General features: G+C 37.1%; 2 protein-coding genes and 1 long non-coding RNA gene across 12 annotated transcripts; 2 read left to right on the top strand and 1 right to left on the bottom strand.

Moving 5' to 3' along the window:
* Positions 1-22,715: 22,715 nt before the first annotated feature.
* Positions 22,716-28,016, top strand: LOC141942682 (uncharacterized). The gene is made up of 2 exons (XR_012628705.1): positions 22,716-22,935; positions 27,620-28,016. It is a non-coding gene; the product is annotated as an uncharacterized LOC141942682 (long non-coding RNA).
* Positions 28,017-29,584: 1,568 nt separating this feature from the next.
* On the bottom strand, positions 29,585-48,037 carry FBXO8 (F-box protein 8). Of its 2 annotated transcripts, none has more exons than XM_074866453.1 (6): positions 47,851-48,037; positions 42,671-43,007; positions 40,336-40,462; positions 32,818-32,936; positions 31,006-31,202; positions 29,585-30,232 (listed from the first exon to the last, which is right to left on the bottom strand). In XM_074866453.1, exons 2-6 carry the CDS (start codon positions 42,997-42,999, stop codon positions 30,045-30,047), a joined length of 960 nt encoding a protein of 319 aa, XP_074722554.1. In that variant the 5' UTR covers positions 43,000-43,007; positions 47,851-48,037; the 3' UTR covers positions 29,585-30,044. The 2 variants fall into 2 exon arrangements, with proteins under 2 accessions (XP_074722554.1, XP_074722556.1); XM_074866455.1 differs by lacking the exon at positions 47,851-48,037 and adding an exon at positions 47,393-47,672.
* CEP44 (centrosomal protein 44) lies at positions 47,901-63,108 on the top strand. Of its 9 annotated transcripts, none has more exons than XM_074866445.1 (11): positions 47,901-48,031; positions 51,334-51,483; positions 52,076-52,223; positions 53,201-53,347; positions 54,386-54,493; positions 55,932-56,063; positions 56,414-56,623; positions 59,610-59,679; positions 61,717-61,844; positions 62,106-62,143; positions 62,906-63,108. In XM_074866445.1, the coding sequence occupies exons 2-11, from the start codon at positions 51,395-51,397 to the stop codon at positions 62,961-62,963; spliced, it is 1,128 nt and encodes a 375-aa protein (XP_074722546.1). In that variant the 5' UTR covers positions 47,901-48,031; positions 51,334-51,394; the 3' UTR covers positions 62,964-63,108. The 9 variants fall into 9 exon arrangements, with proteins under 9 accessions (XP_074722546.1, XP_074722553.1, XP_074722549.1 ...); XM_074866448.1 differs by lacking the exon at positions 47,901-48,031 and adding an exon at positions 48,137-48,259 and having other exon boundaries at positions 55,935-56,063; XM_074866443.1 differs by lacking the exon at positions 47,901-48,031 and adding an exon at positions 48,137-48,259.
* Positions 63,109-72,089: the final 8,981 nt, after the last annotated feature.

The raw sequence follows: 72,089 nt of genomic DNA, 5'->3' as shown, positions 1-72,089 counted from the left end.
ATGACTAGTATGGTATATTGAATGACTAGTACAGAATATAAAATGGTATATAGAATATAGTATGGTGTATAGAATATAGTATGATATATAGAATGACTAGTATGGCATATTCAGTGTGGGCAGGGGAGGCGCATTGTTCTTTATTTTTATTCCTGTAGTGTCTTTAAATTCTATCAGCCATGAGCTAACTGTGTCTCCTGGTCTATAGACACTGTGAAAAAGGATACTGTGTAAAACTACAGCACTTGAGCAATATATATACTATGATCTTGGAAACAATGTGAGTTCTTTGAGGTTGTACCTTTGAGGGTGTTGCCTAAGTTCTTCACTATAGAAATTTTGGCAATTTCTTTTGTCATTTTAGAAATACCATTTCTATTGATCGAATTACTCTGAAATGTGCATGAAGTGCTTTCCTAGCTGCAGTTTTGGCAGATGATATGGGAAGTAGGTACAACGCTATAGTTCTCTTGATCCTATGTCCTAGTCAAGTCAATATAAAGCTTTTATTGATTCCAGTGCTTTAGGATCTGGATCAGAGTTTTCAGAATTTAGCTTTAGAAAATTAAACATGTACTCTTACAAATAAAGCCTAGAGGGCTGTGGACAGTAGTATCTGTAAATCCAGACTGTGTTTCATCTCTTTCAGTTTCATTTCCATACACAGTGTATGCAGCATATTCCTTGGTAGTTACACACATAACAGTCTTTTACCTTTCTGGTATCATTTCACTTCCTCATAAACATGAGTTTCCTTATGAAAGCAATTAATGAAAGTGAGATTACACTGCAGAATCTTAGCTGGTGAACAGATAAGAAGAAATCTGCAAGATAGATACATCAATATCATTCCCGAAGCAGAATGAAAATCTCAACTTCAGCAATGTCAACAAAAATATGTTTCTTCTCAGATTTAATTTCCATGAGAAACTATGTTAAATTAAAACCTTCCAGTGCAGTGTCCTTCCATTTTTTGCATTTTTACTACCTAGAGATCAAACAGTTTGACACAGCAAAAATTCTAGTGAGTTAGGAAGAAATGCTGATTGGTTTGTTGGCTGGTGGCCGGGGGAATGTTATGACCGAGTAATTATGTGTTCTGGACAGATGTATTAACCAGGCTTCAAGCTGGAGCCACTGGATATTATTTTAGTCATAAGACTAGAGGAACTGAATCATTTTCAAAGAGCTGGCTGGCTGACACTGCTTTAGTGATGCCTGTTCCAATGATTCTTTGGCAACAACTTCCAACACTGCACTTATGACACAGTAAACAAAAACTACATTAAAGGTTTGGTTTTTTAATCATAAAGAAGTTGAACATTTCCACTGAGCTTTTTTACTATTTATCAAGAAGCACTGAAGGCTATTGTAAAGCTTCCATCCTTGTTTCTCTTACCAAAGAAGGGGAGCTGTTTAGCAAAACTCTTTTAGATCTGGTGATAGTAAGAATACTTCAGAATTCAAGGTTTTTATTAATTCATTGATGTCTTCTTGCTAAACCTGCTGTGTCATATTTGTTTATTCACTCACTTTGTGAGGTGAGTAAAAATGGTTTTTTTCTGGACTGACAAGTAGAATGAGGGAGGTTTTCATTGTCAGCTTCAAGTTAAACAAGGGTGAGATTTCTCCTGTTCTGGTAAGTAATAACATTATTTTGCAAGATCCTGGAATACTATATTGTTAGGTGCAGAAAGAAGTTGGAAGGGAAAAGAAATTTGTATTAAATGCAGCCTTCACTGAAAAAACGTACTTTTACATGTAAAAGGGCATAATTTTTGCATGTATTAATATTTAATTTGTTCTAAGTGTGATACTTGAGATACTTCAGCGGGCTTTGTCACCTGATAACCAGACATTAAAAAGGCCTTTGAGCTTTGAAGAAAAGTTGTTTTACTAATTTTTAAGCCACTTGATTCTTGCAACTAATTTGCAAATGCACATTGCCAAGGTTGGGGTTTTTTTGGGGTATGTTTTGTGGTTTTTGTAGTTCTAGTTCTGGCTTCATCACTGGTTCTTTCCTGAGGATACAACATAGAACAAGAGCAGCCCTTCAGAACGAAGCGGGAAAGAGTCTGTTGTTTTGATTTCCCTCTGCAGTGACGGATTATGAATGTAAACTGTTATGTAAGGTCATTTTGAACATTGCCCTGGAGGCAGTATGTCAAGTGAAGCATAGAAAACAAGTCAAAATTTTTCTTTCTTGGAATTGAAATGGTTTTAAATGAAGAAGGCTCTTTTCTACCCTCAGATTCTGAGGACACAGTATGTGACTGGAAAAATATAGATATGTACCTAGAGCCCTGGCAGCTGATTAAAGGAGTCTTGAGAAGTTCTATTTTTAGGTCTCCTACTTGCTTGTTTGACTGTGGTAAATGGCAGGCTCTCTGTGCTCCCAGGTTCACCTTTTGTAAAACACAGGTGATAAAGTGTTGGGCTGACAACAGCTACCATAGTGCTAGATGTCTGAGGCTTGTGCTTTGTTTGGTTTGGGAGTGGTATGAATGAATAAATAAAGAGCAAAAACTGATGACAGAAAGAGCGTGCTATGGCAAAATGCAAAAGAGTGCGATCAAAACTCTTCTTTCAGAATTGTACAGGGGTAAATTCTCCTGTTCCCCAGTGATCCGTGGTGTCTTTTGACGGTTCTGTGCATGTTGGAGTGCCTTATAATTTGTAGACCCTGACCAATTATGAAGCAGCAATTTGGCCTGCATGTTTGTCTTCCACCCAACTCCTTTTGGCAGAGGAGGGGTTCGTCTGCAAACTTCCTCCCCATATACCTCAGCTGCCAAAACTTCAGAGTCAGCTTGCTAAGACAGTGAACAAGGCAAAAGTGAGACGCTGATTATGTATTTGTTCTCTTTCTTTATCAGGTTAGCCCGATGTTTCAGAAAAGCATAATGTTTCTCTCTGGAAAAGAAAGAGAAAGATACAGTAATTGGGCTCCTGTACAAATACTTATTTTATAATTGCTTTGTTTTCTTAGTATTTTTAATAAACTGTAACTTGTTTCCTGTGCAACATCGAATATTTCAAAGTTCTATGTATTTCCTTGCTTGATGGAAACTTAGCAAACAGCAGACAAACAGATGTTCCTCTAACAGGGAACCACTGAAGGAAAAATCAAGGGATACTACACATTTCTGTTTCATTGTCAGTTCAGTAATGAACTTGGTCACTGCTCTGGTTTGGGTCTTTCAAGAATCTCTTGTGCTGAGAAGACTTGAAATATAGTAATTCTTTTTTTTGTTTCCTTTTCAGAATCATGGAAAGGGTTCAGGAAAGCATACACTTAATTTCCTAAATAAGACTTCATGCTCTACATCTTTGTGTGCATCCATGTATGTACATCTGTCTGGATGTGTGCATAAATGATTTAGATTATAATCTGAGAAACATTCAGTGGAAGACTAAAAGACAAAAATTAAAGCCCCAAGTGGCACTTCTAAATTTGTTCCAAACTCTTGATGTGTCTAGGAGTCTGGCCAAGACAAGGTCTGAAAATGTCTTCAAGAGCTGCTTTCTTCAGTGGGCCAAATCCAAAGCACCCCAAGTCAATAGGAGACTCTCCTTTTGCATTCGTCTGATTTGGAATGGGCCCAATGGATCCAACAGGTTGATGTGATGAGAAGCTAAGTGATTGCATATGCATAAATGAAATCCTGCTATTGTACATGTCTAAATTATGCTCATTTAAACCCCCAGAACACATGAGTGCTCAACAGCCATTAATTCCTTAGCTGCCATAACGAGCTTAAATTGTAAACTGAGGTCCCTGGAAGACTTATACAATTTTCTTCTTTTCCTTAATTGGAAAAATTTGGCTTTTTTTTTTTTTTAAAAAAAAGAGTAATAATAATAAAAATTAATCCTTCTAGTTTAGTCGTGATTTCTTTCCTTGTACTTACATCCGATATGTTAGCACTAAAGTATACAGCCCAGACACCAAAGTCTCATGAGGCAAATATGTTAATGGTTTATAGATTACAATAGCTATTATCCCATTTACTCTGGGAACAAGCTATGAGATATAAAAAATGAATGGTATCATGAATAAATCTACTGTGGCCCTGACCAAAAGTTGTTTCCTAAAGATGAAAAATGGAAGGTCATAGGACTTCAGGCTGGCACTCTTTTAATAAAGTGTGCTGACAATTATGTCAGGCAACTATAATCCTTAGACAACAACTATACATTATCCTACAAGTTGCTGTAAATGGAAATAAACAATGGTGCTTAGGGGGATTGTCTTAGCTTACACAGAGCAAAATAACCCACTGAGAGTACAAATGAAGACCATAACTTTTTTCCTTCAGATAATTTCTTAAAAGTCTGTATATACTATTAAATCTATGAAATCAAAATTAGAAATATATTCTGCATTGGATATATGGGTGCACTTACAGAAATGGGATGTATAAATGCCCTCAAGCACTGGGACCAGCAATCCATGATTTTTGTGATTTTGAATGATAAATGGTCCACAGGTATAATCCTAGGAGCTGGGAACCAACAGCATATTTAGAGATAGGTCACTGAGAAGTGACATTTTGTTGCTTCTTTGGTATTTGGAAATCAGTGGGAAGTAGGAACTGCTACATTGAAAGAAATGAAATCCTCCTCATCTGCAGATTGGTGCCATCTTTTCTCCTTCAGACACAGCAACTCTTAGATCCTGGCTGCCTTATAATTTTAGTTTTTTAAAAAATAATAAATACAACATTCAATACCGTCCTTAGAAGCCAGAGCATTTTTATCTCGTGCACAATACGCAGCTGAAGCAAAGTGCCACCTCTGCTTAGCATGCTGTGTGTGCTTACTGCAACACAGGGGTTGGTTTGGCACTTGACTGGTAGGTTACTTTTGAGTGATTAGACTAGGTGTGTGATTTAGAGCTGATTTGCTTTGCCCTGCAAAGCAGTTTTAGGATTGGGACCTTTTTAATTTTGCTCTGGATATATTTTTTTTAAAAGTTTTTTTTGAGCACAAGAACAACTAGGAAGATTGTGCTGCTTTTAAACACATACACAACAGAGTCAGAGTCTGATTTACGATTTTTGTGACTATATACTGAGAATAAGTCCATTACCAATATGGTGCTATGTGGGCACTATATATTTAGGTAATCATGCAAGCATTTCTGTTTTCTTACAAACTAGATCACTTTTATAGTGGCAAGACTCCTGATACAAATATGTTATGGATACAAATGAAAGCCAACTATGAATGAATATATTTTGTTTTGTTTTCAAAATGAATTAAAAAATACAAATCCTGGTGCTAGTGCGTTAGGGATGAGAATGTTTACAGGATAATTTGAGTGGGGACTAAAACAAACGGAACATTTTCATCCTTTCTGATTAATAGGTGTTTGTACAGCACCATGAAGATGAGAGGCATGTTAAGTGCTATTAATTAATATTCTTTCAAGATATTTATAAGATATTTATAATATTTATGTATTTATGACAACAAAAATGTTTCAATATAGAAGTGAATTATCCCAGAAAAAATGCCAAGCTTTTGATCTGCTTATACATCACATGACTGCAAACCTTTTCCTTTCAACCTAGAGTTACATTCAAAAGCAGAAAGATATACAGCTGACGTTTCAAACTGAACGACACTACGATAAACTAGGGTTTCTCTAGAAGATAAAATACATCATAAATCGGTGTAACACTTACCTCATTTTAAATATTACTGTCTCCTTTTATCAGGTAACACTATATAACCTCCCCTTACCTCCTTTCTTCCCATATTTTATTTGGTATATTAATTCTGAACAATGATCACAACCAGAATTTTTTTTTAATTAAAATCAAATATATGGCTTTAGAGGCTTAGGTTATCTGATAAAAATATTTTAATTAAAAAGATACCAACTCTTTTGATTCCCTGATGAATTGATAATAATTGAAATGTACAGTGTTAATTTTAATCTTCAGCCAGTTGTTTAAAGAAATAATTCTTAGCCTTCTTCAAAGTAAAAAATAAATAAGTAAAATGAAATCTGTTAAGGGGAAGAGGAATCTCTGGCCCAATGGGCTTTTTTATTGCAGACTGTCAAAAAATCACCCATTATTAGAAAGAGTTTATTACCTTTACTTATAAATTTATTTTATTTTATTTTGTTTTTCTAAGGATAAGGAAATACTTGTCTGACTACAGTAGCTGAGTTGTTTCTACTTTCACGGCACTCTACCTCTGCAGGAACATTATATCTCTTACAAATGTATTTGCTTTATAAAATGCTGGCTCCATCATGATCAAGTGGGAAACAGATTTCACTAAAGTGAGAATTCCCCCCAGGCCTTGCCCCAAGGAGTATGCATGTAACAAGGACAAATTTCAGACTATTTGTATGTCGAGAACACAGTTGTGTAGCAGCTCTGCAATGCTTCGTTACAGGAATGTGGTTTAAGGAGTGGATAGGAAATAACATCCTAACACTTCAAGAACAAATCCAGAACATACAAAACCAGGAGAGAGAAAGTAAATGTTGATTTTTTTTTATTTTTTAAATACTGTAAACCACTATTAGAACAACTTCTTTTTCAGGTGTTTTCAAGAACTTCTGGGTCAAACTTCTATGTGAAAATTGATTTTAGTGCAAGCTTTTTAAAATGGATCAGAAGTTTAGGATTAGTTAATTATTAGTTTAAATGGACACTCAGTGTAATATGAATTTGAAAACTAAGACTGAAACAAAAGTTTAGATTTTGGGTGGCAGCTACTATATAACCGTTTCTATACAATGAAATGTTGGATATGCAAGCTGCATGTGTATAAGTTACTAAAGAAGTTATTTTTTCCCTTTTGAGGTTGTTGTACTTAATTAGATATTAATTCCAGGTGGGATGTCACCTGGAATTGTTTCATTTAGAATGATTGATTTTTAAGATCTAATCCATTTTTATAAATCACTGTATGAGCATGACTCCATTCAGAACAGTGATATAATTCTATTGTGAGTATTCTGACCTTAATATTAAGCAAGCGTGGGATACTCAGTAAAAACTATTATGGAATACTTTTCTGAATAAAAATATTTAGATTTCCTTTGTACAGAAATTTGAGATGTCTTCATTTACCAAATCTGATGATGATTAATCAAAATCAACTAACTACAATCAAAATCAACTGAATTCAAATAACCTATCCTGGTTTTGTTTGTTTTTTTTACATAACAGTTTAGGTTAGTCTACACATGCACTGTCTCTAAGCCACTGATAAAATAAAAAGCTTGGAAACTGAGAGAAGCTGTGTGTGTCATTGAATACTATGCAAGAGTAAAAAGTGTTCCTGTGCTACCCACAATAAAAATAGCACCAACTATGTGTGGTAGTGGACCAAGTACACTGAAGGTGTGTGTGCAGATGTCAGGATATGGAGAGCTATTCCCTCCCTTTAATATGCCTTCTGACTAACCAGACACCTTATTTAGGCAGCTTAATAAGTATCACAATTTTCAGAAGTACAGGACACTTTCCACTAGCATTAGTGGGAATTGCTGGACAGACTTCATTAGGGGGCTAAATAAGATGCTTAGCGTCCAGCTGTAGGCATATACCTCTAATGCTTTTGTTCAGCAGCCTTAACCTGTAAAATTTCTTAATCTATGCATAGTTGATTACTGTCACTCTTTCCAGATCTTGCAAATATTCCCAGAGTCAAACTTATTCTTGCGAGTTCTGTAGATTGTGCCTAAATATTTTCTTGTGTATCAGTTTTCACTTTGCACCCATTGCTTTGTCTTGATCCTGTAGTAGGGCGAGGGGTAGGATTTATTTATGTATACTATTTATTATTTTATATGTTATTTCTGCAAAAGTTTCAGAAGTTCTGATAATATTTGCCATTTCTGAATATTTTCTGAACAGGTAAGTGTGTTTAGAGTATGAGAGAGGACAAAACTTGGTAAATCAATGAAATCAGAAAACAGAATTTTAGAAACAGGCAGGTAATTGATTTTATTTCTTCGACATTAAATTAAAAAATGTTCGTGTCTGAAGTGGTGTCACTATTTTCTCATCATTTAATGTTATAACTTGACACTTTTTCTTTCCTTATATCTACCTAATTACCATTAGGTAACCATAATAATGGAATTAAGAAGGCATTCTGGATAGGTATTTAAAATCAACACTAATCCTTGGTGGGCAGTATCCTCTCTCTAGGGTAAAATGCATTTGTTACTGGCTCCCTAAAAACATATTCAGTTCGTGCTTTTTAGTCTTTTTTAGCTCTGTAGTAGGAAAAAATATACGAAGATCAGCGTACAAAGTTCACCTCCACTAGGTCAATAGAGTGGTTTAGAAACAGGTTTGTGGCAACCAGACATCCAATGGCTTTTACTTGTCTTTCATCTCGTGTCTATACTGTTTGCTCCATAAGACGACAGGAACAGCCAATATGAAGAAATTTGGACTGCTTAAAACTTATGTCAGCCTGTGCTTGAGTATAGATTAAAACAACATATTTCTTCTCTGTTTTTTTTTTTCTTTTTAATGAATCAATCTTTTATTATCTCCCTTCACAGAAGGGCAACATTTGTTTCTTTATTTTGTATATGATGTTTCTACAATAGATAACAGGATATTGCAGTCTTTGTGATGATTTAGAACCAAGGGGGGGTTCTTTTTTTCCTTTTTTCTTACGTGCCGTTTCTTTACCTCCTTTGCTTTTGGTTTTGCTCATGTTGGATTGACCTGCACATGTGCTGTAGACAGTCTTCTGGCTTGCATGCATACACACACATGTGGTGCATATACCAACAGGATCCGCCATGAGAGTCTGCATGCACTCCTGCAAATAAAACTGCTCTCCCTTTTGAAAATGTGACTTATTGACATGTCTCACTACAAACAACAAAAAAACCCCAACCTCAAATTCAGCATATCCTGAGAGAGGAACGCTCAAAAGCGATGCTAGTATCTGGGAGAGAGGTCTGTGTTCATGACTGCTTTTAGCTTCCTGTTTCTCTACAGGAGAAATTCTAGTACTGTGTGAGGTAGACTTTCAGCTTTGAAAAACACGCACACCCATTGCAGCGTCTGCGCCCTGAATATGTCCTTAGTGCATATTTTGATGATGAATCATTATGTGTTGTTAAGAGCATTTTTGGTTTTCTGATGATATAGAAGCAGAAATAATTTTGTGGTTTACAGAAAAACAATATTTCTAAAAACTGACATATTCACCAGTTAAAATGCCAGTGAAACGGTATGTTAAATGAATACATTAAATTGTTTATTCTTGATTTTTATAAATCATTTTATTGTTTTGAAAAAAAGTCTTCACAAAACTTCAGAGGAAAATCACATGAATTCTTTCAAGATAACATTTATTACTTTGGTTATATGTAGAGGAAAACTGTAAACTCATGAAGTTGTGTATGCTTACATATTTTCTTCAGAAATTAGTTGTAATAATGAAATAGGGGTTTTTTTAAAAGCAGAAATAAGTGAAATAATAATTTTTAAACATCACAAATATTGCTGCCAAGCTTTGCATTTTGTAAGTTCTTTATCGTTCTTTAAATAACTTTATTCCCTCATCAGGGAAAAAAAGATCTAACTTCTAACTGCGTTTTACTGCTAAAGGTATGAAAATTTGTTAAAAAGGAAGTATAGGATCAATTTACTGTTAAATGTATTACAGAAGTGAAATGTTAAAATGCTGCAATGGTATGTTGGAAGCATTTAATTTTGATAGGCATGATGTATAGCTAGGGAAGTAAGTGTACTCAAATAATTATGCTGTCTTTGAAAGACCAGGCAATTTAAAAGTAGATTATCCAATGAGACCGAAGTAGTAGCTGTCAAATTTTCAGGAAGTAATTAAACAAGCAGAGGGTCTCCCTTTTTTACTGGCCGTTTCTGGGTTACATAGGGATTATGAAGAGAGACAAGAAAAATGACAGAGCAAGCTAAACAGCACATCAAACTCCCCTTGAAGAAAGCTTTTTTTTTTTTTTTTCTTAGTGGCTTTCTGACTTACGAATAAGCTAGGTAACATTTTGTGATATTTTTGGTGCAGGTATCTGAGGAAATGTGCCCTTTGGAAAAGCAACAGACAGCATGGACATCTTTTTTTTTTTTTTTTTTTTTTAAATACCTCTCAATGAAATCTGTGTTGCCCCAAAAGGCTAGTTCCCTGTTTAGGGTTTGCGAATTTTTTTTTTTCCTTCTTTTTTCTTTTTCTTTTTCTTTTTTTTTTTTTTTTTTCCCAGGGCTTTTGTTTAGACCTCGGCTCTTCTGGTCAGCTGCCATCTGGCACTCTGCCTTTTCTTTCCAAAAGTAGGGCTGCGATTGTTTCTCCAGCTGCTGTCAGGGCTGCCTGAGCTTTGCACAGCTCCACACTGCTCACGGGGTGCCTCAATCCTCCTCTGGTGTACACAGCCCGGCTTTGTAACGCTCTGTTTTTTTCAATTCGCACACTGCAACACATAATAACTGCCTCTGGGTTTCTCAGCAAGATGTCAGGTAATGAGCAGCTATTCGCTTGGGTCTTGGTTTGGCTAAGAAATTTCGGTGCCTGCCCCTTGGAGCAGAGAGCAAGGGTCCAGTGCAGGGATGCAGTTAGATGATCAAAAAACACCCGCTGGCCAGCAGAAACATAGAGGGTAGGGCTGTGTGCTTAACTCCACCTATTTCCACTTGCCTTGCTTCGGGATGGACAAAATTGCTTCATTTTTAGTGATTTGTAAGCCAAAATACCTCATAGAGAGACAAGGTAACTCCATGCATCCTTTGACTTCTCCTTAATTTCTTAAATTTCTTTTAAATACAGAAATTGTGGTTTCTCCTTAAAAAAAAAAAAAAAAAAAATTCTAGCCCTCTCAAGTTTTAAAAGGCACTGGGTCTCTATCTTCCATTTCCTCAGTGACTGATTAAGCTGAGCAACAGTAACACAACTGTGTGCAGCTCTTTTTAAATTAGAGTAAACATAATTGCAGTTGATAAGGAACTTGATCCAGAAGGTATTACCAGAAGGTATTGTGAGAAGATGTCTTTTGGATGAGGCACCTCAGGGAGTTTCTGCGGAGAAATATATACTTTCTGGGTCCTAGGTGGGCTCAGGGTTTAGTTGTGATTTTTCAGGTACACAGGAATCTTCACAATCAGAAAGTACACAGTTATGGAATTTAAGTAATATGGACACAAGTTGAAAGCAGAATTAAATGAGTCCAGAACTGTGATTCATAAATCTTAAAGCTTTTATTGTGCTTAATGCACAATGCCTATGTTCCCATAAGCATGTTTCAGCAGTCATAAACAAATCACGCAAAATTTAGTGGTTTTGTAAATCCTTATGTAATCATCCTAGGAATCAGCCCTTGAGTATTTAGGTAGTAAGTGTTGTATCAAATCAAGAGGTCTTCTGACTTCAGAAAGATGAGAAACGCTGATTTACCTACAGTCTGCATTCTGGAGCATCTCTGATAATGCAATGTATTCTGATACTTCGTTGCATGAAAAGAAAAGTTCAGCAGTTCGTTCTTGTCCTCACTTCCATGCCAGGGTCCACGTCATGTCAGCGTAAATGGCAAGGTCAATCTATGCCAGGAAAAAGAATAGCCACCTTCAGGGTAGCTAAAATATTTGAACACTTTGAACTATGGTTGAGCTTTGGATTCTCTCTGAAATGGGTGGTGAGCTGTACTCAGTAAGTCTAGTTCAAGGCAGAGCTTTGGCACATAGGCACTACTTTGAAAGGGTGTATGTATCTCATATTAGCCATTTTTAAGTGAAATAGAACTGAAACCTGAGGCTCTTTAGAATATAGATTAACTTTATTGGTGTTTATGAATTCGTAACAATGAACTATCTAGTTTTTGGCAGTAAGGCACTACTCATGCTGTTTTCTTAAAAAAAACCCACAACATACACACACAAAGAAACCCAGTTCTTTAAATGGTTTCAGCTGTGCCCTGTTTTGTCCAAATGTCATCTCACCACCAAAGGAATATTCCTAAATTTGTATACCCTGAGCTGAGCTTCAGGGAGGAAAATAAATAAAGCTCAGCATATAATTGTGCAATTTTGTATGTGTGTTACTCCTTTTCTTTCTATGGCACATAGTGACATTCTAAAAGCAGCCTAGCCACAATTTGCAAGGTAGCCAAACTGATAAGCACTGCCTCAATAATAAAATGTACTATTTCCACCCCAGGGCTCACGAGCTGTTTGGCAGGGTTGTTGGCTCAGGCAAAGAGGGACACGCTGCTTCTGGATATCTATGCTGGCTGTACAAACCAGCTCACATCATTCTGCACCATCCTCTCAGCTCTTCTTGGTCTAGTACCAGGACAGTTCTTCAGGAGCCCTGGCTCCTTGTATGCTCCTTTGGGTAACAGCTCCCCATCCATTTCATGCCAACACCCACAGAACACATTTCCAAAGTTTTCAAAAGCAGGAATGTAGGAATCTGATACATGAGCGTCCAGCCATGAAAATGGCTTTCATGCTTATTCTAAAATTTCCATCCCTCTTTCTCTATATTCCAGTAGAGCAGATGCAACAGGAGAAATCACAGTGGTCCCATCCCAGAAGGTGAGGAAGCAGATCAGATCACTGCAGCAGGTTTCTCTGAGAAATGCCTCAGTAGAGGGTCATAGGCAGTAAAAAACACTCCTGTCCTTGCATGAGCCTTTGGGAAACCTCCTGCAGTGTCCGGTGACCAGATTTGCCATTGCACTGCACAAAGCGGTAAACAACACCTGAGACCACTTGAGGGGACTCAAGGTCCATCTGACTGGACTCAGAAAAATAGGAAGGGAACCTAGGTATTTTGAATAGCCGGACTGACACTATACTTGCCTACAAGTAGTCATTTTCCCCTTGACTTGTTCCTGAGGCATGACATTTCTCCTGCAAGCAAACTGCTGACCCTGCCATTTTCAGCTGTCTGAAGAGCTAATTCTCCCCCACACCAGTCAGTGCTTCAACCACCCTCTCAGCTGGTACTAGGACTAGTGTGGAAACTTTCCATATTGACAACAGGGCCAGAAAAGGCTCTCTTCACCTTCTTTTTTACCCTCTCATATGATAGACTAATGCAGGATTTCTCTCTAAGACATAAGGATTTATAGTTGTTTACCTTACCCGTTCACTGATTTAAACTGTGGGACGTAGACTCTTGATTAATGCTGCTAACTACTGAACACCAGCCGCTGTGCTCCATTAGAAGGACTGAAGGTCACCAATGGGATCTCTTGGGGCAAAATTTCCTTTTAAAAAGTCTATATTTGCCTGTGCAGCACATAATCCAATAACATTTCCATAACTAAACCTTAGAAGTGAACTTGTAAATGAAGTGCACACTTTCATTTTAAAAGTGGGAATTTGAGAACTTGAGTAAGAAGATGTGCTTTTAAATGTTTGAAGCAATCACCTTAAATATTTTCACTTCCACACCTCACAAATAGTTACACGTTTTTTTTTAAAAAAATAAATTAGCTTTACTTTTTTTTTTTTTTTTTTTTTCTGATCAGCTTTGTATTTTACATGAAAACTGCATTTTTTAAACACTAATTCTGGTAGTTGAAAAATTGAGATTGTGGGTAATGATGACAGTAGATGAAGGTGATAGCTATTTTTCTTAAGACTTTCTGCAGTAACAGTTGCGATGGCCTGGAGTAAGATGAGAGTCCATTGCTCTTCTGAAGTTGCAATATCAGATTAGAAGTGTATGCATGACACGAGATAGTGATGACAACACTAAACAGGCCCTTTTCAACTGCTTCGTTCCTGGTAAATTCAGATATGCACCTGCATATCAAGAATATTATACACCAGTTGTGAAGACACTTCTGACTGCATCCACAATATACATGAGACATATCAGAAAAAGTACTGATATTTGTTAGATATTTGTTAGATATATATATGTGCATTATATATATAAAAAAATATATATTTTAGGACAGGTCTGTTAACAGACTGATTTTTTTCTTAACTGAAATAGCTGAATGGAACTGGTTGTACTGTCTTTGGAGTCACCAGCCTGCTGTTTTTAACGGAAATGATGCTGGAATCAGTATCGAGGAAGAGGCTGACTCGTGAAGAGACTGAATGGTTGCAAACTGTTTTGGGACTGGTGGGGAAAGGCTCCCCCTGATACCCCAGGGAGGGGTACCTGGAAGGTCGCATTTGAGAAAAGAAATGTTTGAGAGTTGATCTGCATATGGAAGTAACACTGAAATCTGCAAACTGCAGATCATCAGTACATTTTCATGTGTAGAAGAGTTTGAGACATTAAATCGAAGCTGTTAATTGCAATTGTTATTAATTACTGCGGGATTACAGGAGGGAATAAGATTGATCTACAGTCTGAAAGTGTGTGTCCAGAGCATCCTTCGGTATTATGCACCCTCTCAAACTGAAGAACAAGGCACTAATTCTTCAAACAAGCGTGATGTGAATAACTTCACAGTTCCAGTGAAAGGATTTGGTCTTATGTGTCATTCTCTATGTTTGGGGAGTTGTTGGGCACGATTATAAATGCAGGGAGAAAAACTTGTGGGTGTATGTGAGAGACACCAAAAAGCCTTCTCCTGAGATTCGTTTTCAGACCTTTATCATATTAGCTCCGAATTAGAAGGCTTCGGATTTTGCCCCAAATAATATTAAAATATAATGGATTTCCCGGGGGACCCCGTTTGATCCTTTGGCTTCTGTGCTGAAAAACATGAATACGAATACACTTGACAAAACAGTTTAAAAAGAAAACCAAAAAACCCTGTCAAAGCTTTTTTCACCCGTTAGTCCCGCTGCACTCCTCGAGCAGCAAAGGCTATTTGCAGATGAAAAAAAAAAAAAAAAAAAAACAGAAGAAAAAAAAAAAACAGAAGAAAAAAAAAAAAAGTGTTATTTCCTTTCACCGGCTTTTAGTTGCACCTTTCTAGCCTTTTTTGCCTATTCCCCGCTGGGGTGCCCGCTCTCACGTCCCTGCCTCCGCGTCCCTCTTCACCCTCTAACCCAACGAACCACCCTCTCCCCGTAGCTGGGGGAGCTTTCTGGGCCTCTCATCCTTTCTCCCTTGTTACTGGACTCCTCCTAACACTCCTTTTTTTTTTTTTTTTTTTTAATTTTTTGCCTTCTTCTTGCGGTGGAGACGCCTGGGCTGGAGCTACAGGCGGAGGTAAATCTCCCGCCGACGGCGCGGGCGCGGAGCGCCCCTGAGCGCCCTGCCGCTCCCCCCGTGCCCCCCGTGCTCTGGCTTTCCTCTCCCTGAAGCACTCTGTACACAAAGGGCTGGCTTCTGCCTTTCAATTAGGTAACCGAAATTTATTTACTTTTGCTCTTTCTCCCGTCCCAACACGTATTTAGTGTTTGCAGCTCCCTGCCAGCTTTGGGATTAGGTTGGTCGTTTTGGGGTGGTTTTTTTGTTTCCTCCTCCCGAAGAAGTTACTTATTTGTATTTCTCCGGACGCAGTTTTAAATGAGATGTCCGTGGCAGGGAGGACTCCGTCCGACCTGACTCCGAAGATCAGCAGGCGGCCCCCCGCCGCCCCGGCCGCAGGGTGCGGGTGGCGCAGCGGGTTTAATGAGCTGTGGGGGCAGCCGAGGGCTCCGGCCGAGCGCCTCACCCCGCCTCGGCAGGGCTGGGGCTCCCCGCGGCTCGGGGGGTGCCCGGGGAGCCGCAGCTGGCTGGACGGCTTCTTCCCAGCACGTCGGAGGGGGCACGCTGAGACCAGCCCCAGTGCCTCCCCTCAGAAAAACCCCCAAACCAAAACCAACAACTAAACCAACCCGAAACAACCTCCCCCCAAAACCAAACATCAAAACCACCAGGGTATTGTTGGGGAAGGAGGACTTCCCGCTGTTGAAGGGGCTGAGGTGGGGTGGGGTGTCCCGGAGCGGCGGGGACAATGCTTGGCACCGGGGGGTCCTCCGGGGCTTTCCCGGAGAGCCTTATATGGCAGCGGGGGGGGGGCGAGGGGGGCCAGCCCCGGGCACGGCTGCGAGGCGCCGAGCCCCAGCCGTGGGGGAGCGTGTGCGTGGGGGAGCTGCTGCGTGTTACACGCGATCGCGTGTCATTCTAGGTGACAGAGGGAGCGGCTACCGGAGGAGACGGGGGATCTCCGAGGGGAGCCCGTCCCGCCAGAAGGGAGAGTAACGGCATCCCCCCCGGCCGCCAAAGGTAACTCTGGTTTGGCCGCTATAGGTTGGGTTGTGGTTTTTTTTTGGTGGTGGTGGTTTGAGGGTTTTGGTTTGGTTTGAGTGTTTGGTTTGGTTTGTTTTGGGGTGTGTTTGTGGTTTGGGTTTTTTTGTTGTTTTTTTTTTTTTTAATTTGTTTTTTTTGGTTCTCTCTTTTTCCCTCCTCCCGGCGTTTTCCGAACGGCACGCAGCCGCCGGGGGCGAGGCGGGTTTGGCAGGGCTGGGAGTGCCGCTGTCCTGCCCCCCGGCAGCTCTCTCCCACGCGGGGACACCGGCCCCGCCAGCTCCGCGCCGGCGGGGGAAACCGCGCGGGGCCGTGAAGCGCCTGGCCCGGCAGCCGCCGCCTGCCCTCCGCGGCGGCCCCTCCGCCTCCCGCGCAGCTTCTGCCCCAGCCCCGCGGCCGCTGAGCGCCGGCGGAGCTGCTGCGGGAGGTGGGGCGAGGGGGGGAGCGCTGCCCGGCCCAGCGGTTCCTGTGCTGCCGGCCGCTGTGGGCGATACCAACGGGCCGCGGCCACGCCACGGGGGAAGGCACTCCTCCTCCTCCTCAGCTCCTCGCATTCCTTCCGTGAAGAAATGGAGGAGTCGAGGGAGGTGGGAGTAAAGCCGAGGGTTTGTCTATTTTGCATTAAAACGGGGAAAAAGAAAAACTGCGCGGAGCGGCCACCTGCTCCGCGGCTACCCCGCGTCCTGCCCGGCCCCGAGCGGGGCGTGCGGGAGCTTTTATTGTCCATAAACAGTAAAAGAGGAGCGGCCGGTAATCAGATCGGGGAAGGGGGTGTTAGACAAACCGGCGCTCAGGCACCCCCGGGTACCGGCGGACTCGCAAAAGGCGCTCTCGGTCGAGCCGCAGTAAAGGGTTTTATTGGGAGATGGGAAGCGGCTCGCACCCGCAGGTTTGGCATTAATGGCCACTTCAAGGGGGAGAAATTACGCTGCCTGGCTTGTGGACGAGACCCACCGGGCAAAGGGCACGGCGCGGTAAGAACGAGTATTTACTAAAAGAGTTACTGCCAAATGAATGCCGGGATTTAGGCTTCGATTTGCCGCATAAAGGTTTTAGCAACTATGAAAGCAGGCCAGTAATTTTTATAGAGGAAAGAAAAATATTTAAAGTCAGTAACTTCTCTAGTAGCTGAAAATTAACGTCTGACAACAAACGGGGTTTTCCCTCCTCGCTGAATCAAAGGAACTTCTATACTTAAACTTCACCCTGAAAGATCTATTTTAAAAATAACAACACCCCACAGGGCAATTTTTCAGCTTTAGAAGAACCTTTTAAAGCAAACCAAAGCGAAGTGTTGCCTGTGGGCAGGCGTGCGCACTCAGAGCCGTTGAGAGCAGAGCATCCACGTTATTTTTGTTAGGATTTTCGCGTATGCAGGGAGCACAGAAATGTTATTCTCCCCTGCAGATCCTGAAGTTCTTTCTACAAGATTTTCTTTTTGATCTGCTTGTTGTCAAACGAAGTAATTAGTAAAAGGAATAACCTGCTCTGGCGCTGTGCTTTCAGGTAGCAGAAGCATTACAGCTGTAAACTTCGTATTTTCGGAATGTCTGCGGCTCAATCCTCCTCCCTCCGCGCCGGACTTTTCAGGGTTTTAAAATTTCAATCCAGTTCGGTGCTATTCAGTTGCGAAGGGGTGGGTTATATCGCCGTCTCTACCCGTTTAAAATTAATAGACTGGTTCCAGTGACTTTGCGTCTCTGGGCAGAGGAGGAGAGGAGGTTTCGTCGCAAGGCAGCGCTGCCGACAGCCTCCTGCCTCCTGCCCTGCCTTCCCACCGCCTCCCGGCCCGCTCCAGTCGCTGCACTGGGGGTCACCGCTAGGGAAAGCAGAGGGGGGGTCAATTAGCACAGCTCCCACCGTCTCTGGGAAGGCTCCTTTTGTCGTTGAACATCCACTATGCGAATTTCCCTTATATATTAATACTCCCTTTCATGGTAATGTTACTTAAAAAAAAAAAAAAAAAAAAGCGAAGGCACTTGTGACTAATTAGTCTTTGAATTTTTACCTTTTCTGGGACATGGTTCTAAACTCTTAATTTTATGTGTGCAAACGAAAGCAGTAAAGACTGAGGTACAGATTCATAAAAGTACATAAATGAACACGTGGCTACAGTGTGAGTGTAGGTATATATATGTAAGCAGTTTTGCCACTTGTTCAGACCATTTTCCTTAAAAAAGAAAAGAGGTTAAAGAAAATGTTACCCCTTCATCAGATTAAAACCCGCCTGTTATTTTTACATGTTTAAATCCTTTCGTCAGGATTATGGCTTTATTCCAAACGATGAAATATAGGGATATTGTTTGTCGCAGGAAAAAACCCCAAACAAACAAACCCCAAAACACTTTCTCCACCTTCCCACTTCCAAAACAACAACAAAAAAACAGAGCATCCGAGCATTCTTGGTATTTATTTTGCTTTCATTATTCAACGCTGAGACTTAACAAACGATTACGGGTTGAAAAACACATTTGAAAACAGTAGGGTCACGTTACGACAAAGGCCTGGCCAGCATTAATCTAGTGTTTGGAAAACAGTTGACAGTTGAGAGGGTTCCCCCCCCCCCCCTTCCTTTTTTTTCCTTTCCTTTAAAAATAAACCCCTTCAAAAAGAAATCACAAACCCTATCTCGGTTACTCTAGGCAGAGTCCCTATCCACTTGCAACCAGCACAAAGGGGTAAATTGAAAGATCATTTAATTATTTTCATTCTAATCGCTTTAATCCCCCTTATACTAGGAGCAAATGATGGTAATGGGATCCACATGGAAAAGACCCCCGGGAGGGGGGGGGTTAGGGCAGGGGGATCCTCCCGGCCCTGCGCCCTGGCAGGTGGAGCCCGGCAGGGCGGAGCTCGGCTCGGCTTTAAAATAAATAAAGCACTGGAGTAAGGCTCCCCAATCTGTGGGCAGCTTGTTTTTTTTATTTTATTACTTTATTTTTGCTCCAAGTGACGCGGCTGTAAAGTGACCTGGTTGTCACCCTGTGGTGACAGGGGACCCTTCTGAAACAGGGGAGGAAAAACCCAAGACCCTGTTCTACCCCCCCACCATTCCTCGCCTCCTCGGAGCCTGAGCAAGGACAAGCCGATTAATTTTCTTGTGTCGCCCTCGCAATCCCCGAAGGCTGCTTTGCTTTGTCACGATCCGCGGGCAGCGACCGCGCAAATCCATCCGGCTGCAGGGGCTCTGCTGGGAGCCCGGGGAGTTGGAGGAGGAGGAGGAGGAGGAGGAGGAGGAGGAAGGGCGGTATTAGTTATAATCACCGCCGTAATAATACTCCCATCTGAGGCTGCAGGAATAGAGGCAAGAGCGAGATCATTGGGCACTTGGTTTTCTTTGGGTGTTTGCAAATCTGTACAAACACGGGATCTGCCAGCTTTTATAAACATCTTCTCAGGACACAGTCAATCAATTAGACTGGCAAGCAAGCAGATCAGGAGCCTAGGATATATACAAGGCATAAATAGATACATATAAACCCTGTCAACTTTGCAGTATCTACACTTTTAAAATTTTTTTTCCATAAGTCTTTCTAAGAGAAACTGTATCTAGAAGGATCCCAGCAAGTCAGGAAATCAGAGTGAAAAAGTAGGAGGTATTGTTAAGAAGTTATGTTACTATGTATGTTTTAATACCAGCAAGGGTAATGTTAGAAAAGAGAAAGAAAAAAAAACGCCTAAGCAAGTTGAAGACTTAAAAAAACCCCAATCAATTTATACTTACAGTCAGGGACACATTTTCAAGAATATGTGGCTGAAAAACAAGAAACCTGGTCATTTTAAAATACGATGAAGTAGATATATCTGGAAAAGACATGAGTTTACCAGATTTTCTAGTCAGCAATGTATTCTTTATGTTGCAGTCATTTCTAGTCTTACTTTAATTTGAAACATATTTGTATCCAGGGATAGGTCCTTGCAAATGCACTGTATTTTTTTTTTTCTTTTTTATGGTCTTGTTATCAAAAGAGCTCTGCACAGCATGGAGTCTGTGCCCTCGCTTTCTGAGACTGAGCCTTTTGCTTGCAGAAGGACACGTGTGAACTAGGGATCCATAGCACAAAGAGCACAACAGGTCTGAGGCATCCCAGTAATGCAGAGAGAATAGTTACATATCAAGGTAGGAGTAAAGCAAGTTTCAGGACTTAAAAGGGCAGATTCTGAGCTGGTGTAAATTAGGAGTTTCACTGAAACAGAGAAGTGGTGGGTGCTGCAGAAAAGGTGGGTTGTTGCTCCCTGTGTTGCCATGATGTGGCCTGTTCTTCTGGATCGTGGCAACATAAGAGGAAAGCCCTGGGCTGCTTTGACCTGGTGGGGGAATGATGCCAAGAGAGCATAAGCTATGTTTTGCAGAGTGTATCAAGGGGAGATTTTCCCAACTGGTGAAACCTGCCAAACAAGCTTGTAAAATTGGGGACAGGAGTGTTGGTTTTCCTCAGGAAAGACCTTGTGACTGCATTGCCTCTATGGAGCCATTGTCAAGAATATTTTTCTACTGCATTTGTTGTGCAAGTTTTCCTGTGAAGAAGAAACTTGATATTAAACTCACTTTCAACTCACATAGTTGTCATCTGTTAAAAGAAAACATATAAGGAGCCTGAGCCAAATACTGCTCATGTCAGGAGAGTGGTTTTTGGTGCTGCCCTTCCAAACTGGCTGGGTCTTACAGACATAAATAGCATGGAAATTCATTTTCATTGGCTTCTCAGAAACTTAAAAGCACATGTTTAAAGATGTGTATCGTCAGCAGAATAGGGATCAGGTTATTCACCTGCTTACATCTAAGAGCTCTCCATGTAAGGACTAGTGTTTAAAACGGATTAGATCACTCTCTTGCTTAAAGGCCATTTTCATTTTTATATGATAATTTATGCTTGTCACCATGTAAGTGGGAGCTTCATCAGTCAGAGCTTTATTCTTGTGAACCTGATGTTTTCCATAGCAATGTATTATGGAGCCCTTTCACGGAAACTTGTCTTGATCTGTAGAAGATAAAACTGACATGATGAGGGACATTTCCAGTTAAAATAGTACATGAAATAAATAACAATAATTAAAATACGAGCTGAAGATTTTATAAATATTTAATATCTTCAATGTAAGTGATATTTTTGTAAGCATGGTAACACCAATTCCACATTCTAACCTTCTGGGATGCTAACTGGAAGGTGACTCTCTTCTGCTCTCAGGTATCAGCGGTTTAGTTTGGGCTTACCTGAAGCTCACAGTCTTTATTCACAAAAATTCCTGGCAACCCCAGGAACGGTATTTTAATGTTACAGAAAAACTGTGAAAGCTCATACATTTCTTTTACCCTCAAAGATTCACAGTCTTTTTTTTTTTTCTTCCTTTTCCAAGATAAATGATTGTTAAGAATTATATAAACAAGCTTTTCTGAAAATGAAGAAAGTGAAAAAGGAGGAAAGGGGGAGAGAAGTATACAATACACATACCTGACAGTATAAAAACCCCAACCAACCAACCTGGCTTTTTTCAGCCTTTGAGCATACCTTCTAAACTTTATGATATGGCAAGTGACAGATCTCTTTCTGGAAGATCTTACTGCTAAAGTCAATGCTACTGACTCACCAAAGACTGTTTGTGACAAGTGCCAGCCAGAGCAGACAGATTTCTATTCACCAGCCTACGAACACACAATCCTTTGCTAGATTATGTGGTACACCTGTACCCTGAGAAATGGCTACAAAGGGGGTGAAACCAAAAGGGCACTTTAGTCACTGCTTGAGAAAATTAGATTTGAGTTTAATAAAACTGAGACACCTTTATTTTTAGACCAATATTCTGTTATGCCTGTACAGGTGGAACTCTGCTATTTATTTTACAGATCTCCTATGCATCATGGGCACTGAATTTTTCTATGTCTCTTTTCTCTGAGGTTAAATGTTTTTTGATTAAAGCATTACTTGTATAAGTAGCAGTAGTACTTGCACTACTTGTAAGCATAAAGTCTCCAGAGAGTCAACCTGTTTTTGTTTCTCTATTGAGAATAGATTATCCAAAAAAGGTTTGAGAATACTGCTATGTTGCAATTGGTAACACAGTGATATTTACCAGCTTTAACAGTATGCTAAGACCGTGGGTCTGTCAGATGGTAAGGCATTAAAGACACTTCTAAGCTTTTGCTTCTTTCAAGCTGTAATGACATCTTGATTCTACTCCTGTGAGTTACTGACTTGCTTTTGACAGTGGTGGGGCCAGAATTTTACTAGGGTGTATCTTGTTAGATGTGTTGTAAGGATAATGCAGATAAGCCTCTCCAAATGTTTTCTCATATTCTATGTGAAATTCTGCTTAGTTCAAGTATGGAGTGAACAACTTCCAAAATAGACTAAAGATCGTTAATCAGCATTCGTGGGATTAATTTGAGTACTATTTTGGAATAATTATGAAATTAAAGTTATTGACATAAAGCTGTATGATTGGCAATGTGGGCTTCCTTTTCTGTTTCTTTTGTATAATAGAACAACTGTCTGTACTTAAAAAATATTGACACTCACTGAGAGTACATCTTAACCGATCATTTCTTTCTGTTATTTAAGCAGTGTTAAAAAATTACAGAGAACACTTTATATTTTAAAAATAACAAGATTACACACAGTCCATTTACTAATTTGGGGGGAAGAGAAAAGCAGGCTGCAAAGGAAGACTCTCCTCAGTCTTGCTGCAGACAACTGTGAAGAGGAGACCTGTTGGACAGGGCAGGAAGGCTGTTATGTCACCGCAGCAAAGAGGGAGGATGAGGTATGAATATGGCTGGGACCAGGTATCCTCTTACAGAAACCACTAATCTCACCTCTTCAAAACTTCTGCCTCATTCTGCATTAAAACTAACAAAATTTTAGTTTTGATGAAACCTTTAGTGAAAGGTCTTATCAAAGAAAATTTTTCTTTTTGTCTTTCCTCCCCTTTTACTCATTTGTATCTTTAGACCCATATCATAAATCTTGATTTATGTTTAACAATTTAACTTAGTATTACTAAATATTACTAATTTAAAAGAATTCTCAATACATTTCAGAGTCTTTATGATTTTAAATAAAATCTACTTTATGTAGGAAGTCAGCACAATATCTATGTACCATTTAAATCTTCAAATTAGGCCTTTAAGTGCTGTGATTTTCAGTATATGCTGTGCAGCACAATGTCCATTGTGAACACTTAATACCAAGAAAAGGAAATAATGTATTAATACATTTATTTTTAAAAAGGTGAAAAAATTTATTTTAAAAAGCTGATTGTTAATTATGTGACTCCTGTATTTTATTACATATCTAAACATACGGAAATACATACATATATACATAGGGAAAAAAGATTAAAGCTTTATCATATTTTTACTGTGACAGATGAATGTTGTGTATCTACTGTAAATTCTGCTACTATGTCAGGGAAAAAAAAACACCCAACAAAACTAGTTTTTGCTACTACAAATCAGAAGCGGTACTGTCAGACTTTAGACAGCATGGAACAGTAACAAATACATTTATTGATATAAATTCCTAAGTGGAATATAGAAATAAGAAGTCACATTTAATGTGAAAAACCACAGGAATCTTGATTGTCACTAAGCAGCACACCAAGGGATGCACTTCTCTAGCACTTCTAAAACAGTTCTGTGATTTCCTTGCTTGTTTTGCCATGCAGATGATTAATGCTGCAGATGGCAGGTAAACTTAAAAAGTTCTCCAGTTATAAAAATATATTTCAATTCAGTTGCATTACATGTAATTATGACAATTAGTCTGAATTCTGGATATGAATACAGGGAAAGAGCAGTTGTGAAAATACTTTTTTAAACACATAAAAAAAGCTAAGAAAAAAAGCTAAGTCATGCAAATAATACCTGTGGCATCATAGCCCATAAGGCTGGTGTAGCAGAGCAGTACTAAGTCTCTTTCACCATCTACATCCCTGTGGAGCCTCACAGGATTTTTGGCCGACTGAGTCAGTGGGTGGAACTGATGTATAAAAGGGTCCACAGGAGTGAATGAAAGGTCAGTTTGTTGATACCGGGTTATGTGACTGCAGAAAGACTTGTGCAGCACAGGCAGACATATGTTTTCTTGGAAGGGGAAGGCTGCTTTTGAAATGAAATTCTTCTTTTCAGTTTTTGTGTATTTCACGTGTAAGGAGAACACAGTGTGCAAGCTGTAGTCCAACAGAATAAAGTTCCATAAGGAAAGTGAAAAGACAAATCGTTAATAAGTTTCATTATCTACCTTACATTTCAAAAGAACTGCTCATTTTCTTATGTCATGGTTACGTATGAAAAGTATTGCCAACTTGTTAGGTTTTGGCTGTTAGCATATGTGTGCATACAGATGCGTCTGCCTTGAGTCCAACAGAGCATTCCTTGCCACTCGACAGCCTATTTGCGTGTGTAGGGCTCAGAGGGTGAGATCCTCCTAATGGAACACAGCCAAAAATGAGACAGGTTGCATAGATGGTCTTTCTCCAGAAAAATTTACCTGAACAAGCCTTGATTTTTTCCTTTTAAAGAATTTCTCATCTGCATGGATTATAGGTTTTTCCATAGGTTAATAATAAAGGCTATGCCTGCTCTGAAAACTTAAGTTTATACTGGTATCCGCTGTCAAAACCAGACTGTTGAAATAACGAATGAGGTTCACTTCCTCAGAATGTGTAAATGTCCCAACTTAGAGTTAAACTTTCAACAGCTGAAAGACAATACCATTGACATGTACCTGGCACTAGTTACTCAGGTTTATTTTTTCCTGGAAAACTGTTTTGGGCGACAGAGTGGCGTCCCGGTTTCCCAGGTTGTTGTGCTGACAAACTGCAGTGGTGCTAAAGGCAGGGAGTCTGACAAAATCTCATTAATCATTTTAAATTAAATCCAACATTCCTCTCCAACACTGCCAAGAAGAAAGCTAACTTTTACAAATGAATACTCTTTCTGAAAAGAACTGGTATCCTGACCATGCTGCTTTCACATAAATATGCTTGATTTCTGTCATGTACACATACTCAAAAGTAGTACTTTTAAGCTTAAAAAATAATACGTTTGTTGGATTGCTAGAAATCTGAGAAGTGCTTTTTGCTCATTTCTGTATTAGGTGCTATGAGTGAGCCATGTAGTTGAAAATTAGAGCTTCTTCATTCTTTCAATGAATTTGCTTTTTAAAATTATAAAGCAAATACAGAGAGTTCCTTTATAATGCAAGAAAATTTCACATAGGGAATGGAAGTATTCTGTGTAAGTATTTCCTAAGCCATCTCTTCTCTAAGCTTGTTTATATGAATAAGAAAGGAAAGCTGCAAATTTACTAACTTCATTGTCAGCAAAAGCACTGAAGTGATGAAGGAGCAACGTGATCTCTTTTGAAGCTTTTTACATACACATTCATTTCTGTAACTAATCCTAGCTATCTGGTTATGATTTAATTACACGCATCTTCTGGTAAGTCTTAACTTTTAACATCTGATAAATAATATTAGAAGATCACATAAACTTTTATCTTGCTAAAATCACCATTATATGCAGATTATAAAAATTTGTATATTATTTCTCTTTAAGGCTAAATGAAACCATAACGTGCCTATGGGAGACACAGGAAATCCTTTAAATCTGTCCTTTGTCTGTTTTAATAGTGCTTTTGAGATTAGAATGGTGGATTTTATAATGGCAGAGAACAAGTCATCAGCCTTAATGCTTATTAGTTTTGATACTTACAGGAAATATGTGAAAAGAAAAAAAAATCCCAATCCCAATATAAAGCAAGTAAATCTGACTTTTCTGAATGCTTAATATTGTTATGCTGACATTTTAACATGATCAAATAGGAATACCTCAATTTTGCTTAAGTACTTAAAATAATGTAAAACTTGTTTTCTAAAAACAGAACTATAAAATTGTTGGATTGCACAATAACAACATTACACAGAGAACAAAACTATTACCACTTCAAAAAAGAGTAATTCCTGTTGATAAATTTGTGTATGTAAGGAACATTAACAAACTGCAGCATACCGAAGAGGAAACAGCAACATTTATTTGCCTAGCTAGACAGTTTATTTTCCTAAATCTGTATTTTGAAACTGTTTATAATTTTTCTTTTTCCAGTGTGGGGGGTGGAGGAAAAGGTTAAAGAGAACAAATTGAATTATTTTTTTTCCCGAATGCTAATTTTTTGCCCACTTCAAAATTGACAAACGTGTCTCTAACTTACAATTGTTTGGGCTTTTGTATGTTGAAGCAGCTTTGATTTATTTTGAAAAGCCAAAGCTGTATAAATCTGTTGTTTAGAGTATGAATGGAAAGTATTCAAGACAAAAATAGTTTTGAGAAAATATGTAGAGTATCAGACACCGTCTATAACTAAAGCACGTGACTATGTAATATATGCCATATTCCTTGAATAAATGCAATGAGAGCCTCAGAATTTAATACAGGCAAAAATGAGCTGTATTATGTGACACTTTATATGGACACAGGTACACTCATTTCCCCTACATGAACAAAGAACAGTTGTCCTTCTGTCACACCTGTGTATGCTAAAGTTAGCAAAATTTCAGAAATGGCCATTCAGAACACAACTTCAGTGTCTTTTAGGACCAGAATAACTAGCGTTTGCAGGGGGATGGGCTGTAGGCTCATTTCTTCCTGCAGTGCTGCATACAGTTAGCATGAAGGCTAAAATTCAGAGGACATGCAGTGGTGGAAACACAGTAACTCGGGAATCACTTTGCAGTTATGAGTATGATCATGCTCATGTAATTAGGCTTGGGATCCTCTATCTAAGTTGCTTGATCAAGTAGCTGTTTCCACATCATTTAGTGACACCTGGATCAATGAAGTATCACTATTTTCTTTTAAAATGCACATGGACACACCAGCAGTGCATTGAAGACACTGCCCAAAACTTAAGTTTTAGATGGATTTTGGAGGATGACTAAGAGAATTCATACTTTATCTTTCTCACTTTCCAAGAGTATTGTTACAACTGCTTAAGATTCTTTTTAAGACAGAAAATTGCCTAACTTCATGCAAAGTCTAGATTTTTAAAATGCAAATAATTACTTCTCTGCCACTCTGGAGGAAAGACTCAAACTTCAAAAGAAAAAGGCATAGAAGAAATGTCTATTGTCAGGTTTTGTTTCTTGGTTACCTCTAAGGGAATTCACACTTGGCATGCTGCGTTTGCTGTTTTCTGTTCCACTCTGAGTTAGTAACGTATAATGTACTGTGTGAGTTGGGTGCTAACCATCTAACACTGTTCAAAATCCTGTTCTGAAGATCAGATGCTGTTATCTGTATGTGATTAGGGTTTTTTTTCTTTTCCCCTGGACTTGTGTCTTATGGAAACTTTAACCACACCATCTTGTCTGTAATTTATATTCTTGGCTGTTACACTGGCCTTGAAACTTTCTAAACCTTGTTAATAGATGTACTCATCTATTCCAGAAAAATACATGTTCTGTCTGCTCGGAGGCTTTGTTCTGTAGCTGTTTGAAGATGGGAACTGCGGACAACTGGAAGTTAAGAGAAATGAAGATTAACAATTCATACTCTTGTATCAGTGCAAAATCAAAACCATTATCACTAATATCAACATGAATACTAGTCAGAAGAGAATTTGGCCTTGCTCTGCATTTGTGGTTTGAGAAGAAAACATTTCCCAATAAAATTAGTTGTAATTTCAAAATTCACGGAATTCTTCACTTTTAAGTGTGTAACTTCTGAGAAGTGTTTTCTAGAAAGCCATATTCTGCAGTCTTCATATAAGATCACTTTGAGGAGCGCAGAGATACTTACCCTTTATTGCTGGTTTTACAGATTATATTAAAAGTTTTCCAACTTGCTGTTGTTTTTTTTGTTTGTTTGTGTTTTGGGTTGTTTTTTTTTTGTTTGTTTGTTTTTTTTTTTTAACAGGACCAGATACCCAAGCCTTCAAAGCTCCCCAGTGTACCATATACTCTTTATTTGTGTTTGAGATCAATTGACCACTGCAGAATGCATCCTTCGGCTTTCTGAAATACATGAAATGATACAGCGTGAAGTAATGAGAAGTTATCCTAAGAGAGGGGAGTAATATTATAAAACTTGTCTGGAAGATAGCTGCAGTATTGCTGGCTCCTGGCTTTGGCTGTGTATGCTACACAAACACAAATTGCATTTACACGTGATTAAAGGTAACGTAATAAAAAATTACAACTTTTTCTGGCTGCATTTTTGCATGTGGACCAGAGTTATAAACAAAATGTACTAACACTTGAAATAGCAGCAGTAGCTACATTTTTTAATCCCTGTCATTTATGTAGCCCTTATGTGGACTGTCATTGTCATCACTCATATCTAAGACAAATGTAACACCCGCTAGGTGCCAAATGGAAAGCAGCAGTGTGGGCAAAGTGCGTGCCTGTGAGGAGTATGACCTGCATTAAACTCCTGGCTCTGCCATAGGCTTCCTACATAAAAAAATCATATTAATCTGTAAAATAGAACTAAGAATATCTTCCTACCTCACCTCATGGTGTGGTAGGGACAAAGGATAAATCTACTTGTTACCATGATGAATCCAGATGCTAGCAATAGCTGAGTATTATGTAAACAAACATAATCAGGAACAGCTCTGATTTCAACTACATGTTATGTCAATTTAAGAAAAGTACTGCTCTATGAGTTATCTGAACAAAAACCAGGCAAATCCTCATTCAATTCCTGCACATGCACGGCCATTTTACTGCTAATAGCCTACAGGCTTCAGAAGATGTAAGACACAATCTGACCAAAACCATTTTTGAAGTATTTTCATACATTTAGAACTATTTAAAATCTAGCTCTATGACAGATTTAGAGGGTAATTCAGTATCTGAGTCTGAAACAGCTCTTCAATCCTGCACAGTCACTGCTCTGATCTTGCACAGTTAGTTTTTAACAGCTTTAGCAATGAGTCATCTGGTACATACTTGCCTAGGCATTTCCATCATTGACACTTCTAGATCGAGGGAAGCAGCTGAAAGCAGCAACACATTAGCTACCCCTACCATGTACCCTGCTGAGATTGTTCCTTGTTCACTGTGCTGAACAGATGATTGTTGTTGTCCTATGGTCCAAATAACTAGCGTCTGTGATATAGGTTAGCGCTCTCTATGTAATCTGCACAATTTCCCTAGGCTATCCCTGTATGACATCAGGGTTCACCTAAAATAAGAGGCTGTAATCTTCTTCAAAAATTGAGTGAAAGGCAGATTGCCAATGTGCTAATTCAAGTTAGTCAAGAGAGTATTAAATATCAGCTTAGGTATTTTACAAGTGTTCTGTAATCTCCTAGAATAAACTTTATTGTAGTATTCAGAATAATGTTTCTGTCTGTATCTGAGGTAGTCAGCACTGTAAGAAAATGCAAAAGAAAGAAGTACAACGCTATTTTAAGAGATAAAAGGAGAAATTTTAGTTAAAATATTTTACAATAAAATAATCATGATTATAAATCTCTTTAGTTAAATATATAGACATTACATGGTATTCTAAAAAGAATGAACTTATTAAAGTTTCAAGCAGATCTAACGCACAAATTCACCACTTTGTCAGCTTAGACTGTAATGTCAGTTTAACATTCATAAATGGCTGTGTCAGACTAATGGCATTGTTTTGTGCAAAACTAAAAAAATTATGAAAAACAGATCTCCAAATCTTTCTGTTCCCACAGTAAATAGATAGAAAAGGTAGTTTACACATACACACACTTATACACACAAACTTTGATTGCATACAGAGGTTAGAATGACCAGCACTAAAATAACCCCCATCTCTACAAAATAATTAATTTTTTGAACTGATGTAGTTTTTGAAAATTACAAGTTTTAAGTGCTAGCAAATTGTGCTTTTAGGCAGCCACATGGCCAATAAGGTAGATGTTGTCATAAAGGTGCCCTACAAAATCTTCACTAATATTCTGTGCTGCACGTCGTGTATTTCGGATGAATTCCCTCTTTGACATTTTGTTCTTCACATGAGGGCTTGTTAGATCAATAGAAAGTAGAATCAAAGAGTAACACAGTACATAAACTGCATCTAGACAAGAGAGAATAAATAAAAAAATTTTAAAAAGGAAACTGTGATCATTAAAATTACTGTTCCCTGATCAAGAACCTTATGGTCTTCATTATCTGCGCTTATAATTTTATATATATATATACACACACACATATATATATATAACAACTCAAAAGGGTATCCCAGTGAAATAAAATTTAATATAGCAATTTTCAAAGTAATAATGTCAGCACATTGCCAAATGAGCATGTACTCTTAATATTTCTACCTTATCCAAAAGTCACTAAGGGCTTTATGCACATTCATTTAAACAGAGTCTTGGAAGTTTTCATAAACTAAGGCCAACATCCTGCTAAAGCTTATCTTTAAATATGTAAGCAGTCCCACTGCTGAAAACTGTCTCCCCCCCAACCAATTAGAAATGCTTGTTAACTTGAGTAAGGCCCAAAATTCCCTCTCATTACTGTGGGACTATCCACAAGGTAAAATGTTAAGTGTGTAAGTCTTTGCAAGAGGGAACAGAGTTTACAGTACAGAGCTTAAACACAGACAAAAGTGGAGGAAAGATAACATGAAAATAAACCCCACTTATCAGGTAGGTCTAAGAAAAGAATCTGTATGTTATTTTTAGTTTTTTTTTTCAACCTGAGTGGGATGATGCCTGTATATTGAACCCTCCCAAGTTGTGTTTGTATTTTCAGATAGGTGCTGATTTTAAAACTATCATAAACAGTAGCATCATCCAGAAATAAAAAGACTGATCCACTGAATCAAAGCTCTTTTTTGCTTACCGGGGCTAAGGCCAAGCTCTCTCATCAAATCAGGATTACAAGCACAGAATCTGTGAGAGAACTTTGTTATGAGAGTCTCAAGGTACTCCCCACGCTCCTCAGGAGCATGAATGTGTCTGAAGAACTCTCTCAGTGCATTTGGCAAGAACTGATTTCTGAAGTTGTGCAGTGTCACAAGGTCATCCAAAACATCTCGCCTGGTAGAATAAAATTCCACATAATTAGAGAAGTTTCTTTTAACTGTTTAAACATGGAAATGTAGGTTTTAAAAATAAAAATGAAAGCTTTAGAATAGTTCATGAGCTTTGTGTTTTGCTGAAAGACAAAGAAAATTATCACTAACAGCACAAAGATAATATAAACACATGTTCTTCAGACACTTATGATAGTAGCTGAATACTAGAAAAATATACATTAATCAGAATTCTAAGTTTCTTTATACACATATTCAATCATAGTCTACATAGAGGTTTCTCTTCCTTTAAACTGTCTGACAAAGCCATTATAAAAGACAGTGAAGGGAATGTGTCTCACACATTTTGGTGCCTAAGAAGAAGCTGTTACAGGAATGTCCTGTTAAAACCAACCTTAAAGTTAGACCTTTAAAGTCTAAGTCCATCCGGGTGTGATGCTATCAAGTGTTTTCCACTGAACACAGAAACATCTAAAGGATTCAGACTAGCCTGCACAAACAGATGTGCAAAAGACATCTGAAGGAAATTTGTAAGCAAATTTGTAGTGAGTCAAAGAATATTCTCATATGTTTATTCTATTAAACATTTCAGTACTAAGAGGGGAATTTCAACATTTAGAAACCTAGTTTTTCTTTTTAGTGCCTGATTACACTCTGTTTATGAAGGGAAGATGAATGGCAGTAGGCAGTGCTAATATTAACTTGCAATCTCATCCATTAAATGGTTTTGTATTTTTTCTATTGCCAAAAAAATTGATACTCTGAAGTTTTACAGCACAGGACTGTCAGTGGTGATAACACTACAGAATGACTCCTTTTATTCCTTTAGTGATACAGGCTGAGGAGCATGAGAAGGAGAGGATTCCTGACAGAAGCACTGCTGTCCCTCTGCTATTGCTATTTAGGTCCCGTTATTACTCTCCTGCTCTTTTGACTTCTCCTGAATGTGCTGGTGCTTCTCTCCTGATACTGCACTACCTCAACCTGAAGGTGTCCTGGAGGGCAAGAAAAAGCACTGTGGAGGTAGAAAAGCATGCTACAGCAGGGAAAGTGTTCCCTACTGCAGCTCATGCTGTCTCCAGGAGGATGCTTCCACTGCATCTTCAGAGGTGGGTGTAACTTCCATAGGAGAAATATCAGTCAACCAAATAATGGTTAGATGATTGCACATTACTTAAAAAGCTATCATCACTTGGGAAAGTGGTAACTGCTTTTTCTGATTAACACCCATACTAGATAGGAAAAAAAGAAACCTCAAGTCAAGAAAAGCAGCAAAATAGCTAGAAAATCAGAATGTCATACAGCACAAAGATTATCCCGTGCAGTTTAAATGCTCACTATAACTTCAAAACAATTTATGCCCAGAACTGCAAAAATGTAGAAAAAGAACAGGATGTGAGATTTAATAGTTACAGATGATATTTTAAGGTGTTCTTATAAAGTGAAAGTCACATAAATACTTGAACTGAATAACTACTCAGATTTAGCAGCAGCATTACTTAGTTGCATTTTCTTGCATTTTTACATCTTTAAAATTATATCAGTACAAGCAAAACATTGTTGAACGGTGCTGTACACTGAAAATGAATAGGAAATATCTCAAGAGAAATTCGTATTACCTTTCATCAAGGTAGATTCTCAGCTTCTTCCAATTTAGTGTTCTTGTGCAAAAGATAAACTTAGCTATTTCTTTTGGTGAATCGTCTAGTATGCCCTTGGACATAAAGTAGTTGACTCCCTGAGAAAAAATACATGTATGTATGAATATGTTTGATCTTCACAATGAGTTTAGGAACAATATCGTATTTGGTAATGTAGGAACATATCCTACTAATTAGTTGGGTTTGTTTTTCAGAATGATTCCTCTTCCTCTAAATCACATTTCAACATGCACAATACACTCTGAAATTATAAATCAAACACAAAGAAACAATTTATTGTTATGGTTGAGATTTTACATATACTCACAGTAGGAAATTTAAAATTATGAACCCCATAACAAGCATGATGGTTCTTTAATAATTTCCTTACAGTGTAGACTAGTATTTTGATTTTCATACTTTTGTAATTGTATTTAAAACGCTGTGGGGACCATAACTTTTAATTTCATAACTTTTGTAAATAAGAAAATCTTAGCCATAATGTGTTAAATCTTTAATATCTTTCACTAAAACATTAATGTTCTCACATGTATATGATGTGTCACATTCAAATAGATGCATTAAATGCATTTGTTTAAATGTGTAATAATGCAAATAAACACAAGCACGCTGATTTCAAAGCATAAGTAAATATCAACATATACAAATATGCATACACATAAATAAGAACACTGTGCCTAACATAAAAAAAAGTTTAAAAAGGTAGAACAATTATACATATTTTATAGTCATGATTTCCAGAATTTTTCACACTTTGCCAAGCACACATTTCTTATAGAATACACATGCCAAATGTAATTTAAAAATATTTTAGTGATATTCTGGATTCTTTCTGTTCATTGAAATATCCCAAAGCATACAACTATTTTCCTTATGATCTCAGAAATCAAAACCAAGGTAATAGATTTTAAAAATGTTCACATTTTTCAAGAACAAAAATCTCAACCTCAGAATAACTAACCAACTGGTTTCAATTCAATTTGGCAGAGGCTGGGAGTGGTTCTGAGCATTTGTTACAAGTACATTTAAGTACAGTATCACTTGACTATACCATAATGTTGAAGTAATGTAAGATGTGCAGCACAGTGCATTTCTTTATAGAATAATGCACCAAGGCCACAACCTAAATTACCTTTAAAATCCTTCTGAAATATTTTTTTATAAATCTTCTGATACTGAGCTTTACAATATTTTGCAAGTCTTCCCTTTTAGTTTACATTACATGTATAAAGATGTATGGGCAACCTGTCATTCAGTATATAAACTAACTTCCCAGTGCTCTTCAATTTTGGTTAAAAAAGAAATAAGGGACTGAGTGCAGGTTTGGAAAGCTGTTTCATGAAGTGGATTAGTAAAGCAAAGTCTCAGTTATAGCAAGCAAAAAAGGAATTAGAATATACACCCAAGATATTGATAACGAGTGAAAAGCTAACAAGCACCTGTAATATTATCTAGCTTTTTACCAGTTCATAGTTTTTGCTTATATATTCAGTTAATCAGCATGCTTTTTTTTGTTAAAAAATGTTTTATAAAATAAATAAAAAATATAAGAGTTTTACATAGGTAAGACAAAAAAAAAATCCCAGCAATTTTTGGCCCCAATTTAAAAAAAAATCTTTATTTAGGGCCATAATGAAACATGTATTGCACTATAAGCTTGCATTTAAGTCCAAATTAGATAATATTTAAGTTTGTCCATAATATGGATGGACAACATAAGGTTAAGTACTTTCTTGAATTAGAGCTAAATAGGAATCTAAAAATGAGATCAAAAGGAACACCAACTGTATTAATTCGTCAAGTATTTTTGCTATTTATACAAGACTAGCAGCAGGACATCTCCTTTACATATATCCTGACTTAATAAGACTTAGAAATTTGCTTCAGAAATAAGTATTTGCTTAAGATAATGCATACTGAAGGCTGGCAAGGAAGTCTCAGTAGTATTCCTGCTGCAATTATTTAACACACACTTCTGCAACATATCCAGAAAATACCTGGCATATCATTGATGAGGCAGCATGAAAATAACACCTAGTTTCAGACAGAGAAGGGGTTGGTTTCTCTGTGACAGTAAATGCCATAAGTAATTTCTTTCATGTACTAGATTTCAACTCAATGTAGGATCTTTACCTGATAGGCTACCAAGTCTTTGCAAAGCATTTTTGTTCCCTGTCTCTAAATCCCTCTCTTTCCTCCCACCACACATAATGCTTGACAATATCTTTCTCTGTGACTGCAGTCTCATTATTCATTTTCCTCAACTCCTTCACAAATAAACATGGTATATATAAAATATATTTCAGCACATGCCATCCTTTTTAGTTGCTTTTTATTTCTTCCTAAGCCATCACAAATACTTTGCAATAACAGAAACCTGATTTCTCTTTAAAGTTCTTAAACTTTGGCTCACAGCAAATGAAATTTATTTACAAGATTTATGGCATGTCATTGAATCTGCTTTCTGTAACACTGTAAACACTGCTTTGAATCCCCCTCAGAACCCCCACTTCAAATAAATCACTTTTGGTAGCCAAAATGGTCGCTGGTGGCAGGTATACTAGCTGAAATAAGTAGTTCTACACACTATTAAAATCTACACTAAGATTATTTATCAGGGTGACTCTCTTAGAAAACATTTCACTGAAGTCAGGTAGGCAGATCTGTGCCATTATCTACTAGGCCTGAAGAGGTAATTTTAACACTTAGGAAATACTGCAGGATGAGCAGACACGGTATGTTCTTCTATTTCTGATTTAGTGGAAGAGTAGTTAGGTGAACAGTATGACAGCCAATATTTCCAGCAGCTCTGTGTCTCCCTAACCTATATGAGGAGCCTGCTTGTCACCATAATGTTCTTAGCATTAGAGAATTAGGAAAGATGCCTTAAGGATACTTTGCCTTGGTGACAAGAATGTTACCACTAAGTTTCAGACAGCTCTGGATAAAATCTTAATGTATGAAAGTGTTGATTTAAATTACATATGCAAATAACAATCATAACTACAGACTAGTAGTAACAACAAAAGCCATTTGTTGTATTTCAATGTTATTTTTTTACAGTTGCTCCTTTTTTACCAGTCACATGATGCTTGTTTTGTCAATCTATTCTATTACAGCACTGACACTCCTTGCTTGCTTTCAACCTGGTCCCAAGAGCCTTTCCAGTCACATTTATATCCATACAGGACATCTAAAATTGAAAAATTTTCTTTTTCACTATTGGTTTCAATTCTGCATTGATCTTCTTCTCTGATAAGAGTACTTTCAGAACATTTCAGTACAGCAGTCAACATTAAAACTTTCGTAGTTTCCTCTGACATCTCTGTTTAGATATGCATACAAACCAAACCAAATTCTAAGTTAATGGCATAGAAATTTTGGAATCGGTGTTTTTCTACATATATACATGATTTCTCAATATTTAAATGGAATTGTTTGCAAAGTCAGAGTTGGGAGACAATGAAGCTTTTTACCTAATGCCTAGTTAAAAGCAGTGCATGAAAATATATGACAAATACCTTTGTCAATAAAGACAAATTTCACTTAATATTTGAAATTTCAAATTTCACATAAATGGTTGCACACACACTCTATTTGTTTAGCTTAAATAGTTTTAAAAGGTGACAAAGGAAATCACTAGTAGCATATTAACATTAACATTTTCAGGTGATTTATAATTCTGTGAGATACGTAATCCTACCAAAATGAAAATGCGTATATAAAAACATAAAATGCTGATTTCTTTCTAGCCTGTACTGGATTAAATATAGATGATTTTGATCACCAACCAAATTAAAACATTCTTAAATGAAAACTGAGGAAATATAGGAATTCAAGTTTAAATACTAGCTTAATTATATAGATAACTCTAAATATTGGGGGCAGTGACTGTCATTTTATTCTGTATATACAGTATCTGTCATAGTACAGCCTCAATCTCTAATTTGGGCTTCTAGGTAACTCTAACATTAGTAAATAATAATAATACCTGTATGGTATTATTATTCCTATTTTTTAGGGAAATGCAGTATCTTAATATATTTCATGGTACATCTTCTGGAACAAAATACACAGTAGTGATGTCATATTTTGTTATAGAAATTTTCAAGATTCTTCTCCTAAATTATGAATCAAGTCATTTGGTGACAAATGTGGACACAATATAGAACATACATTTCAAACAGCGTCTCTTTCACTGTATGTCTTTAAAATACAGTCTCAGTGATACAGAATTATGATGGCAGAAGTCACAAGTTAATGTTACACAGAATTCATAACTAATAATTTACAAGATTAAAGTTCTCTGACTTTAATGTAGAGTTTTCAAAAGGTTTCAGCTGTGTGTTCCATTCCAACCTTATAGAAAAATCACACAAAGAACTTCTTCCCTCTACAACATACAGATACTTTTAATATTCTTAGGACAGATAACTCAATGTCTCTAAAAATTGGCTTGCTTAGTAGATCACTATGAAACAGGTTAAGTTTTCAAAAAATTTGGTTAGAAATATACATCACAGTAAATATTCCATCATCTACAGACTATCTATAATTAAAAGTCAGGTAAGGTAGCTTTATGCAATTGGATAACAATTTATTTATAATCAAGAAAAGGGCAGAAAACTGACCTCCCTCACAAAAACTAAGGGCAGTTGGCAATGAATGAGACAATCAGAAGAGTGGAAAGCCAGGCTTAGTATAAGCACTGTCTTAATGTACTTTACTGTTATTATGCTATGTAAAGGAAATCCTGAACTCACTTAAGTCTGAGAGTTTTGGTACAGTCCAGATTCCAATACGTTCATAAAAATAAATGCTATTAAACAGAATCAGTTAGAATCATTAAGAATGAAGCAAAAATTCGATCTCTCCTGACCAAAGGATTCTTTTTTCCACCTTCAGTGACAATTTTAACTACATAGCATAGCTCCATATAACAAACTTGACAAAATATTTTATAGGGAGTTAGAAACACTATACAAAACAGTGGGAAATAACTTCTGGTTGCTTACAAATTCTGAGTCATAAGCATATGAGATATGAAATGAGCACTGCATGAGAAACATTTCACATACACCATACACTCTTTAGAATAAAATACAGCAGAGACCATGTAGGCAGATTAAACAACGTAATATTCATATTCAAGTGTTATACTAACACTAAACCACCCGCTCTCCCCAAAGAAACAAAAACCAGGTTCCAAAATCTTGGCTACAATGGTGCTGCCACATGGAAAAAACGCCATAAACAACAAACAAAAAAATAATGAGAAATCAAACATGCACCGGAGGGTTTTTTTTCAGATTACGTGTAATGTGATTAGGCACATCCTTTCAGCAGAATGTGAGCACCTGCTATGAATTATGCAAGCTCATGCACACAATCAATACATTAAATTACAGCAGATATCACAACACCATGCACACAACAATGGCTAACCAGAGAATCCTACCACAAAGTGTGTAGATGCTCTTCCCTACCCCGTGAGCCACCGCTAGCTCTGGAGCTGTTGCTGTGGAGCCTGGTTACCCATTTTCATGACATGGGCGGTGTCCTTTGGAGAATCTTGCTCCTGTGGCTGTAAGTATTCCTATTTTTATAGTAATTTGATCACGTCTGTTATCAAATGTAAAGCAGAGTTTGGCAGGAAATTCGGAGACACAATTTGTAATAGTGGAATGTCATATCATATATTCCAGTCACAGTGTCCTTATAATAATAATTCTGCCAATATCACAGTCGTAAACAATAAAAGCAATAATATTTGTGAATTCTCCTGAAACTCAGGCCCTGAATAATTCCTACCAGGCTATGGTGCTCCACAGGGAGAGAGGAACAGAAGCCCTTGGGAGATATCCTGAGGTTCTCGTCTCTCACTAGGCCTGAAGCAGACTGTTTGTACTACTATTGTACAATATAAACGTAATGAACCCAGAAGAAGTAAGTGTAGCCTAATAAATTTAATACCTAATTCAGGTATACTATAAGGTAGCTCTAATTTGTAGATCGTTATTTCCTTTAAAAATAACAGATTTTTTATTCACTGCGTTTTGTGAAGTCTCCAAATGCTTTAAACCTACCAAGATTACTTTAAATTAGGTTGGAATATAACAGCATATTATAAACTAAGATAGTGAAAAATTATGTTAAAACAAATTGAAAGACACAGAAAAATTTGAGTGGACAAAGCTGTTACCAATTAAAACTTGACATATTCTTGAAAACACATTTAAGTTACCTAAATATTGTGTTTCCTTTGAAAAGCTTTACATTTATTACTAAATTCACTGAAATCCTGCTGAATCAATGCTAATCACTCAAGTGCCAAGGTGCTGATATGATGTCTCAGCACTGTGTATCACAGGTCAAGGCCGACCTCTACCAGAGAAATTACAAAATACTGTAATTTGTGACTAATAAAAGTTGTGGGTTTCTTCATCAAGCAGAATATGAGATAAAGTGAGAATTTATACAAAATCACATTATTGTAATGATTCATACAACTGCTTTATTTATTTCACACCATGGTCACAAGTTCATGTTTTCTGTATGATATCAGCAGAGTGAACTATTTTCTCCTAGAAATATATCTTTTCAAGTCCCTTAATCCTTTTCCTACTTTGGATTTATTCAACTACCACTTCCTTGTATATGCATAAATATATGTAGGAAGTTAACACTACTTTTTGTTCAGTACTGTGTACCTTCTTTTCCTAGGGAACATGAAGCAGGAGCCTGGTTTTGTACACAAAAGACTCTATCACTTGGGCGTTAACTGCGTATCTCCCAGGCAAAAGCTGTCTACTCTCAAAATTTTCTTCTTTGAAAGGTGACAGAGTGAAAACAGAAACTGACTTTTCCAGTTAGCTACATGAATTAATAAATGTAAATATTTTAGTTTGACATGGGGTATTTTTTGAAAAGAAATATGTGTTGCTATATACTATGAAGAAATCAAATCAAACTGATCTTTAGGATAGTTCAGCAGTACATCTTTTTCATAACATTTCAAGATTTGCACCTTGATAGTGGGAATATTTAAAAATCCCTTACAAGAAACCATAATTGTCATAGAAGTAATTGGTGTTACTTTATACTTCATTCTGCTTTAGCTAACTAATACTCTACAGAAGCATTTTGTTTTATGTAAGTGTATTATTACCCTTTTAAAATTCACCATTGTCTCTTCAGGAATGAGGTATAGATCCTAACTAAGTCAATACGTGGTTATGAATTTCTGGCATCCATAGGTCAGACTGCTGTACAGAGCACTTAAGAGGCAAGCCATGTAAATGATGTGCACAGGTACCATACACAAAAAAAGATCAGGATAGGGCTGTAACTTAGTATTAACCATTCCTATAGTAAAACAAACACCTATTAAAACTTGGCTTTTAATATGGCTATAATTATAAAACAACAATCACAATTATTTTAACTGTTTATTACTGTCAGCAACAGTTCACTTACCTCATCAGGGTTGGCATTAAAGGTGAGACTGCCCTCATCTAGCTGCATATACAATTTTCTAAAAGAAAATCCTAGAGGCGGATTCTTATTGTATATAGAACAGTGACCCCAAGTGGATTTGCACAACCTATGAAAACAGAATTAGTCTATTATCAAAATTCCTTTCTGTATTTCATGTATTACACAAAAGCAAAATGTGATCAACGCTGCAAAGCCAAATACTCAAACTACAGAAAAGTCAGAAATAGGTTGCTTGTAACACTGAGTTATTAAGCCTTTTGCATGTGTGATGCTCAAGTCTTCAATTATTTGATTAATTTTTTCTTCTCAGACAGGTTTTGGTGTATTGGAGTGCAATCTGAAAACATATCCCAGTAGGTGGCATCATAATGACATCCATACAGCCGAGACCTCTGGCACTACTAGTATCTGAACACTGGATAACTGTGACAAGTTGTTCTGCAGCAGTATGACATTCAAAAACTGTGTTTCTCCTCTTGTGCCCCAGTTGTGTAGTGAGTGGGATACCACACCTACACAAGATTATGCCTTTAACTTACTGCTTTCCCCATCTATCCTTTGCCACCCAAGTGTTCTTTTTTCAGTCTTGACCAGTCCGAATTATTTGATCCAGCCCCATCCCTCTATATCTTCCATCACTTCTCAGCTTCTTTCCCACCTTGACTCCATTATCTCAGTTTCATCGGTTTCTGTCCCTCATCTCTGTTTTCTTGATGACAACATCTGAAATTCCCTTGAACTTTCACTTCCTAGGCACTCCATTTGTTGGAGTCTGGATTCCTTATTGAACTGGTAGTTCTGCTTCAACACATCTACTCTGCAAATAATTAGGCACAATGCTTAGGACCCAGGAGGTAGCCACTGAGGACATGGGAGAACTTTGTTTTCAGTGCAGGAACCTGGGTCTTATTTGAACCGAGTTCAGAACTGCAGACATAGGACTTTCCAAAGCCTAAACTCAAACACATCCAACACATGTGGAATATTGAAGACTAAGATGTCTACAGAGATTATGCAAATTGAGATTTTTATTAATTTGCTAAATTGGGACACATTTTCACTGCCAAAGTGTATATTTCGGAATATTTTTTGGGAAGATTTCACTAAAAATGACTGAGCTATTTCCCAGGATGAACTCAGAGGAAAATACATACTTCCCCCCTCCCCCGTATGTTAAAACTATATACTGCATACAATTAAGAAGCTCTAGTATCTTCAAGCTTTGGTCCAGGGAGTTTATTTGTATTTAGTGTGGCTTTGATACGAGGAACTGAGTATAATACAATGCATACTGATATACATAAACTTAGAAGCTTAGCAGGATCTTCACTAGAATTCCTGTTTCCTGCCAAGACAACAGTCCTCAACAGCAGAACAATTATGACTAAGAAGTTATAATTGCATTATCCTATTGCTGGGTTCATAAAGCATGATAGGAAGGGAAGCTGAGGGGGAAACAAACAGATGAGGGAAGGAAGACATGTAAGGCACAATGAAAGGAAAAGAAGCAGGACCTAAACAATAACCCAACTATTACACTAATACTACTTACTGTCTGTTAAGGGGTAAGAATATGTTGTGAAGGAAGATACAAGTTCTGCTGACCATCTACTCTAAAGCATGATTTCATGAGTCCTTCCTAGTGTTGTAAAACATCAAATATCAAAGAAAGTATTTTTAATTAAATTTTGATCTTATTTTCTTTAACAGAATGATCCTTTATTTCCTGAACATACAAACTCTGCGTATGTTATATAAATGTGTTTCAACTGTTAAGACTGCAGAAATTCCATTTGATGCATGTGCAGAACTGACCTTGTCTTTCTCCCTTCCATCACCATCTTCCATAAAACACACTTAAGTTGCTCTAAGACAAGTATAGTAGATGAGTCCTCATCCCTTTCTACCTGGAGCTTCAGCTGAATAGGTTTGCTTGCTCAAGCTAGATAGTTGTTTGAAGTTCAGAGAAGTAATAATACATACATCTGAGATGTACTTTCAGCTAATAAAAAATTGAAGACAAGTCCTTCTTTATTTCCCACAATATATCAAACAACAAGTGTGTAGTAATACACATGTATACTTGTACCAAGCACACTTGTGTATGTAGCAATGTCCACTAATAAGTGGCAGTAATTAGAAAGCCAGAATAACACATTTTAAAACTATACTCATGTTTCCCCTATGTGTAATCTCATTTAACTTAGGAAACCTTTACTAAGGTTAGAATCACAAAAAGCACATATTGAGACATGATTTGAAATCTAATTATTGTTACTATGTCTAAGTGATATATTTTTTTCTTTTTGCTTACCCTTGCCAGAGAAGCTCATCATTAGCAAGATCCTGCCAGACACATGAGGCTAGACAGAGATCAGTTGCATTCAGGTATGACAAAATGGTAAAACTAAGCTCTGGTGGCAGCATTTCCAGGTTAATGAATCCTTCTTGTTCTTTAGATTTTCTTGTCTTCAACAGGTGGTAGATGTCAATGCCTCCTTGGGCTTGTTTGCGATGGCTTGTATTGGAAACATTGTTAGCAGCTATCCTCCTACCATGTTCTCTGGTAAGATAGCCTTGTCCACTGTATCCTTGGTGTTGCAGTTGCTGGTTCCTAGCAACTCTCCAGAGTCCCTGACCCATCTGCGAGCCTGCCGGACATAAAATCCAAATTAAATGTTGACAGCTATTTATAAATATTTGTAAGACAGATTCAGCACACACTGTGAAAATAAAATTGTAAGACTGATCTGAATAAGAAAAAAAGTGAGTTTTGTGAAAAAGTTACGCTGATAATGTAATCTGTCTCCAGAGCAACTGAATAAATACTGAAAACCAAACCAATAAAAAACTAGAAATTTTTTTCAAAAATTTATATGCTTGAAGAGTTACAAAATTCACAGTAAGCTTCTGCAAACAGTATCAAACATTATCTATGTCTTATGCAAGTCAAGAAGCCTTAACCATCAGAACATCTGGAATTATTCTCTTCAGACTTCCTTTAAAATGTAATAAAAATAGCTTATTTAGAGTCAGTGAAGTGCTATAAAATGTAAGAAGAAACAAAAACGTCCTGAGTAGTGGGTAGCACACAAAGTTACGCTGTGACTGACATTAAGACAAAGCTTAACGACTTCAACGATAATGCATTAAGGATTCAGTTTCTTGTTTCTGAGCACTCAAAATATCTTTTCAAGCTTTCTTGCACAGTAGCACAAAAACTTCAGGATAAGGCTTCTATATCTTACCTATCACTGTGTTTGCTATTTTTTGTCAAATGTTGCTGCAGATGAGAGAACAGATCCTGAATGCTAGTCAGTTATCAAGATTTCTGAATGCCACGACTCAAATTTCAGAAACCACCTCTATTTACCAAGAGGAAAAACTAAAGGGTGATAGATCATACTAATTCAGCATGGGAATGTTGTCTTAATCCCACCACAACTGGTATATATATGGGGATCTATCTTACTTTGCAACCTTTGCTACGATGACAGATCACCACAGTGATTATACTAGTAATACGCAGGTTCCCAATGCTGACTTTCAAAAAAGAAACACTTGTGGCCTGGTCTGGTAGGATCTCACATGTATTTGAAATTATGTATATTCTATTAGCATGGGGAAGTAAAATTTGGGCTTTAACACTGTTAAAGGTTGAGCATGAAGGACAACTGTTCTACATAAGCAGAAAGAAAAGAGTGATTATGGGAGAAAAATTAGAGAAATTACAGAAGAAAAAGCATAACCAAGATGGAAATAGACAAAAGAAAGGTTCAGCCGGCTGGTGAAGCAGTTGTCTACATAGGCATCCGTTCAGGGGAAGTTCAAGGATTCATTTCTAGATAAAACCACAGTTGTGAAGAAACTGTAGTCACGTGTATTATATTAAATTTAGTTATACGCAAGAATTTACATAAATTCATAACTATTTTTATTCTCATTTCTTGAACAGTTACAAATTTGGCTTAATTTTTTTATCATACAGAGGCAGATTAAACCATGATCAACTGCTACAAATTACCAGGGAAATTAAAAAAAAAAAAGGCTTACTGAGTTATACCATAAATAGGATACAGAGCTGGCTGCAAGAATGTATGCATAAAGAAGGTATTCCCATTTTCTTGAAACCAGCATCAATTTTTTATAAGTCCTTACAGCTACTGGTAAAGTTGCTTCATGACAGAAAGCTGTCATGAAGCCACAATCTGCCATTTAAAAAGTGGCAACACAAGGTTGAAAGTGGGCCTTGGTAATTCATGCTGGTGTTTGCAATTAATTTATAAATCTTCTAGCTGTAAACAAAATGTATTTCTTCACAAGATGAAGAACTCTGTCTTTATTTTTCACTGCCTAGCTACATTAAAATAAGAGTTGGTAACTTTTTTTAAAGAGACATTCCCAGAACTACAGTTGCTCAGTGCCACCATTTTCTGTTTTTGAATAACTAAATCTCTCCAAGGAGAAGGAAGTTACTAACCTTCATCCCAAAGGAGGATCACCAAGCACTGTTATGCCAAAATCTAGAGCTATTAAATGAATCAGCGGCAGGTGTGCCAGAATTGGCATTTGGGACCACAGGCATAAACTCATCAAGTCTCCTGCTGCTCCAGCTGCTGCTGCTATTGCCCCTGCTGAGCAGTGACGTTGCAGTGATGAACCAAGCTAAAAACCAGTTTGTGGGGGTAGGCAGTAACAGCCAAGGACTGGAAGGAGGAGACAAGGCTTTCCTAAGGCATGAAAAAAGCAGATAAGGAATATTTCTGAGCAAATACAATGTTTCAAAAAAGGCTACTATCACCACGCTAGAGGATTCAATTAAGATAAAGTTCACATTTTGCTAGGCACTGTATATGAGCTTGTTAATTACTTAAGCACAGTACTTAGTAAACAGATATCTCTAAATATATTGGGAGGCTTAAAACAATTCTTGACCTTAGACCTCTGAGTAAATTGAATACTGCCAACAACGCATTACACTTTCAAATATGCAGATGCCAAATTTAGAGGCTGTGTTCCCTCTTGGAAGGTATCAAATGATCCGAATGACTGAATAATAGCAATCTTTCAATTCAATTATGAAAAAATTTAGGCTTTGAAAGAGGTAAATGTATACATACACATGTAGATTCAACTCAAATATAATCCGCACACTTTCTTCATGTAAAAACAAAAGCGAAATCTGCCTGAAAATACAGCATTGACTCTAAACGAAATGATAAAATAGCTAAACAGCAAAATACTAGTCTCAGGGGCAGAGAGAACTAGGACTGAGGGCTTGTAACTCCTCATTATTATTTCAAGTCCTTAACCACTAAAGCAATAGAAAACAGCAAAAAAAAAAAAAAAACAAACGTGGAAACATTGCAATATTAAGCCTTAAATTTTACAAAATATGAAATGAGAGAACCTATTCTATGTAAGCTGTGTATGTCAAGTAGAGAGAAAGTTCCGTTAATTGCAAAAATCTGTTTGTTGAGGTAAGTTTTTGTAAGACAAATCAAAGAATTTATTTTGCTAGTATTTTTGACATATTTTCTGACGTTAGTTTATATCATTATAACAAAACCACATTTCTATACACATTTGTCAACTCCCAACATCTTTTGAAAATACTACTTATTTGGGCATTAAATGGAAAAAAAAAAAAGAGTATGTGACAAGTTTTGTAATCATAATACACCAGGAAGATGAGAAAGACCAGCAGCATTATCAGAAACAGTTCACAGAAAGGCTGTGCCCAGTCAGTTATCAAGTGAACTTTACACTATCAGGTAATAATCTGGCACTTTTATAGTAGCTTTCAAACCTCTTCAAAGTCAGACTGTCTTTCTGTTCTATAAGCACTACTTGTAAAGAATTCAGCAGTGGACACAGTGGGCGAAGTTCTCCTACTTAGCCCTAAATCAAATACTCAAATTTTAGTTGCTATTTTAATCTATTTATTGCAATATTCAGCTAGAAGTGACTGTTCACAAAATATATTCTATTGAGGAATACTGAGCTAACAAGACTATCAACAGTTCTTGTTGGAGCTCATGTGGTTTTTCTCCCCACACGAAAGCTAACTGCTATAAGTCACCAACAACATAATCACTTCTAAATTACTTAACACTAGAAAGTGGATCCAAGAGAGAAAAAAAATACCAAGTCCGTCAAGAAAGTAGCTTTTGTATAACACACTTCTACGTATACAGAATATATCACTGCAGAAATTGCTTAAAAAGTCTTTTTTAATGTAAAAAAAGTGATAAAAATTATATATTTGCTATTTTAAGTACCAACTAAAGAAATTTAAAAGAAGAAACAAAGTGAGACACAATTCAAACCATTCTAGAACCAGCTGCCGGAAATCCACAAGCTTTTGGCTGTGTAGCTATTCACCAGTTTATATGCCATTTGCTAGATTGATCTTATTTTCCCCATCGTGCAATTACTTTCAGCTTTGTAGTAATCCAGGATGAATGCTTTGGGAACCCATTCATAAAACAAGATGAGTAACCTCATTGTTTTTCTAAAGCCCTTTAAGTAATGGTGTCCAGAACTATATTTTTACATTATTTTGAACATACATTTTCAATCTCCAGATTCAGCAGGCCACTCAAATGTATTTTTCCAAACTTCCAATTATGTAACTTTATCTAATAACTGAACCCTCTCGATAGCTTGGCTGTAATAACTATCACAGTGAAAATAACTAATTGCTTCTCTTCTCTGTCTCTGCCTGATATCTATCAGAGCCTGATTTCAATTTTAATCACATCTTCTTCATGTTACCTTGTTACTGCATAATAAATTATTTTGCAGTGTTGAAGAGCAGAACAGGATACCAAAAGCTAAATGTAATCTAGATTAATGCTGTATGGGTACTGGCTTCTGCTTTAATTAAACAGAACACAACATACACTCTCGATAGAAACCCCTTCCACTTTATGCTAACCGAGCCCTACAGCTGCTGCTCTGCGACCACAATTATCCGAACAGGAAAATGTTCCTTCCCTCGACGTTATCGAAGCTGAAGCTTCCTTTATCGCACCTGCATTCGTGACCGAGGCCTGCTGATCCCCCGAACGTGCGGGCCTTTCAAACCCGACTCCAGGAGATTAGGCGGGCGCTTCCAGAGGCACAGCCAGTCCCTCACGCCCAGGGCCGCCCCAGCTGACGGGGGCGCCCCGGGGAGCCCCCTTCGCCGAGGGCCGCGGCTGCCCTCCCACCGCCCCGCGTCCCGAGGAGCTCCGCAGCCACCCTGCTCGCCGCCTCCCCGAGTCACGCTTCTCCCCGCAAAAAGAAGCCGGGACCTCGGCCCGGCAGGCGGGGTCATGGCCGCCCCGCTCCCGGCGGACACCGGCGAGCCTGACCCCGCGGGTGCCGACCCCGCGGGTGCCGCCCCCGCGCACCATTGGGCCGCCCCAACGGCCCCGGCTCCCGATTGGATGCGCCGCCCGTCCATCCGCAGCCGCCTGCCCCGCCGAGCGAAACCCGCGGGGCCCGTACCTGTGCGAGCTCGGGTCCCAACCGCCGCCGCGACGAGCCCAGCCCGAGTCGGTGCGTGAGCCTCGCTGGGCAGGAAGGGGAGGAGCAGCCCCCGGCGGCGGGAGAGGCGGTGGGAGCCAGGGAGGCCCCTCCGGCACACGCAAGGAGGTCGCCACCACCACCCCGTCTCCTCGCCTGGCAGGTTTGACGTTTGATGTTGTTGCTGGAAGTGACGTCACTGCGGAGGGACGCGCGGGAAGCGGAAGCGGCCGTTGGCTCTCGTGGCGGCATATTCAGTCTGCGCCCGCCGCCGGGGGGAAGCTGCCGCCGCCGCCGGCTCCTGAGGGGAGACAGCGAGGCACGCGCCGTCCTGGGGCAGGCGGCCCGGCGGGATCGAGGGTTCCCGCGGCGGGGACGGCGGCTGGCGCCAGTGAGCGCCAGGGTCTCTCTCGGGGCAGAGGTTTGTTCCCCCTCAGGGGCCAGCCGAGCCCAGGGCCCTCTTTGTCCTCAGGGCCGGCGAGCCCCGGGGCGGAGCGGGGGAGGCCCACTCCCCGGCGGGTCTAGGGGCGAGGAAGGGCGGGTGCGGAGCCGGCCCCGGCATTGCGAGTTTGCCTCAACGCGCTGGCGCGGCCCCGGGACCGCAGCCGGCCTCGCCCGTGGCAGGGCCACGCTTTTTTTTTTTCCACCAGTGCGTCAGTGGTGCCCAGGGCAACCGGCCCGCGACGCGCAGGTCCCTGTACGGTTGTCTTGTTCGCAAGTGTCCTCTGTGCTTGAAGCGTGTGTGTTAGCAGCTGGCGCGATAGCGAAGGGCGGTGTTTGTCCTTGACGTTTTTTCATCTCTGCATAATGGTGTGATCCCCCGCTCCCCGCCCCATGTAACAGAAGAGTCTAAAAACGGTTAGAAGAAATCGATTCCTTTTTGTTAGACATTTCAAAGACGGTGTTTACAGCATTAAGATACTTGGTAACTTGTGGGGGGTTTTTGGTGTGGGTTTTTTTTTTTTGACAATAGTTCTTTGAATGCCATATCCAGTTTTGAAAGTTGTTCTGTAAACATCTTGCAGTTCTGCTACCTCTTAAAACTTCATCATACCTGATTTTATTCTGCATAGCTAGTGTTCTGTAACTGCTGTCATGAATTCCTACAGGCAAAAGCTATATGTCACTTTTTACAGTGTCCACTTTCCTAAGAGTTAAAAGTATTTTCTACCAACTTAATGATGTTATTTTTACAATCTTTTGAGCTATTCAGTTTGTAGTGACAATAGTTGCCAATTTTTACATCCAGAGGTCAGGTGTAGAAAGGCTTGTTGATACTTTTGGAAAATAGCCTATAGGATTAGATGAATTCCTGTGAGAGTGTCTTCTATGAGTATTTGCACTGCAGATGAGAGCTTCAGTTTTATGTCAGATTCTTTGAGACTTGTCTTGAGATCTCGTTAAATTGGCAAAACCATAGGGTGGATCAGTTTGTAAGGTAATGCAAAAAAAATAGTTGCCTCAGTTTCCAAACAGCTGACTTTAAATTGTCTCTAGCCTTTAACAATGAGTATTGTGTACTTATATTTCATGTGACTAATAATCCAGAACCTAAGGATTAAAGAAGAAGAATCTGATAATTAAATAGGAAGAAAATATTTTAACAAGGGGAGAACACATGTTAAGATCTTAATCTTCTTGAAGGTGGCTGATTTAAACACCAGAGGTGCAAGAAGGAAAAAAAGCACAAATAAACCCCAGACCATTGTGAGTGCAGGCTTGAACTTTTTTTTTTTTTTTTTTTTTTTACTATAAGTGTGTGATCAGGAATTTCCTTTCAAGAAGACTCATTGCTTTAAGGAGTAGGACCAAGTAACAAAGCTGCAAACTGGAGTACCCATTGGAGTTGATTTCTGACAAGGCGAGACATAATCTCTTTGGAGTGTTTGGGCTTCTGAATCTCATGTGTCAGCAAGAAAAATGATATAAAATTCTGTATCTTGAGAATATCTCTTCAAGTATAGGCTTTCTGGCAATGCCTCTTCACAGCTTGGATTGGTAGACTTCAAATTACTTGTTTTTTGGCAAGAAAAATTCAGTGAAGACAGTAGCAGCCAGTTGTCTCCTAGGTTCTAGCAGAAAATTGAAGAGTAAATTTCTGTTCTAAGGCTTTATAGCAGAAATCATTGCGTTTACTGAGGCTTTTGGGGGAAGTACTGTAGAGGATTAAGCCAGTCACAAGCAGATCGCAAGGATATGAGAAAGGAGAGCTGTTTTTGTGAGGTGTCAACTTTTTGTGTTTGGCAGTTTGCTAAGGTGCAAGCCATCTGTTTCCAGTTGTGACTTGAGAGCTAGGCTATCATCCAGTCTGTGCTTTTAAAGTCTTGTGTTGGAGAAGAGCTAATATTGGTTACTTATAAACAAATGGTTAGAAGATACAGTAAATAGTACTCATAGGCTATCTCTAAATATAAATGTATTTTGAAGCAGTGGAGTGAGGTACAAGGTTCTTTAAGGTAATTATTAGTTCTGATATTTGAAGGTACTGCTTCAGGTGTTTCATTTTACTATCTGCCAGCCAGGTAGAGTTGCCAGTATTTTTAGATCTCTTGCGGCATTCCTCCCCACCCCCCAGTCTCCTCTTCCTCCATTTGGGAATTTACTAATCAGTTCTGTTTGGTAAAATGTATTAAAAGCGTGGGCTTCCTGTACTTATTTATCCTTTTGATAGATCTCAAAACTGATTTGGATGATGGTGATTTCATGCTTTGCTGATTCCGTTATCTTTTTTTTTTTTTCCTCCCCCCTTTCTTGCAGTCTTCAGTTTACTTGCAGAATAATTCTGCAGGGAGAAAGGCACCTTTTTGTAGTTTGCTCTTAGATGATTCTCTTCTGTGAAGCAAAGCCCACAATAAATTAAAAGCGCGTTCTCAACTTGTGTGTTACAATGCAGAAGTTTAAACAGGGACCTTTTGGTTGTCATTCTAATAAACTTGCACCTATTTTGAAATATCGAGGCACTCTGTTACCCCCTCCCTCCCTGAACAATTTTAAGTGTATTTAATGGATTGTCTAAATAGAGAAGTATTGTCTGTAATGAGTTGCTAGTTTTGCCTTTTTATTGGTCTTTTGGCCAGTGAGCTTGGGGCCAGGTGAAGAAAAGAATAAGAAGCATTCTAAACTGAAGTTTTCACTACTACTGGATTTTCTGCTCCTTTGAAACACTGAAGAAATTTGTTTTCACTCAGTTTGAGTGGATTTAGCCTGCCCTAAATTCTTAATATGCTTTCAGATACTTTTATCTTTAAAGATCTTTGATAGTTGACTGGATTAAGGATTACTACTTGATCCTATTCAGAATGAATGAAGATGATTACTGATACTAATTGGTATCGAGTTGTAGCTCTGTACTGCATTGTAACACTTTGGAAATAGTAGTGTCTAGAAAAAAGAAGCAAACCCCTTTGATTTTCAGTGATAATTCTATTGCATTTTATATTTTTTTGTATACTTTTTTTTTTAAAGGAGGAGAATGTACTATATTACATTTATTTCATAATCTGAAAGAAGAATAGCATTTGGAGCAATGACAACAGGAGACCTAAAAGGAAGTTTGAGAAAAATAGAGCAAGGACTTCGCTTGTTAAATTATCCAAGAGATGTGGATTATACAGTGTAAGTGGCAGTGTGAATAAATTTATGCTAATACATGATGACAGCAAGATGTGTAAACAAGATATGTATAAATATTAGCATCGCACCCAGTGATGAATAAGCAGAGCATATGTCTGTGGGAGTTGAGGTCTGATACATGTGAACTGGAAGATAAAAGGATGCAGTTTTGCTCTTCTGAGCAATCCTTAGAATAATCCTGAAATGTATCACTATCTTGATCTTCTTTCTTCTGCTGTTTTTATCTTTTGATTAATCTCTCACCTTTATAATTTCTTTAAATTCTAGCAAAACTTTCTTAAGGAAATTTCATCCTGTAAAGATTAAAAAAGAAAAAAAGTGGTGAATGTTATGGAAATGCTGGTGGACTTTAGACCTGACAATGTTAAAATTATATAAAGGTCAAAAAAAATGTTTTAAGCATTTTACAGGTAACACTAAAGACTGCTGAATGAGATATGCCTGGAAAAAACCTTAAAATGAAGGAGATACTTGCTGGCTATATTAAAACACCTTTCAAGTTAAGCATTTGAATTCATGTACTGAAAGGTTTTTGTTACCTTCTGCTATGTAAAATACTTTTGTTTCTCAATAGGTTAGTAAAGGGTGATCCAGCTGCATTTTTACCTATCATCAGCTATTCTTTTACATCTTTTTCAACTTACGTAGCAGAACTTTTGGTAAAGTGCGATGTGGAACTCACAGCAAAGAGTGACTTGCGTTTCATTGAAGCTATTTATAAGGTACCTGTCTTCATGTTCTTCACAGAAGAGACACAGTTTTGAGTATGGTTTCATAAAAATTAAACATCTGGTAAGAGTTTTACTAGGAAGTGAAAATTTTTGGCAATGAAAGTAAATTGTAATTCTGTTAGGATTTAAGATGAGTAGTAAGTCACTGCGTGGCAAGTCTTTATTTAGATTTTCATGAAAATAAGGATGGATGTTGTTAGGCAAATCTCAATTTCGAGACAATTGCAGAAACAGTAATATTATTGTTTTATGTTAGTTGTGAAGAATACCAAAATATTTATTGCACAATAAGTTTTATAAAAGTGACCTTAGAAGAAATCATAAGCAGCAAAAAATTGCAGCAGATGTCAATAATTGTAGTGAAAGCACAATTAAGAAATACAGCTATTTTAAAACACTATGCCATATTAATATATAAAGTCAAATACTTAATTTTATTCCAATTTATAAACTGTTCTTAACTGAATGAAAGTAATTTGGACTATCCTTAAAAATATTCATTGGGACATTTTATAAAAAGTGACTTGATGTGTTAAAGAATGCTAGCTTATTCAGACTAGTTTTCCATCTAAGGACAGACTCCTTCACAAAGAAGCTCTGTGGGAGCCTTACTTAGCCCTCTGATGCATTTGCTGAGATTAATACAATTTTTTATTGTGCATTCACTTCAGAAAGTTTTTGTTTAACTTTTTTAATATTAATGTCTGCAATCATTTATTTCATGAATCTTAAGACTGAGTTAAACTTTACAAGAGTGATGTGAATGAAACGTTTCTGGAAAAGGTATATTGAAAGTCTAGTTAGAAGAAATAGCTGAGAATATATAAATAACCAAATGAGAAAACATTTAACTGCTGAAGTGCAGAGTGAAAGAAAAGATTGTAGAAAAATAAGAGCATGAGCGTGCCATTTCTACAATAAATTGCATGGTGATTTTGAAAATGAAGTAAACTCTTACTTTGTTGCAGCTTCTTCGAGATCAGTTTCAATATAAACCAATTTTAACAAAACAGCAGTTTCTTCAGTTTGGCTTTGCGGAAAGAAAAATGCAGATTGTTTGTGACATTATCAACTGCGTGGTGAAAAAACATAAGGAATTAAGTAACTTGAATAAGGTACTGATTAAATGGTAACTTTATAATAAAAGTCTCTTTTGACATGTTAATGCTGCAGGTAGAAGCTGAAGACCGGTTTATTTGAAGATGCAGCATTGCTGATAGTCAAAGTAAGGGGAAAATTAGTATAAAGCTCCAGTGTAAGATGCTTGAATGCTATCAGGTATACAAAAGACACAAAGCTGCCAATGCTTTGTAGTATAAAGAAAATATCAGAATAAAGATAAATCTAGTACTTGGTATCTTTACAGTAAGTGATACATTTCCTTTTACACTTCTTGATATAGTGAATGTTTGTGTAACTTGATAGACTTTGCAGATCTAAATCTAATCTTTGAAGATTTAAAACCAAAGCAAAATCGTCTTCTATGTTGGAAGTTCTGGTAACATTTAATTTAAACATGACACTTGTATATATCTGTTTCTGTGGTATACATCTCAAATCTGATTATTTTCATTAATCATTTTTGTTTTACATTGTTCAGGCATTATTTTTGCATTGGTGTATGCTGTGTATCAATTTGTGCTTTAATAAAAGGAATTTTCAGTCTTCATATTTGACAGGATTTTGTTTCATTTGAATTTATAACAGTCTTTAGGACTTCTGTATACTTCTCACTTTTGGGGGCATAACTACATTTTTTTGTATTTGTTTGTCTTTCAAGTCCAGTGCAAGTTGTGTTTTCTGTTTACAACCGGCTTTGTTGCAGCCTCACATAGGCATTAGTGAGTGTATGAATACGGCATTCGTTTCCAGTTCTGTTTTCTCTGTGAATTTGGGTCATATTTTTCTTTTTTTAGACAGTATTGTACTGCGGAGGTTTAAATGTGTGTGTGATGAAACGTTCCTGCCTGTTAATGATGGCAGAAAATGGGGTGTGTCATCCTGTCCCTGTGTTTTGTACTGTGTGTCTGTCTTTGTCCCGTTCCTGTCCCGTGTCTGTCATGTGTCCTGTCTGTCCCTCCTCCCCGCCCCCCCCCCCCCCCCCCAAGATTCCTGTGTTAGAAGTGAAATATTTTCTCCTCTTCCCTTTGAAGGTTAAATCCCAAACGAGGAAAAAACTCAGATCTTCTAAATGTGAAGTATTGTCAAATTGTGTTAATGTCCTTGCTGATCCTAGTGGCAGTGCTCTGAATTCCAAACAGGTATGAAAATAGTTTATATGTTGTATGTCTAAAGGTTAATCTCATTTGTAGCATGTCAGGCTTTTTCTGGAGTATGTGCTTTCATTTAGGTTTTAATGCTTGATCAAACCATTTTTTTTTGTTGGTGGTGGTGTTTGTGGTATTTTTTTTTTCTCCCCAAGTGTGGTTGACTGAAATAATAGCTGAAATACAGAGGATATCGCTTCTCTCTTTTTACCGAGTGGTTGATCTCAAAGTCTTGGTGGTAATAATGTAGTACTGTTGTTTGCTGCTTGAATTATATCAACTGGAGGGACAGCAATGAAAATGAAGATGCAATTGGAAAAAGTATATACATCCTGTTTGGAGATTGACGTGTGCTTGGCCTAACATGCAGTGTTTTCAACGTAGCTTTCAAAACACTTTTTTTTGTCTGAATCTGTTCAGCAAAGGTTTCTTAATGTAACATTCCTCTTGGCTTTTGTTTTGTGAGTTACTCTTGATTTTATGTGTTATGCTACTCTTGGCTTGTGGAGGAGACAGCTTTCCTAATATTTTCTGCTGAAAGGATGCAAAGTAAAATTGTACAATTTTTAGGACTGTGACTGCTCATTAAATGTTGATGATTTATATTTAGAAGGAAAATACTGCTTTTAGCACTGAGGAAAACTTCACAAAGAAAATATTTGGAATGACTTATCTGACACTTCAGGTTGTTGAATGGTAGAGTGAATGGGGATATATGTGGGTGTATTAAGAATTCCCTAGAAGAGGAGAGTTTCAGCTTCACTGGAACATCTAGGAATCTGTAAGTGTTAAGATGCTGCACAAAACTAGTAATTGTGGGTTCTTAATCATTAGGTAATTTATTTTGTTTTGTGTCAGATAGTGATCATAGGACTTGATCCACCTGGAGAAAAAGACAAAATTTGTCTTATATTTTGTTCTCTCTAAGGGAAGCATTCAAAGGAAATGAAGTATATAGCTATTTTGCTGTCACTTGTCAAGGAAAAGAGAGAGTTCTAATATTTTTTTTTTTTTTTCCCCTGAATGTTTGAGGGGTGGTTTTGATCTTGAGACTGTCTTCATGTATGTTAATACATACAGTGAGATTCATACATCACAATCCACACTTAGAAATCTAACAACCCTTACCATAAGAGAGAACATTAACGCCTTCATTACTGTTTATGGAAGGGAGCCAAGGTACATATGGTAAAGTGTGTTCATATTTGTTTTACAGTTCTGTCTCTGACTTTTTTTTGAATTAAACTGCCTGCTGTTGCTTTCTCTGTTTTTCAACCAGTTAGGATAAGATTGTCAGATTTAAATAAATTGATGAACACTAAAATGATAGGTCTTTTGTGTCAGCTACTTGGCTGATGAACTGAAATGTTCTTGTAATGAATAACACCAGTGATTTTTTTTTTTTTTTTTTTCTTTTTAACATATTCAAAAGAAGCCTCAAGTAGAACGGCACTCAGGAAATGAAGTTAGTGGTGACCTTCATCCACTGCCTCTTCCAGCACAGGGAGATAATGAAGAAGAATTGTGCCTAGATCATGATGTTGTGGAAGTTAAATATGAACAAGTAAGAACTTTTATTTTAAGAATTTGTCTGCATATATTAACTTTTCTTACAGGGCTTTTCTAAAGGGATAAAGGTTTTTACAAGATAGCTGGATGCTCCTTAAGTATATCTAATATTAAAAAAGTTGAAAAAAAGTTAGTTAAATCGTACTGTCTTTTCAAGAGCCAGTTCTGTCAACAGTTTCTTTTAAAAGCCGAGTTCCATGAATAGGCGTATTATGGCAATTCTGAAAGAAAAATAACTTTCTAATGTAGCAGAATGTGATTACTGAACTTGAGGAAGATTCCACTTAATTTCATTGATCAAGTGTTGAATTATATCTGTTTTGAAATTTGAACACATATTTTCAGGTCACAGGAGATAATTCTGAGATTGAGTTCCTGAAGAGTCAGCTTGCTGATTGCCAGGAAAAGCTTCATAAATTAGATTGGATGGAAGATAAACTACATGTTTTAGAAGAGAGACTGAAAGGAAAGGTGATCATAGATGAGAAGGACTGGAATAACTTGTTGAGTCGAATTTTACTTCTTGAAACAGAACTGTTGTTGCAATCCAAAAAGGTATGTTAATGTCTGATTTTCTTCTATAAGAAAAGTTGTCCAGACACAATGTTGTCAGCCCGTTTCTGCTCTTCCTGCCTGTTGAGGTATGCTCTTCCACTGTTTTTAAAGGCATGATATGAATGGAAGTGCTGTTTATGGAGTTGATGGTATTTTTTTCTTAACTGTTATGTTCTGTTGTTTTCTCATGCTCTGTGAAGCCAAGCTCTCCACTGGAAATTATTTCCTTGCAGGAACAGCAGGTATAGCTAAGCCTATTTTTATTACTAGTGACTGGGTGTAGTTTTATTTCCTAGTGAATTTGTAGGAGGAAGCTTTTGAAGATGCTTAATTATGCTGTCTTTGAAACCTTAATGTTTCTGTATTTGAGAGTTTCATCATGCTAGTGACACATTTAAGGGTTTCTGAATGTCTTTTACGGGCTGCATATGTTGTTGCTGTTGATACAGCTGAGTATCTATTTTTTAGTTCTCCAGACTCTAATCAGATACAACTATTTCCTTTGGAAGATTAAGTCTTCACTCTGTATAACTAACATTGACAAAAAGAGATGGCATGGTCAATGGAAAATACAAGGTTAATGGAAAAGTTAATTCTGATTTTAGTCCTATTCTTAGTTTGTGGCTCTTTGGAATTTCTAGCCTAGTTTCTCCTTTTTGCATGTTTCCCCCCCCCCCCTTTCTAATTTCTTGTCCATTATGTTCATGGCATTCTTACATGCGTGAATGTGCTACAGTTACGATGTGGCTACAATTGGCATATTTGTCAGAGCAAATCAAGTATTCTGTTGCATTAAGACTCTGTTATTTTTCATGTTGTTGAAAGGTCCTTTTATGCACATCATATAATTTCATATACGTACACATGTAAGTATTTTGAGATGCAGTGAACCGTAGCATCAATTTTGTGATCACGTGTTTAACTTCAAAGTGTATTTGCATTATGTGTCTTGTGTATCCTTCAGATACTGTCAGATGCTTTCCAGAAGTTGAAAACCCTTGTGGAAAATAATTGATCAGTGTTGCACTCTTCTCTGTTGTAAAAATTTTGAATTTATTTGTAACCAGGAGCTCTGTGTGTGTTGCTGGCCCTATTTGAAAATGTCACTAATACTTGTATACGAGACATGGTTTTTTTTTGTGTGTGCTTTGAACGTGCATTAGTTAGGTAAAGTCTTGAAATGGAGGAGTGTGCAGACTGATCACAACATTATTTCTAGAGGCTCAAATAAGGATTGACATTCTCAATCACTTTTTTTTTAAACACAATTTCAGGTCAGTAATGGCTCAAGTGATTTACCATTGGAAATCAATTTCTTATGGATATGGTAATTTAATTATCAGTGGACATATATTTCCAAATAACACCACCAATGAAAACGTTTTCTTCTGCAAGCAGTCTCAAGAGGCCTTCAGCCGAACAGCCGTAGACAGTTTTGCTCCTGTTTCAAGTGTATTCTCTTCAAGAGATATGAGTTGCATTTATGATGGTAGCAGCACGGGAAAGCTTGTGTTTCAGACTAGGCTTGTTCTTTTATTTTTGTAAATTTGGTTTATTATTACTTGACTAACATGTTTGTTGCAGTTGTTCAAAGGTTTGGAATAGTGTTTGGAAAATATTTAGCATTAACTTAACATTAATATAATTCAAAAATTTCCAGTAAGATAATTATAACTTGTACTACATGTTACTGAAAGGAGTCCTCTGCAGAAACAAGTTTGAATGTAATTTGTGTGTGGCATTGTTGCTTGTCTTTTTTCAAAGCAAAATAAGCTGGTTTTTGTATTAAAAATAAGTCTTCAAAAGCCTAAGTTTTTTTGCAATAGGCATTTGAAAACTGCCAAGAAATAATCCTCTGGGCCAGAGAATTGCTGCTTCTTTGTTTCATAAAATTCCATCCAAGTTGTGCTTCACAGATATAGAAGCAATTCAGAATTACTCCTTTCTTCTTGCATTTTTCAGGGAAGTTTTGGCATTTAGCCAACATAGCCGCAACACTCTAAGATCTGTCTTGCACTGTTGCCAAAGTAGCAGCAGCTGTGCATTTAGCTCTGGGAAAGTCTGAAAGATACCAAATCCATTTCAATGAAAGGAATTGAGCAGTAGTCAGTGCAGATTTCTTTTTTTAAAGAGTTATTACTGTTTTGTTTTTTTCCAGCTTCTTCCTACACAATACCTACTGTTTTTCCCTCATTCACTTATTTGGGTATAATATTCCCTTGTTAACTGATATAGTTACTCCAATATATATAAAGTGATATACTTTACCAAAGGCTGAGATTTCAAATCATAACGATAACTCATTGGTGAAAAAAGTCTAGATGTTGAGTGTTGGATTTTTTTTTATTTTGAAATTAGAAAATCGCACTCAAAACCATTTATTGTTAATACAATATTAATTTTGTTTCATTGTTTTTGAACAACCTTTTCTAAGCTAGATTGAGTTAAACTGAGAACCTTTCTTAAAAGAGCCCTCTCATTTAGGAGCCTGGGAAACTAGTTTAACATAGACTTTTGAGTTCTAAGTGTTGAAGTGGAATGAATTTCAGTTCAGCTATAGGCTAATTCTTTAGGACTGAGGAATTGCATCTATGAATATCAATCAGACATGGAAAGTACATTTATTTTTGTTAAGATAGCAGCAGACAATGTCAAGATGTAATTGTTAGCACAGACCAACAACAGTCTGATTGTTCATTCTGCTTGTATCTAAGTTATATGCACTATATTTGCACTTGGTTTTGATCTGTTTATGAACAGCAATATTGATACTAAAAAAGTTCCCATGAAATAGGCTGGGTTTTTTGTGCAATGTGTGTATGCAAATTATGGATTTTTTTAGTTCTGTAGAGACATTTGTGCAGTGTCAACATATCTGGATGGTGTAGCACTTGCATAGATAATTAGTACTTAAATATACTTTTGTTCAGTCAAAAGATGATTTAAACAGGGTGTATGACTAAAATGCAGTAAACTTGTATTTCAGAGAGACTTATCTACTGAGTTCAGCAATATAAGTCAAGAATGTACTTCTAGTAGTATTCCAGTTTCTCCTGGTGAGTATTAATGATTTTCTTTTGAATTAACATCATATGCTAAACACTTCTTGCTGACCTTGACTAAAATAGTGGTTTTTAAGTAGACAATTGTGATTTAGTGGCCTCTGAATTTAAATGCACGCTGCAAATTAGAAATTAACCTGCTAGTCAATTCAAGTTTGTAGTTTACTCTTTAGAAGCTTTATTTACTGAAATAGTTTTTAAAGCAATAATGAAAATATATAGCATAGCAGTTAATAGTTACAAGTAACTCTACTAAAAATCTCGAAGATGCAAGTTTGTTTAAGGTTCTATAGCTAAAGCTGTGAAAAAAACATGTTATCTGCACTTTAAAGCAGTTATCATAATGTTTTAAAAACAAGCTATTTTTAAGCACAAAAGGAATAATATTTGCTGCCACTGGGTTGTTATAATCAAAATAGTGTCACATTTGTGATGTTTTTTACTTTTATAATGGGGCTCAGAACAAATCAGGGCTTTTCCATTCATAATCTGTGTTGTTTTTCAAATTGCTGCTGAACAGTTTCTACAGTTTCATCTCTTTTGAAGCACTTAACAGCTATCCAACTAGCATTTTTGCTAAACTTTCTTATTTTCAAGAGCAAGACAAAATCTTTTTCTTCCATTTCCAACCTGATTTTTGATAATGTACAAGAAGTGAATAAAACAGCCTTAAGTGGGAAAGAAATTAAACGCATTCCCCAGGCCATAAGTATTTCTCATCTTTTCCTCAGTGATAGCTCTTTAGCCCTTACCTTGCATCATTCTCTTTATTAATTTGGCCTGTTTCTCCTATGGCAGCTGTTATTCTTACCATCAGTAGTAAGGATGATATTCTATTTCCCATTCTCATGTATTAGGCATCATTGTCCAGTGTTGGGCTGTTGCACTGAAATTAAAAGGGAATCTCAGCAGTCCAGTTTCTGTGGAAATTAGGGAGGCAGTTTCTTGGTTATGTCAAAGCTTGTTTGAATTTTGAAGTCTCAGAAGTGGGACCTTCTTTTTACAGACCTTAGAAAGCTTGCAACACGTTTACTTCCTTTCATAAGTTTAGTGACACTTGAGGACTTCATAGTCAGCAAGCAGGCTGATGGTCTTTAGAAGAGAATTTTCATATTTTCAGACTTCTAGAATTCTTCTGAATTTGTTATTCCTGTTTTTTTTTAAATCTGATTCAGGAAATTTTAGGCATGCAAATTATGTGGCCAGTCTTAACTCTTCTGAGATGTACGGTACTAAGAATGCTTTCATGCTCCTTTTGGTTGTAATGCTCTTCGGGAATCACAGCTGTACAGAACAAACAATTTTTCATTTCAATTGATTAAAAATAATTTAATATGATTTTAAATACAGAATAGTGTAGCTAAACATGTTCCAAAGGCATGATCCATAGATGGTGGCCTTACTAAAAAATAAGGGTATGGGAACACTTTTTCTCTTCTAAATACTACATTTCTTCCTGACAATACTACTCTAAAATTGCAGAGTATGAAAGCTTCCCCAATGTAAAAGAAAAGTCTGTTTCTGCTGAATGATTGCTTAAACCTATCCCCATAGGAGGAGAGCTAGGGAAATAGCAAGAGCTTGATACAAATTTTAAGCTAAGCAATGAAGGTGATGATCTTGTTTATATTTCTGTTGCTTATAAGACGTTACTTAGCACAAATTTAAGACATGTCTGAACAGGCAGTTTACAGTAAAAATAATCTAAACTATTTGATATTACTATTAAATGTTTGACCCAGTAATTAGACTTTCTTAAGTGTTGATTTTACTGTAATTGGGATAAAGGTATCATTCCTAGTAATCTTTCTAGAATTTGTCTTATGTGTTATACATAGTATACTGCACTTAACCTTGTGCAGAAAATGAGAAACCTATTTTGGACTCTCATTGGTAGCTTTTCTTTTTCCCTCTCTAAACAATGCATTCTCTTCTGTTATTACATACTGTAAATCAAGCTATTTGATAGCTGACCTTGCAATAAGAGAGCAAAAAGGCAAAGGTGACACAACACCGAGTATTTCTCCACAGATACAGAGAAGAAAGAGGAGATGCCAGAGAGTCTTCATCAGTCGTCTGGATACAGTTCACTATTATCCACAGACCCATCTCCCAAAGCCATGACCATTAATTCTCATAATCTGACAGACATTTCAAAGGTAAGTGAAACTGGCAAATGCTTAGTTGATTTCCTTTCTAAGGTCAAGAGAACAAGTAAGCATTAGTTTAGGTGTATATACTACTAGTGAAAAACAAGGAAACGATGCAAAACTACATCTAGGTATGTCTCATAAAAATCCTTTTGATATGTAAACAGTGCTTAAAGTCACATTTTCTCTATGAAAATTTTCAGGTTGAAAGTCCATCTGAAGAATGTTAGCTTTGAAGTGTCCACTAACTTTGTTGCTTTTAAATTGTAGGAGACAACAAGACAAAGAATGGAAAGGATAAGTAAAATGTAAGTAATAGGAAGGGGCAGCAGGAATTCATTTCCCAGGAGGGAGTTGTGCTGGACTAAGGCATATAGAGAACATACATATGTGTTCCAAACCTCAAAGGTCTCTACATCAGGTGTGGCATTTCCTTATAACTCCACTGGATAATAAATCCTCTTACAGTTTGCTATTTGTGGGATGAGTCACTGTTTTGCTTTTGAAAAAGCAATAGAAAGCATTCTTAATAGTATTAATGAGAGATTAAAGTGTTTAGAATCTGGTTGTTAAGGAATAGGAGTATTACTTCTGATAGGAATTCCCTGGTACTTGCAACTTTTCTTCCTGAAGAATAACTACAATACCTTAACTCTATTTTTTATTATTTAAGGAAAAATAAAACCAATTTCAGCCTAAGCATTGTGATAACTGTATTAAAGGTGTATTAGACACTAGTCCTGAGATTCGTAATGAAAATTTTTTTGTAAGAAATATTTGTACTACACTTGAAGAGAAATGTATTGCTGTATAATGTTTCTTTAGCAAGAGATTTTTATTCTGTAAGTGCCTGGCCTGAAAAACCGTAGCCTTTTTGTGATTTTTATTTTATTTTGTGGGTTACTTCTTTCTTTATGTATACTTAAGGTTTATTGATATGTGGTAGGCATTTAAAATGCAAACCAATTGCAGAGGAAAAGGGGGGATGAGAAGAAACTTAAGGTTTCGTGCTTCTTGTTAGTATTTCAGTTATTTCTTACTCTGTGTGTGTAAACAAAATTTATTTTCAGAATTGAAGAAACATCAGAATTGTTGAAAACATCAAGCAACACCTCTGAGAAGACCTGAAAGCGCAGATCTTCAGACCTGGTCTCTGTAGACTTACAGATATCAGAACTAATATGTATGTTTGTACAGCATTAAATTTTTAATATATCAGATTTGTAATGATCACCAGTGCTTTTATTCCTTTTAATAAATATTTTCTCATGTGTCTGTGTATTGATTTCCCTCCCCCGTCCCCATTTTTTCATTTTCAAAACTGTTCACTTCTGTAAAGTGAAGTCGTTACAGCAGCGTATTTTTGTGTTGACATTTGTTAGCAGTGTGCTAAGTAATATGTTTTTTAAAGTGCAGCCTTGAGGACTGTGGTTTACATCCTGTTGGAAACATTCCAGCTGGGACTTGCATATTATACCCAAGAGGCTTTCTTACATACCGTCTTACCATCTGTACTGTTGAATAAGTCTTAATGAAAACTTAAATACACAATTTCAAATATGTACCTCTTTTGCTGTTTTTTTAAATATAAATTTTCATGCTGAGCTGGAGAGCACCAGCACATTATGGCTTCCAGTAACACTGACAAAGTGAGGGTCAGTTTGATCCTAAACACTAAAATGTGCAAGTAAGTCCACAGGCTTTGACTGCAAGAGATGTGTTGAGCGTTTTAGTGCTCTAACCCAACATGTTTTAAGACCAGCAGCATAGATGGGCACCATCCAGTATACAAAGATACACAACACTTCAATGATTTGAAGCCATATTAAAATTTCTCTTTAGAGATGTAGGTAGATGCAAGACTTGTGTGAGGATTGATAAGATTTACTTATTCATTGCTCTGTGTGAATTGATAGCCTATCATATCAAGGTTGCTTTGTGCTATAATACTCCAGTTAAAAAGATTTTTGGAGTTTCCTATTACAAAACTAGTGGATTTTTTTGGCAGAGTTTGCAAATTAAGGCGAAAGCAGCTGTTTGACATTATGCTGTAAAAAGTGATGTATATGTTTTAACAATAATTATGATTTTTTTCTATGACCATATGGAATATAAATTGACTTTATTTTACATACAAACAGAAGAACATAACGGTGATCCATTACGTTATAACTTTAGTTAAGGGGTTTTGGACTTTTGGAATAGAACTTTTCCAGTTGCTTCAGGGGGAAAAAAAAAAATTAGAAAAAGGAACGTTAGATGATGTGAACATGTTTTGCTCCTTAATTGAAAATAGACCTTGCAAATCACGGTTCATTATCCTAACAATGAAATAAAATGAGATTTTCTTCTAAATGTTAAACCAATTCAACAGACCATAGGTGATTTTTTTCTAAAATAGGACTGCAGCACCACCTTGTGGAAAGTAATTACAAAAGGAGGAAGATCTATTCCTGTACAGGTAGTTATTGCTTTAAACCAGTAATGATCAAATATTTTGAAATATTCCCTCTTTATTTTTTCCTCTTTGCTTTGGAAGTGAAGAGACTTCTATGTTAAGTAAGATAACTATTCTGTATAATACTTGGATAATGTTCTTGGCAGGAACCAGAACAATGAATCTTGTTTGTAGATGTTATGGCAAAGATGAGAAGTGTTAGTCAATATAAATTATAGAAGTTACAAGGATTTATCACCGAATGCATCTGATTGATACAGAAAGAACTTTTTCTAACACTTGCTGTAAGTGTGCAATTTAATATCGCTAGTAATTGAAAATCCAGGGTTTGACTGTTTCCTTCTTCCAGAAACTTAAATGCAGGACTTCTCTCTGCACAGAGGGATTCAGCCTTTGTAATTAAAGGCTTTGCTTCTCCTGTTTTTGGGACCAACCATGGTCTCGCTTTGATCAAACTGAAGCCATGGCTGTTTCGCTGTTAGGGCAGTGGAGCTGTTTTTTAAAAGGTCTTCCTCTCACATTTGCTTTCTTTTTTTTAAATTAAATTGGGTTTTGGAAGATAGTACCATCTTTTGAAAAAGAAGTAGTGCGTTCAAACCCTTTTTACATGTTTGAGGTTTTTTTTTTTAAAAAAAATTCAGTTCTATCATCAGAAAGAGTACTAGTAATGGTATATGTTACAAGAAAATTTCATCAAAGCAGTGCTATGCTGGGAAATGCATGTCATGACTGAAAACAGCAACAGTTTTTGAATAATTACTGATGCAATGCTACTTCGAGCATTGTCACAACAGTCAGAGTTGACATTCTACATGTGCAAATAGTTGCATGGGTAGATCTTGCTGAGTAACAGGAAATGTTAGATACCTTCCGAAACACAAATTAAATAAATCCAGACAATATTCCTCACTATAGTTTCTATCATGCCTAGCTCCCTCCAATGACTTGGAAAAAAATTCCTGTTGTTGAAGATATATGTTCTATGATTATGTATCATTAATTAAACTACTGCCATTTCTTAGAGTTACTGAGTTTAATTATTATTTTTAAAATATTAATTTTATAGTTAAGAATTGTTTTGATAACTTTCCTTAAACATCAATAGAATAATTCCACCTTTTATGACTGAAAGTTATACGTGGGATAACGAAGCACAATTGCATTAAAATGGAATGCTGAAACTGAAGCTTCTACAAAAATATACTTACTTTTTTAGCAAGATTCTAAATATGTCAAAACTTACAGGACTCCCATTAAGATTTTTTTTTTTATTCTCCCTTTTCTGACATCAGTATGTGCTTTAACTCATTTACTGTAATTAAAACTTGCTATAGAAAACACAATACTCTCACCCCAAATCTGTAATATTGAAAAGCAGTCTGATAACCTCTTTTAGTTATATTTTAAGTTTATGTATATACTGCTATATGTGTAATTCTTGTGCTCAAACCATAAATGCTAAGAAAATTATTGCAGTTTTGACACTAGAATATATTCTTTGTGATGTTACTTTTGATGTTTGAGATCTGATACTTAAACTGTATTGAGATCACTCAAGTTTGGTTGTACCTAAGTATGAGACAGGCTCAGTTCAGTTATATCCTGGTGTTTATGCCTAACTTGGAATTGTTTTGCATCATCAAAAGTGTATTCAAAGCTCAAAGCCATAATTACTAAGTGTCTCCTATTATATCAAATTTTCTTATACTTATTCTTGGACGACTTTTATGTGTTTCTATCCTGGTTTAGTCTCATATTACCTGTCAGGCTCAGTTCAGTTTCTAGTCCAACAGCAAACATAGTGCAGAAGAAACCTGGACTTAAAATGTTTTTTGAAGTTTTTACTTTCTTTTAAATTTGCCTGATACAGAGTACTTGTTGTCTTGAAATCAGTTCCATTAAGGAGAAAATCTTCCATGGAGTTTGCGGAACTGCAATCTAGACTCTGTAGGGAGGGAGATTACTTGTTTTTCCTTCCCTGTTAGTCTAGCAGTGATTAGTAGAGCCACCTTGTTTGAATTCTAATATAAAAATAGTTTTGTTGCCTTTTTTTTTTTTTTTTTTTTTTTTTTCTGGTATTGTAGTATATTTATTACAGAGTTTTGAAGAAATATTCCAATGTGAAAAAAACTTCATATAAAATTTCTTTTTTTTTTTTTTTTTTATTAGCTTAAGCTGCTGGTAGCATGTAGTGTTGTGACTTCAATTTAGCTATATCCAATGACAGTGGCTATTTTTCTTCTCTCCTTGTGGGAGATCAAATAGGTGATAGTTCTTTCAAATGAGCTATTCTTTTTAATTTCTTAAACAAGAGTATGTGGTGAGTTGGGATAGCTGTCTGGTGCCCATATGGCTTCACAGCAAATTTTATGTGTTGCTAAAGTTGCTATTACAGCCTGAAATAAAACCAGCATATAAGTCTATTGCTCATGCTAAACCCAAATTTTTTCTAATGGCTATTTTGTTAATTTTTTTTTACCCCCCTTTCCTTGCTTGTTGGCTTTTTTGTTTGATCTATTGTATCTATTTTTATTTTATTATAGTAATGAAAAACTAAAATCAAGGATATGGAAACACTGAAGTTTGAGATGTGCATTTTTGTCTCGCAGAGGTTAGTTTTTCTGGAGAAAGGAAAGATCAAAATGTATGAGAAGCTACTAATATTTGTGGAATTAGATTTATTAGACATGCTTAAAATTCTTTACTAGTCATCAGGGGTTAAACCAACTTTTTCTATCTGCTTGTTGTTTTGACACGGGAAGTTATCCATCATTTTGAACAGTTGAAGTTGTAATATATTCCACCTTAAAATTCTTTATTTGGCATTACAGTTACCTTTCCAAAACCTTTATGCCACCTATAGTTCTTTTTCAGTTTCTTTCTAGGATCTTTTTTTAACTCCATGTGGTGAAAGTCTAAGTCGTTCACTTAATAGTCCTCAGACTGCAAAATATGCTTCTTCAGGAAAGGTATTAAGTCTGCAAAAATTGTTTAATGATAGTATATTGCTTCTGTGGTATCTAGGCAGATTTCTGTGCAATAGAGGTCTGTGTTGTGTTCTTTTTAGGGTACTTAGGATGATGCAGTCTGTCAACTATGTCAGACAAGCAATCAATACAAGGGTCCTAATTAAAACACTTGTGACTTGCATGTTCCAAATGGGGAAAATAAGTCATACTAAAACTGATGGTTGGTCTAGGATGATCTTCAAGGTCTTTTCCAGCCTAGGTGATTCTGTGATATTCCTTCACTTGAGCATCCTACAGCTTATTTCACGAGGTGTAGTAAACTTAGTAGCTCTGTTTATGCAATGTAACCTTATCTAAGAGAGAAAGATGCTATGTCTGTGGTTACAAAACTAATCCCCTTTAGACTCTATCCAGAGCAGATGCTTGATTTGGAAGTAGTAAGGCTTTTTACTACATGAGAGAAAACTGCTCTAATTATAGGTTAACAACAATAATCAGTAGTGTGTAGCACTGATGTTCTAATACAGCAATGAGTGTTAGTTTTCCCCTCCCTTTTACCTTTCCAGTTATTGTAAAGGAAGCTTCATATGCCATAAAGCAAAATAACTTTTGATTATAGGCTCTGGAATCAGCAGAAATATAATTTTGCCAATGTTAGGTTTATAATGATTAATTTTTAGCATAAGTGATATCAAAGAATATCGTGCATCAAAGACACAATTGTATTTCTAAAACATACTGCAAGGTCTTCATAAACTTTCACACTTGTATGTCTATTGTCATTTTACCTAGTGTTGCTGCACTTCATTGAGTGCATGTTGAAATATGAACTGGGATTAAGAGACCTGTAGTTAGAGAGCCTTGAATACTTTCCATGAATGCTGAGAATAGTTTCACAAAGCTGAAGTTTTTGGCAGTTTAAGGGATTTCCTCCCACTGCTGTTCATTCCCATCGGACTATGCTATGAACTGCATTTTGTAACTGATGTAACTTAAATATACTCTTCTGAAAATACATTATGAGGGGTATTGGTTGGGTTTTTTTCCCATCCACATCAGCTCTGTGATCCAGCTTATGACATTGTGTACATACATGTCTGACCTTTCAGTTGGAGCACTATGCTGTGGTGTCAACAAGTAACTGGGCAGCAGGAAAGAGAATGGGTCAAGTTAGTGTTTTACTGCTGAAGGATTTTTTCTCTGAGCCCATAGTGAGCTAGAGGTGAAGAAGTTTCTATGCAAAGTCCCAACGAATGTGTTAATGAAAACTTGTTTATTGCATGTTTGTTTAATTTATGTTTGAATTGACTGAATGAAAGGGCAAATGTGTGTCTGAAAACCCATGGAAAATAGGATTAAAGGGAATCTACGTTTTAGAATTGGGTCAGTTTTCAAGTCTTAAAATAGCTCTATTTATTACATGTACTTCTGATTTTATTTCCCCCCCCCCCCCCCCCCACCTCTGGCCAATTTTTGTGGATTTAGAGGCATATTTTTCATATGTTTAAAAAAACCTTTGAAATAAATCTCTCCCCCGATGATATGTAAAATGACCATAGAATGTACAGGCAAACGCAAAACCAATCCTCAAGGAATATGTTTGGAAACCTTTCCTATTGTGTTATAGACATGTGTGTACACGTAAGGCATTTAAAATAATATTTCATATAGATGATCACACTATTATAAAAATATGAAACAAATCCTCCTCTCCACCTTAGTTTAACTGTAAAGTGATAAACTAGACAATATAATTAATGTAGTTCGAAGTATTTCATTACTATCAGTATAAGCAAGTTTTAATATACATGAAGACTCTCCGGTTATTTTTAGCGGTGCACGTTCATTTGTTTCATAGGCGGTCAAGCTGAATGTGCTGTGCCTTTCCTATCATATTGACTTATCATCTGGGATTACATAAGAGTCTGTATTTCTCTATTGTTGCATAAGTCATTTATAGTAACTTCTTTGTCTGCTTTCTCCAACTGTAAAATTAAGTGATCCTCCTTGTTTTCCTCCTGAGAGTATTATGCACTTTGGTTCATTGTTTATGCCCACTTTAAGTATTACTTAGGAAAAAAGCTAATGGAAAAAAATGTAGTCTGGTTTTAAGAGTTCCCTTAATTGAAACCATTCCATTGGAATCTATAGAAGGAACTAAAGGGTAAGTTCATGAACTTACTTGAGTTTACGTATTAGTAGTAACTTAAGCTTCAGCTTCTTGTAGTTATAAAAGTAGTTGACAGCTGTGATAATTTCAGATAAAGTAGTTGTGCTTTTGTGTGAACTACAGAAAAATAGGTGCTGATATGGTGGGAGATTGCTAGCCTGAATACTTTATCAAATTCCTTTTTAAGCTGTGATATAACAATTTAAGACCAGTGACCCAAGTTTTCAGTAGGTTTTTTCATACATCACTGTGTAACGTTTCTGCATTCTCTATATTACATGCAACCTTTTTCATGAAGATGTACCGGCAAACAGTTTATTGCTCTAAGTATTTTGTGATTGAATGTCATATTAAAAACTGTTAAAACTTTTCATTTGAAGCTGACTTTAACTCGCATAATACTGCATTGATGCACTGATCGTAAATTGTCTTCAGTATAAAATATCCTCTTACCTCTACAGAGGGAAGGGATACAATCCTTATGGTATTTTAGCATTAAAAAACCCCCAATTGTTCTAAGTGATTGGGAGGGCGCTAAAGGAGATTAATGTCTGTAATGTCATAGTTGATTTCTTGACTCTGGCCGTGAGTTAAAGTATTTTGTTACAGGCATGGCTTTGATATACTCTTGGATTTTAGTGAGCTTTCTGATGGTCTTGCCCCCAACTTAAAAGATTAAAAGATTGACATAAATATGTACTGACCAATACTGGTTTAGAGCAGCAAGAAGCTGTGGTGTTCTGGAAAGGTTTGTGAGTTTTGCTGTACAGGTACGGTTTTACCTTAGCAGCAAATTGTATAAATCATCATGACCCATGAATCACTCCTTGCTTAAGGAGAGAAGCTGTCTTGAGTGAAGAGCAAACTGGAGTCCTAGTAGAGATGTTTATGGCCTTGAAAAATCTATGCCCAGAATGTGGAGGTCTTTCCTGGTTATTGAAATAAGGTCCACATAGCAGGAGACTCTTCTGGATGAGATAAAAATGCAACTACAAGGGAAGCAGGAAAAATGTTCTGCATGAACCAAAAGCAGGTGTCAGCAGGACATACTGTATTTAAATAATGCTTAAAAAGTTAGGCTCATGAGGTAATGTGTCTGATGATCAAGCAACATGAAATACAAAGGGGGTGTATTTAATTAAAAGAATACTAATATTGAGAACCATTTGAAATTAAAATGGCTCAAATGAGTAGGGAAAATACACTATAGTATGATGGTCCTACTGATAATACAATGGAATAGCTCTTTTCATGACCAAGGCGACATGATTATTCGACTTAATCTTCGAAGGTGGTGTGCAAAAGAGAGGAAATAGTTCGGACTCCTAGACTTCTCAGAAGTTCAGCAAACTTTCCACCCTGGAACCCCTGTGAAACTGGGAGAGTGGCGAGCGGTAGTCTAAAAATGAGAATGTTTGACGTAATTCTGTTTTATATGTGTGGAAAAAGAATGAGGCTATATCCCTTTGGAGGGAGGTGGTTGGACTTCGACTCTGAATTGATGTTTCTGTTCAAAATCTTTTTTAGGATGTTGTTCCGCTTCCAAGATTTAGGTAATCCCCTCTGCATTCTTCATGTTTTCATCAGAACACTTTTAACTCTCTATTAAAACAAAATTAGCAAAATCTCATGCGTCAGAACATAGTCATCAAGATCAAGGAGGAATTTGTGTCCAGTGCATGCATGGTTGGTGAGGTGTATTGAGGTCTTGTGGGTGATGGAATGGAAATTTTGTTTGTCTACAAAAACATATGGTCCAATGTTCATTGCTAATATTAATTTATGCTAATATTGACTAATGTAAATTTCAATATAAATTCTTTATTGATATGTTTTTCCTCCTTTGCTGACAGCCATATGGACAGCTATTCAGGATCAAGGTCCCTTCTGACTCATAGATGGAGTGTCAGAGTTCTCAGGTGTTTTTCTGCTGCATGGAGTTGATTTTTGCTTTCTAGCCTTGTTTGGGCATATCTCGGCTAATCAGACAGCCACTGTTGCAGAAGCTTGTTGGAAGCACATAATTTTTGATAAGCCAAAACCAGCAGTCCTCTACTTTCCCATGAGGTTCTGCCCTGACCCTGTGTCTGTCCCTCTTAATGAACTGGTTTATCTATCAGGAAGCTGTGCACGCAGAACAGTGTGAACTGGTTTCAGCTGTAGAGAGACCAGATGCAAGAAAGAAGCAAATTTCAGTCCAACTGGATTGGCTAGGCACAAAGTCAAGTCAACACTGGAGGGAGAAAATGGGAGTAAGCAGTTGGGGGTACCCTGAAGCGAGCTGGGGGTTGGTATCCTCTTTGGCAGTACCAGGCTGTGATACTGTTGCGTTACAATATTTATTGCACATCACCCTCAGTTTTATGGGGACTCAAAATCCTTTCACTATCAGGGACTTCCTAGTTATTAGATTGACTGCACAGGTTAATTTGCCTCTTTTATGATTTTTGAGGTGAGTGAATACTTTGGTACTTTGTCTCCTATTATAGTATCTCCTCAGAGAGGCTCTTCCCAATCTTCTTTAGGTCTGCTGTGAATATTTTTGAGGGCTGTAACATTTTAGGATATATGTGAGGTTAGGCCGAGTATCACAGTCACATTGAGTACAATGAAAACTAAAGCAGTGTTCTTTTTTCTTTTTTTTTTCTTTTTTTAGG

This window comes from Strix uralensis, chromosome 4 (assembly GCF_047716275.1).
Source record: "Strix uralensis isolate ZFMK-TIS-50842 chromosome 4, bStrUra1, whole genome shotgun sequence".
In the NCBI taxonomy this organism is placed as follows: domain Eukaryota; kingdom Metazoa; phylum Chordata; class Aves; order Strigiformes; family Strigidae; genus Strix; species Strix uralensis.
Note: the sequence above shows the minus strand (reverse complement) of the source record. Positions and strands in the feature narration are given on the sequence as shown.

Excerpts from the sequence above, each read along its gene's own strand:
- FBXO8 (XM_074866453.1), bottom strand. The coding sequence starts at position 42,999 with ATGGGTCAGGGACTCTGGAGAGTTGCTAGGAACCAGCAACTGCAACAC. Across the intron at positions 32,937-40,335 it reads TTAATGCCAACCCTGATGAG|GGAGTCAACTACTTTATGTC; the intron begins GTAAGTGAACTG and ends ATTTTTTCTCAG. Across the intron at positions 31,203-32,817 it reads AGAATCTACCTTGATGAAAG|GCGAGATGTTTTGGATGACC; the intron begins GTAATACGAATT and ends TTATTCTACCAG.
- CEP44 (XM_074866445.1), top strand. The coding sequence starts at position 51,395 with ATGACAACAGGAGACCTAAAAGGAAGTTTGAGAAAAATAGAGCAAGGA. Across the intron at positions 56,064-56,413 it reads TGGAAGTTAAATATGAACAA|GTCACAGGAGATAATTCTGA; the intron begins GTAAGAACTTTT and ends ACATATTTTCAG. Across the intron at positions 56,624-59,609 it reads TGTTGTTGCAATCCAAAAAG|AGAGACTTATCTACTGAGTT; the intron begins GTATGTTAATGT and ends CTTGTATTTCAG.